The sequence below is a fragment of the Lactuca saligna genome, chromosome 8 (assembly GCF_052625555.1).
Source record: "Lactuca saligna cultivar CGN05327 chromosome 8, ASM5262555v1, whole genome shotgun sequence".
Lineage (NCBI taxonomy): Eukaryota > Viridiplantae > Streptophyta > Magnoliopsida > Asterales > Asteraceae > Lactuca > Lactuca saligna.
Window position 1 is genome coordinate 14508721 of NC_136424.1, and position 72089 is coordinate 14580809.

At 34.9% G+C, this 72089-nt stretch overlaps 3 protein-coding genes across 11 annotated transcripts; 1 reads left to right on the top strand and 2 right to left on the bottom strand.

The window, feature by feature from the left end:
- Positions 1-25722: 25722 nt before the first annotated feature.
- On the bottom strand, positions 25723-30156 carry LOC145011109 (protein DA1-related 2-like). 3 transcript variants are annotated; one of them, XM_078969743.1, is made up of 18 exons: positions 29931-30156; positions 29749-29838; positions 29583-29672; positions 29411-29500; positions 29240-29329; positions 29072-29161; positions 28917-29004; positions 28747-28793; positions 28566-28653; positions 28347-28458; positions 28147-28267; positions 27985-28068; positions 27392-27511; positions 27106-27318; positions 26964-27026; positions 26754-26869; positions 26371-26429; positions 25723-26264 (listed from the first exon to the last, which is right to left on the bottom strand). In XM_078969743.1, the coding sequence occupies exons 1-18, from the start codon at positions 30051-30053 to the stop codon at positions 25966-25968; spliced, it is 1983 nt and encodes a 660-aa protein (XP_078825869.1). In that variant the 5' UTR covers positions 30054-30156; the 3' UTR covers positions 25723-25965. The 3 variants fall into 3 exon arrangements, with proteins under 3 accessions (XP_078825869.1, XP_078825870.1, XP_078825871.1); XM_078969744.1 differs by lacking the exon at positions 29749-29838; XM_078969745.1 differs by lacking the exons at positions 28747-28793; positions 28917-29004; positions 29072-29161 and having other exon boundaries at positions 29931-30155.
- Positions 30157-31515: 1359 nt separating this feature from the next.
- LOC145011000 (protein DA1-related 2-like) lies at positions 31516-60006 on the bottom strand. The gene is made up of 13 exons (XM_078969604.1): positions 59780-60006; positions 59567-59644; positions 59284-59373; positions 34496-34583; positions 34293-34389; positions 34097-34217; positions 33754-33837; positions 33344-33463; positions 33052-33264; positions 32917-32979; positions 32684-32799; positions 32150-32208; positions 31516-32067 (listed from the first exon to the last, which is right to left on the bottom strand). The coding sequence occupies exons 1-13, from the start codon at positions 59873-59875 to the stop codon at positions 31766-31768; spliced, it is 1527 nt and encodes a 508-aa protein (XP_078825730.1). The 5' UTR covers positions 59876-60006; the 3' UTR covers positions 31516-31765.
- LOC145011944 (uncharacterized) lies at positions 37892-40888 on the top strand. 7 transcript variants are annotated; one of them, XM_078970689.1, is made up of 6 exons: positions 37892-38033; positions 38278-38554; positions 38661-38689; positions 39203-39229; positions 39439-39491; positions 40643-40888. In XM_078970689.1, exons 2-6 carry the CDS (start codon positions 38299-38301, stop codon positions 40692-40694), a joined length of 417 nt encoding a protein of 138 aa, XP_078826815.1. In that variant the 5' UTR covers positions 37892-38033; positions 38278-38298; the 3' UTR covers positions 40695-40888. The 7 variants fall into 7 exon arrangements, 6 of the variants coding, with proteins under 6 accessions (XP_078826815.1, XP_078826814.1, XP_078826816.1 ...); XM_078970688.1 differs by lacking the exon at positions 37892-38033 and adding an exon at positions 38041-38131; XM_078970690.1 differs by lacking the exon at positions 37892-38033 and adding an exon at positions 38047-38148.
- Positions 60007-72089: the final 12083 nt, after the last annotated feature.

Below are 72089 nucleotides of genomic sequence, written 5' to 3' on the forward strand. Positions count from 1 at the left end.
CTACCCTAAACTGGGCTATAAACTATCCCCAAGACATAGTCTATAATCTCGGAAGTGCAATAGATCGCATAATTAATCCTTGCCACCTGATACAAGAGATCCAAGGCGAATTAAAAATCCTGGTTGTCCTTCCACTAACTGGTTCCCCACTGGAGCCGGGATCAAACCCTGGTCCTCCCTCCTGTATGCTCATCCTCATTTGGCACAAAAGCTAGTCCCATTATCAGAGCATAACCAATCATTCTCCTTCCCATAAGCTTCTTAGATTCTCCAAGACTCTCACCGATTTGAGTTTGGATCATGTGCTTTCAGTTGTATGGGCCCATACTACCTTCCACACCTATCCATACTTTCCTCAGCAATCCTCCCGAATCCTCTAAGTCACCTACCCCTCTGATGCACCAAATATCCACTAAACAACAGCACGATACTCACCAAAGCAACTCATAGGATTCCCCTAGGTTCCCAACCTCATCGAACCGCCCTACTAACTTACTGGTGCATATCGTAGGCTTTCCTAGGTTCCCAACCTCTCCCGGCCATCAGCTGCTCAAGAACTACGCATGATGCCATCCATCCACCTACTGGATATCCTCATTTCCACTTAGTAGCTGACTATCATCACTCAAGAGTTCCACAAAGCGCAAAGCAAGAAATATTCGTGTAGTAGCATTCTGATCCAAAGAACTTCCATAGAACATTCAACCCACTTATCCCAACTTGTGTTATCCACTTCGATCCATCCTTACCGTCGACTTCCTTATGCATGAAAATTATACACAAAACATGATCTAATAGACTGTCGAATAATAGACTCTACCTTAGGACCACAACCAGACGAGGAACGGGAAATAAGGCCAAATCAATCATTCTAAGGTTATAAGATCCTAACCGTATACAATTTTGAAAGCATACATGTAGCAGTTACTAATACCAATAATCATTCTCATTCTAGCATAGCATCCAGTATCTCCAAGGCCACAAGCATCACATATCAGGCCAATCTATTGCTGACTACACAAAACTAGCATGCAATTCTACCAACTCATCCAATAGGTAAAGGCATCTCTCCTAGCCCTACCTAGCATGAGATTCACAAATCCATAAATCAAGTTATAACAGATAACATATATGGGTATTCTAGGGAAACTTACTTGAGATTGGTTGATTGCATGCACCACACCGTTACTTGTCTTAGAATTTCTTTACTTAAAAACATTTTCTTTTGATAACATTATAGATCCTTAGTTTAAGTTCAAACACACCCGAAAGCACGTCCAAATCCCTCAAACAAAGGCTCTGATACTATGACATCCCCAAATTTCTTGGCCAGAAAAGACCGATTTAGTTTATGTTTTCAAAATAAAAATTAGAGTAATGTTCCAAAAGATGTCGCGGAATTTGTTCCCAAAACAAAATATAATAAAATTTTATCAAAGCATTTCTTAAAGAAATATATTTTCATTATATAACAAAAACCTCGGGACGTCATGTTCTGATACAGACCAAAAGCATAAACAGTAGATTATAAGTCTTACAACAGTTATTTACAACTACTGACCTATAATCCAAAAATCTCTCTTCAACCTCCAAATTTTGTCGTGGGTCCACTACCTGTACTATAAAAAGTTGAGTGGGTTAGGCTTGGGAGCCTGGTGAGCATATAGGGTTTTCAACCCACAAATAAATAAATTTATTAACTTCATCAACAAAAATAAATTTATTAATTTCATCACCGAACAATAAATTTATCAATCCAAAATAAATTTATTAATTTTATTAACCAACAATAACCATGATTACCCATTCATGTTATCCTCACTTTACGTCCCTAAACACCTATCACAAGGAACCTAGTCTAAGGATTATCATCGGGGTGACAACACTGCTTTAGGGGATTCCTCATGAATTTATGTCAAATAAGGCAACCATGTGGGGGACGGAGTATACCATTGAACACTAAGTTCACAAACACCTACAAGTTGTGAGCCTGCTAGTGTTCCACTAGACCGTCTAGAAAAGTTCGTGGTCGTCATCTATATTCCGTTAGATGACTGAAACAACAACAATACCGAGGCCTCTCATCATTTTAACACACATCAACTATTTCATCTATCCATGTTTTACCCAACATATTTGTAGATAAAAATACATATACAATTTAAAACTTATATAAAATATCTATTCAACACCCATCTCAAACAAACACAAAATATAATTACACATAGCATGTATTTTATAGAAAATACTACATCTCTATGTGTAAGATGAAGGTGACTATACACTCACTTGATAAGACGATAATTGGGCAGCACCTCATCTCTTAAAACAATATTCTTCGATGAAACCTGGATGATTTCTCAAAAATCGGGCTTCACGTGGGTAGAGTTTCGGCTCGAAAACTCTTTTCTCGGGGACTTCGGAACTTGCTTCATATGTCGGATGTTTCCGAAGCATCGGGGGGGGGGGGGGGGGGGGGGGTGTTAGGGATATTTTAGAGAGAGTAGGGGTGAAAATAGTAGATTTTCTAAACAAAATTCGTAAGCCCTCAGTTTCTATTTATAGTGTCCGGAAACTATCCGTACGCTGGGTGTAGTTTTACGTACGTTGGGCATGGATGATTAGTGGCTTCGTATGTGTCGATGGTACAAGATACGTGTCGTATGTAAGAAATTAGGCAACGTGGCCAACTCCGGATCACACACACGAGTACGCTGGGTGTACTCCGAATTTTCAAACTTTAAAAATTCATAACTTTCGCATACGAGTTCTATTTTTTGACGTTGTATATATCAACGCGTAGGTGAGACCGTGCTCTACAACTCTCGTTTAGACTCTGTCGGCTAAATTTTAATTTATTTTTAAAGTTATATTTTTAACACGCCGAGACAAGATAAATCCGTTAAAAATTCATAACTTCTTCATCCAACGTCCGTTTTTGTCTGTCTTTTTAGCAAATCTTAAAAAATTCATAGCTTCCTCACACCAAGTCAGATTTTGACATTCTTATTATGCACACTCTCAGTTTAATGTATACTACAACTTTCATTTAGATCGCTAAGGCTAAAAATCACTTTATCGTTAATTCACTTTTTACGTCACACAACGTCGTGTCGGTTCTATCGTGAAACTTCGACAGGTCATAACTTCTTCATTATAACTCGAATTTCAGTATTTTTTATATCTCCAGAATCCTTATTTCAAACACTTCAACTTTATTCATAGATATAGGGTTTATCTAACATTTATTTTCGATGCTTATTTTTATTCTTAACTTATTAAATCATAATAATTAAGCAGTAAACACATAATAATCAAATAATACATCTTCATTATTTCAAAATAAGTTACAAAGGTTGACTTAAACTATTACATCATCATTAATGCCTAGCCTAGACACACGAGCGTTACAAATACCAACTTGTAACGACCCAAAAATCAAGACTAAAAAATTCATTTTTTAATACAGTCAAAACGCATATTTCTTTAAATCCAAACATTCCAAAAACATATTTAATTAAAAACATTCATCTGAGTTCATCCCAAAATCATATATTATGGAAAACAAAAGTGTGTGCACTGCGATCAAGTTGAGCCCTTCCTTTCCAAAATAATGATACTTGAAACCATAAAGAAATTGTAAGCACGAACCTTAGCGAGTTCCCTAGAGGATACCCGCACAATCCACATAGTCAGATAATCTGTATTAGCTTTATAAGCCACATAAAACATAAAAATCACATAAGCCATGCATATGAACATATAAGGATGTCGTGGGCCCCCCCTCTCCCAGGGTCTTATACCTTCATGCCATGGGCCCCCATGGTCTTTACCTAGGAATGTTATGGGCTCCCCCACATGGTCTTATATCCACTGCCACAGGCTCCCTTCGGGGTCTTCCATGCAAGTATAACACATACCGCATAAACAACTAGTATACTATATATCACATAAACAATGCATATAAACATAAAAGCATGTCGTGGGCTCCCCCCAGGGTCTTACTCAAGGATGCCATGGGCTCCCCCACATGGTCTTACACCTATGTGTCATGGGCTCCCCCATGGTCTTTACCTAGGAATTTCATGGGCTCTCCTACATGGTCTTATATCCAACTGACTCGGTCTCCCCCAGGGTCTTCCATGCATTAACCACATATTCAACTAGCATATCATATATCACATAAGTATTTGTCATACTAAATAACACATACATAAACATATAAGGATGTCGTGGGCTCCCCCCAGGGTCTTATACTATTATGCCATGGGCTCCCCCAAATGGTCTGTAACACCCCGAGTTCAGAAGTGCAAGTTCAGGGTTCTAATTGTAAATAAGGAAGGTCGAATCGGCGAGTCGGGGAGCGATTCTGGACGCGTGATAAGTGACCAACTCGGCGAGTCGACAGCTAGACTTGGTGAGTTGGTGCTGAAGGGAGAAAAACCCTAATTCCTGGGGTTTGCACCCTATTTAAAGAATGATATGCCTTCATTTCAGCCTCTATCTTCCCTGATTGTTCCAGTGAAACCCTAAATCATGAGAGGCTCTATTGTTGAGAAGATTAAAGCTTGGAAGGTGAAATTTGTGTAGAGAAGTTGGAGGACATTGAGGATAGCATCAAGAGGGCTTGTGGATCTGAAGTCTACATCAGTTTAGACTCATCTTTGGGGTAAGAAGCCACTGCCTTAAGCCTTTTTCCTTATTGCCATCCATGGTGGTTGTTTAGGGGGATGCTTTAACTTGGTTTGGATCCATTTCGGGTTTAGAGGTTAGATCTGAAGTTGCAAATTCAGAACTAGGTTGTATTGGAGTCATAAGGGCAGAAAGCATCAGTCCTTGGGTTTGATTGAGAGTGCCCTTGCGTTAAACATTCATTTTTAGCTTGTTGGAGCTTGTTGAGCTTTGCATGCACGTAAAGTTGGAAACTTTATGTGTGAATTTGGCCCTAGGAGTCCAAATAAATGTATTGGAAGCAATGGAATGGCCTAAAATCGTCTGGATGAAGATGTCACATCTGCACTCGGTGAGTCACATGGGTGAACTCGACGAGTAGTATGAATATGTGCATGAACTCGACGAGTTGGAAGAACAACTTGGCGAGTCTGTTGAATATTGCTTTGGACTCAGCGAGTCTGGTCGAGGAGTCCTATCCTTTTTTGGTCGAACGGTGAATCGGTGAGTTGAGCGTGAAAGGATTCATAGTTATTGGACTCGGCGAGTCTTGGGGAGACTCGGCGAATTAAGTTGCGTCATGGGAGTTTTCAGATCATAGGGACTCGACGAGTTAGCGGGTTGACTCGGCGAGTAGAATCAGGCAGGAAGGTTGACTTTGACTGAGGACTTTGATATTGACCAAGAGTTGACCGGTTGACTTCCAAGGGTATTTTGGTAATTATTGGTAATTATTGAGTTCAGTCTTTTGGTATTGATCAGTGGTGGAGTTCGTGTCGGAGGTTGGAGCAACGTGATCTTATCTCTTCAGTCAGCAGTTGTGAGCTGAATTATCCTCACTATATCGACAGGATCTAAGGCACCAAGGCCGACCCTTTATCGGATGGAAATCCGGGTAGTTGATACATTATTGCTTTGCTATATGGTTGCATCCTGGTAGTTAGGATGGTGTATGTTAGAGACCTGGTTAAGGTCGGAATCCTGATATGTAAGATAATGCTATGTTAGTGACCGGTTAGGCCGGTATCCTGGTTAGAGTGTGTTATGTATGTGATCTACTAGATTGGTTGATTAGTGATTAATTGCTATATGATTATATGTTTATGTGCACATGGTTCGTTGACTGGGGTTGGGTTGAGGCGGGTCCTGCTTTGTGTTGTAGGCCAACATACCCAGGGCGGATCGGATATCCCGAAGGCCCAGTGAGCAGTCTGGATAGGCTGTAGGCCCCACGAGGGCGGACCAGACGTGCCGAGGCTTGGAGAGTGGACCAGGCCGACTGAAGGCCCAGTGCGGGCGGACCAGTCATATTGTAGACTCAGAGAGTGGACGAGGTAGGTTGAAGGCCCGGTGTGGGAGGACCAACCACACTGCAGACTCGTTGTATATGGCTAGACTTGGAGGGTGGAGCAGGTGGACTGAAGGCCCGATGCGGCGGACCAGTCACACAGTAGACCCGAAGTGCATGGCTGTTCTATTTATGATATGATATGTTATGAGTATGGTATTTGTGGTTCGTATTTTGGGGGTAACTCACTAAGCTTTCAGGCTTATAGTTTTGAATGTATTATTTCAGGTACTTCGGGGGATAGTGGCAAGGCGAAGGCGTGAGCGTACCGCTCCTCATGTTTTATGTACTTATGATGTGGTTCTGGGAATACTATGATAATAAATGAATTGAAAACATTTTTCTAATGCATTAATGACTATGGGTTGTTTTTGAAAAGTTTAAATTGGTTGAAATTTTTTGGACGTTACATGGTCTTCACCTAGGAATGCCATGGGCTCCCCCACATGGTCTAATATCCAACTGCCATGGGCTCCCCCTGGGGTCTTCCATGCAAATATCATATAATCACTAGCATACCACTTAGCCTAAAGCTATCTATCATACGACATATCTCTACTAAATCTAGTGTATCACATATCATAAAATGGGTCAGCCTTGGTGCCTTCGACCCATTGGTATGGTGAGGAGACTCACCTCGAATGCAAACATTGCCCAAATGAAATCCTTAGTTGCTGCTATGTCCATTTCCCTAGTGTACATATGGTACGCCCAACGTACTCCTGGGAGCATTCGTGACCATCCTAGTCAGTATGCCCAGCATACTCCTGGGAGCATTTGTGACCATCCCTTCTTCACTAGTACTCCCCGCGTACTCTTTGTGTACGCCCCGCTTACTCGGCTAAGCATGAAAACCATGAAACTTCCAAAGACTATAACTTCTTTGTTCTAAGACCGATTCTGGCGATCCTTATATCCACGGGAAGGTAACAAGAAGCCCTACACTTTTATTAAATCATACCTTTCTTAAAACCTTTCGAACAAAAATTATTATTCTACAAACTCCTGAACTGCTACTTTACCGAAATACCCTTAGGCTCCAAAACATGAACCGAACACCTGTATCACTTCTAATACATCACCCTCACCAAATGGGCCTAGATCTTCCCTTCTCAAAAGCCATAATCTTGATAATGACCGACCTTCGAGCCACATCTTCAGACGAGGAATTGATTCAAAACAGGGCGTTACAGGAGTGACTATTGGAAAATATTTGTATGTGATTGTCACTTGAAATAAGTTGAATCCTTTTATATATCTCTATAACAAACATCATTAGAATGTTTCAGGTTGGAAAGATCCCAAAGATTCAACATGTTTCTGAAGAATCATTTATTGGAGCAGTTGTTGTTGATAAGGAGCATTTGTTGAACATGGAGCACTTGAAGAATGCAAGTTGGACTATCATGATCTCAGATGGAACATCTAGATCATATGTGGAGCATCAAGATATTGGTGGATCATCTTGAATATTTATGGCTCATTAGAAACATTGTTGGATTATCCACAACTCTATGGCTCAACATAAATACTTGGTGGCTGACCTCAAATCAATGGATCAACATGATCACATTAATGGATCAATAAGGTTGCACATGGCTCATCTTGTACAATGAAGGCACGTCCAAGTAATCAATGGCACATGTAATTGATTCATGTTCCATCATGAACAAGTAGTTGTATATCTTCAAGTTCAAGATACATTCCTACATTCAAGAAGCAACTCAACTTGGTCAACAACATGGAAGTTGATGACACCTAAGAAGACAATTGAGCAACATGATGCTCATTTTTCTCATCATATGTTCAATGTTGATATTTAAAGCTTAAGAATTATGAAGAATCATAACTTGGATGGAACACTAAAGGAATACTAATGAAATTGGAAGATTCCATCCATTCTTCGTTAAGTAGGGCAAAGGTGTCAACTGATGACTAAGTCATGATGACATGTCAACATCTGATTGGTAGGGCTTTTCCAAAGCCTATAAATAGGTCCCTTGGGATACATTATAAAGTTGCTCTCTTCTGATCATTCTTGCTCATTCTTCACAATTGATGCTTAGACTAGTCTTTAGAGAGCCATTTGAGAGTTTTAGTGTGTTTTATATTCAGACACTTGTAATTGAATCTTCATGAATATGAGACACATTTAAATAATTGATCTTAAGTCTAGAAAATGTTTTTATATTAATTTGATTGATCCACAACTCTTTATTTTCCGCACTACTTTCCACTTGACGATTCTGAAACTCTATTTTAGTATTTTCAGTACTTGGACAATTCTAGTCTAGGTTTATTGAATTCTTCTCATTTCTTCAGTTGGTATCAGAGCTCGAGTGATCGACTTTGAGACTTATAATTTTTTTTCACAAAAAACACTTTTTCAAGTTTAAAACCAGTGTCACCTATTCTCAATCGCAAGTGTGAATCAAAACCAAAATGTTCGCTATTAAATTTCAGTTGCAAGTAGTCTTGGAGCAGGAAATCGTGCACCTATCCTTGTGCCTAGTGAATGCACTTCATGGGTAGATCGCATGAAGTACTACCTGGAAGGTCACGACTCTGACATCTGGACCTTCATCTCCACTGAGAAACATACTCCATAATTTTTGAAGGGCATTAAAGCTCCTGACATCATTGATGCTTTCTTTAATAATGTGTTTTATTTTAAAGCATTACCTTGTGATGGTGTGTATAAAACTGTCGATTGTAGACAACTTAGGAAATAATGTATTGTATATTGATTCTTCTACTAGCCTAGATAAAGCATCATTGTGGCATTGTCGTCTTGGACATGTAAACAAGAAATGCATAGGCCAACTCCAAAAGAATGGAGTCTTGGAATCATTCGACCATAAATCGGATGATAGTTGTGAATCTTGTCTACTTGGAAAGATGACAATATCACCCTTCACTGGTACTTGTGAAAGGGGTGAGGGTTTGTTGGACCTAATACATACTGATGTATGTGGACCATTCAAAACCGCCACAAGGGATGCTAATCAGTATTATGTGACTTTTATTGATGATTTTAGTAGATATGGTTATGTCTACTTAATAAAACATAAGTCAGAAACCTTTGAAAGGTTTAAAGAATTTAAACAGGAAGTAGAAAATCAATTAGGCAGGAACATTAAGATGCTTCGATCCAATCAAGGTGGTGAGTATCTTAGTACCGAGTTCCTTGACTATCTTAGGGAGTGTGGGATTGTCTCCCATTTGACTCCTCCCAGGACACCACAGCTAAATGGTGTAGCTGAGAGGCGTAATCGGACCTTTTTAGACATGGTCTGCTCTATGATGAGTCGAACTTTGCTACCAATCTCTTTTTGGGGATATGCCTTAGAGACTACCGCCCATATCCTTAATCTAGTCCCTACAAAGAAGGTTACCAAAACACCTCCTGAGATGTGGACTGGGAAAGTTCCCAATTTGGACCACATCAAGATTTGGGGTTGCGAGGCTTTCGTGAGGCATGAAACTCATGATAAGCTCGAATCCCGAAGTGAAATGTGTATTTTCATCGGCTACCCATAGAAATCCTTTGGTTACCTCTTCTACAGACCCAGTGATAATATGGTCTTTGTAGCAAGAAGAGGGGTTTTTTGTGAGAGAGAGTTTATGAGCCAAGGAGACAGTGGCAGGCAAATTGACCTTGAAGAAATTTAAGAATAAATTGGTGAAGGAACCTCAGACACTAGCAATCAACCAGAGGAGGAAACTCCTGTTGAGCCATCTGACGAGTCTGTACCTCCGAGGCATTCCACACGGGTTAGGAACACACCATAGTTTTATTATGGTTTTCATATTACTACGGAAGGTGATACATTTATCAGCGATAGTACACTGGTAAATTTGGATGAACCTAGCAGTATTAAGGAAGCCATGGCAGGCCCGGAGTCTACTAAATGGAAGGAGGATATGGACAGCAAGATACAGTCCATGTATGAGAATCAAGTTTGGAACTTGGTTGACAATGTACCAGGCCGTAAAATAGTCGGGTGCAAATGGATCTTCAAGAAGAAGACTGACATGGAAGGAAAAGTGCACACTTATAAGGCTCAACTGGTTGCGAAAGGTTTTACTCAGACTCAGGGTATTGATTATGATGAAACGTTCTCACTGGTAGCAAAGATTAAGTCTATTAGGGTTATGCTAGCCATTGTTGCATTTCATGATTATGAAATATGGCAAATGGATGTCAAAACCGCTTTTCTTAATGGAAAGTTAGCTGAGGATGTGTATATGAATCAGCCAGAGGGTTTTGTCAGTGCAGAATACCCTAATAGAGTGTGCAAGCTTGAGAAATCCATTTATGGATTAAAACAAGCATCTCGTAGCTGGAATCTTTGTTTCTATGCGAAGGTCAAAGAGTTTGGCTTCTCGAGAAGTGAAGGTGAGTCTTGCGTGTATGTCAGAGCTAGTGGGAGTATAGTTAGCTTCATGGTACTGTATGTAGATGACATACTACTGTTAGGAAATGACATCCCAACCTTGCAGGAGGTTAAGTCCTGGCTTGGGAAGTGCTTTGCTATGAAGGACCTAGGGGAAGCTGCCTATATCCTAGGGATAAGGATATTAAGAGAAAGGAGTAAAAGACTAGTGGGAATTAGTCAGAGTACCTACTTGGATAAGGTGTTGAATAGGTTTAACATGTAGAATTCCAAGAAAGGAGATTTACCAATCGAATGCAATGCTAAACTGAGTAGGACTCAGAGTTCGAGTACAGAGGCTGAGATATATCAGAAAGGAGTCGATTACTGTATGCTTCCGATGTAGGCTCGATAATGTATGTTATGACTTGTACCCACCCTGATGTGGCCTTTGCTCTAAGCATGGTCAACAGATATCAGGGGAACCCTGACAAGGCTCATTGGACTGCGGTAAAGAACATTCTCAAGTACCTGCGGAGGACTAAGGATTGGATCATTACCCTTGGTGGGAGTGATGACTTGAGAGTATTGGGGTATAGTGATGCTAGTTTTCAGACTGATAGGGATAACTTCCACTCTCATTCGGTCTGGGTCTTTACCCTAAATAGAGGGGCAATCTCTTGGAAGAATTCCAAGCAGGAGACGGTGGCTGATTCGACTTGTGAATCAGAGTATATAGCAGCGAGTGAAGCAGCGAAATGAGGCGATATGTCTAAAGAACTTCATCGGAGACCTTGGAGTTGTACCAGCTATTAAGGAGCCTATGGAGATTTTCTATGACATCAATAGTGTGGTTGCCTTAGCCAAGGAACCGAGAGATCATGGCAGATCCCAACACATTGACAGAAAATATCACTTCATAAGACACAAGATAGAAGAAGGACTCCTCGTGGCAAAGAGGGTATCGTCAGATGATAACCTTGCAGATCCCCTTACGAAGGGACTGACGAGGGTTAAGCATTTGCAACATGTGAGGCGCATTAGGTAGAGGGACGATATTAGTTTTACAGATTAGATAGCCTTTTCTGAAACTTGTAAAATGTAATCGACGTTTGATGATGAATAAAATTTGTGATTTGTTTATAAGTAAAGTGTTGCTATCATTGTCAATTGTTTACTATTGTTTCAGTTTTGCATGTTTTGACTTCCAGAATAATTAATTTATTCAAACCTCCACAATCGGTCATACGTCGGAAGTAGGTATGAATCAAGATTGTCATGAATTCGGTTTGTAGATGACTAAAGGCGTTTAGACATAGCAATGGTTGCTACAACGTTCATAAGTGCTCATAAGTTATGAGTATTGGAATAAACCCACACTCACTTGTATCACTTCATGGAATTTATCTCGAGTGATCGTGAGACAATAATATCATACAAGTCTTCAAACCTAGAGATATGAGTTGTTACCTATGAGTTGGTTGTGCATTGATTGCACGTAAACGCATCAGTAACTTGATGTTATAAAACGTGCCTTTGTGTACAATTCAACAAGTAGTAGAACAAGCATATGAGTCGAAGTTTATGTGTTCCTTCTAGAAATAGAAGCGATATCTGGGCCCCTCGATGATTTTGTGTTGACCCATGTACCGGGCCTGGTCAGAACTAAATTGATGTGTTCAGTTAAGTTCTTTGTCAAACAAATCGGAAATCGAGAAACAACTACCAGAATATAAGTAAGACATTATTCCATGTATTTGTCCGGCTGATATCATGAGAACAGAGGATTATATGATAACTTATCTAAAATGTCGCTTCATAGTTCAACAGAGTTTTCGAGAGCTACGATTGTCGGTTGGTTCTTGAAGTAATATAGGCAAATACAGTTATTAGACTTATCCAATTGGGAGTCTGTTGGATAAGGTGTCTAAGTCCATAACTTATTTGGTATATACTTGACCCGACCCGGCATGGTCCATATGGGTTGCACTTCACCAAACTATTTATGGATAATTTTATGAAAATTGTATACTTACGATTTATTAATATATTATAAGTTATAATATATTAATATAAATTCATGTTATTTAATTAGTTTTAATCTTGAATTAATTATGAATTAATTTAGTGATTAAAAGGAATACTAATTAAATCATGGGCTATTACATTTATATGGTGTGGGCTAATATTCATTTGTTAATGGGCTAAGCTTATATGGAAGTCCATGGATGATCCATGGAGCTTTAACCGATGGATCCTTAGAAGAGGAAAAGACATGGGTTATTAGGGTTTCACCCTAACCATGCACACTATATAAAAAAGCTTATGTTGCATGAAATACACCTCTAGTGTGTGTGTAATAGTGGTGGCTGATTTCTAAATGTTAGTATACTCTCTCATATATTTACTAAGTTTGTGGTGATTTGTGATTTCCATTTTAGGCATTCACATTATTGGTGCTTGGCTCTCAAACTCCAAGGAATCAACAATCAACAAAAGGTATGTAATTCATCTAGATCTTTGATGTTTAAAAGTACCACATGCCATGCTAGATAGGTTATAAACCTTGGAAAATAATATTTTACATGTACCTTAGAAAAACATAGATCCAAGCTTTATTAGGGTTGCATGTAAACTTAGGAAGTGTTAGAATGCTCAAAACCCAACACCAACTCCCACAAGTATGAAGGAAGCTAACACTCAAGGACCCAAACAAACATGGGTACTGAAACCTTCTCTCTAATTGCATGCTTTTTTTGTTGGGGTACCACATGATGATACATGGCACATTGACAGTGGATGTTCCAGGCACATGACCAAGAATAAAGGATATCTCAGAGATTTCAAAATCACAACGCCGGTTTAGTATGTTACTTTTGGAAACAACATGAACGGAGAAGTGATGGGACATGGAAAATTTTCAAATAGGAAACTTTACCGTTAAGCATGTAGAATATGTAGACGGTCTTAAACATAACCTTATTAGTGTTACACAACTGTGTGAAAATGATCATGAGGTTTTGTTCAATAAAACCAAGAGTTCGATTATGGATACCAACAAGCGCATCCTTGTTGATTCCCCATGAAATGGGAACATGTATCCTCTTGATATTGAACTAAATGAGGGAACCCCATATATTTGTCTTCTTTCCAAAGCTGCCTCTGACATCAGTTGGTTGTGGCATAGAAGACTTTCTCACCTCAACGTTGGTTATATCAACAAACTCATTGGAAAGGATCATGTGAGAGGACTACCATTGTTAAAACTTGACAATGATATACTTTGTGCTACCTGTGAACAAGGCAAAATTTCCAAATCTCCTCACAAAAGTATGACATAACACAATGTATCTGAACCTCTTCAACTTATACATATTGATATGTGTGGTCCCACTACAGTTCCTAGCTTAAGTGGTAAGAAATACATTCTTGTTATTGTAGATAACCATACCAAATTCACTTAGGTGTACTTTCTGTGAAACAAATCTGAAACCTCCAATAAGCTAATCAACTTCATTCGCTACATAGAAGTTAGGGTAGGCAAGTCACTTAGAAGACTGAGAAGTGACAATGGTGGAGAATTCAAGAACAACGTCTTAGATAGCTTTCTTGTATCCTAAGGCATTGAGCACAACTTTTCTACACCCTACACTCCATAACAGAATGGTGTAGTTGAAAGGAAGAACCGGACACTATGTGAAGCTGCTTGATCCATGTTGATCTTTGCAAACCTACCGTAATACTTCTGGGCCTAAGCCACTGTAGCCGCCTATTTCACACAACATAGATCCCTAATCAACAACAAGATTGAATTCAATCCCTATGAAGCAATGAAAAAGAGGAAGCCCAACGCCTAATTCTTTCACATCTTTGGTTGTCGTTGCTATATCAAGAACAATAGGGATCAACTAGGGAAATTTTCAACCAAGGCTGATGAAGGTATCTTTCTTGGATATTACCTTCATGCTGCAGTCTATAGAGTTCTGAACAAAAGAACCAGGGTGATAGAGGAAAGCAATGTTGTCACTTTTGATGAAACTTATGTAAGGGTTCTAGATCAAAACCACTTTGGTCCTCAAATGGTAGTACCATTTGATAAAATAAACCAACCATCACCTGCTAATGCTTCTACTCCAGTCCATGCTATTGAAGTTGATTTTCATTTCCTCTTTCCAACTCAACCTTCTGCCTTATAATCAGAAAAGCTCACAAAAATAGCTTCTCTTAATGTCTCTCAACCTCATCTGCCATCAAAAGACTCAACTTCCACCAAAACTCTGGTTGAGGGGGAACCATATTAAAATGATTATATCCCTAAAAGTCCCTTAGAACCTTCTACACCATCAACTCCAACCTCCCATCATCAATCTGGACTAGTCATAACACCAGTCACTGCATCTTTTAAGGGTGAACCACCTCTGAATGTTTCCATTCTTAAAGGTACTTAATAATCCTACCAACATCGAGTCTATGATTTCAAGGGGAACCCCACTCGAATGGTTCCCGTCCTTCAAGTTCCTTCACATCCACTCCGTATGTCGAATTCAAGCATGCAACAGTTGAGCGGGAACCACCTGTTTCAAGTAGTTTTGGACTCTTCCAATACGATCTTTTTAAAGGTACAATCACTTCTGACTACCCTCCTCGTCCAAGAGAACAATATGAGGTAGTTTGCACTCCTCAAATCCTTAAGAAAGCTCGCCTCACAAAATGGAAAAAAGATCATCTAGCCGAGAAAATCATAGGTGATCTAGATTTTGGAGTAGTGACTCATTCAGTAACCAAGAATAAATGTCTATATGCAAGATTTCTATCCATGATAGAGCCTAAAGGAATCAAAGAGCCCCTAAAAGATGCAAATTAGGTAAAAGCAATGCAAGAAAAGTTAGTTGAATTTGAACACAAGGACATGTGGGACCTAGTGCCAACACCAGAAAGAGTATCAGTTTTTGGTTCAAGATGGGTCTACAAGAACAAAAGTGATGAAGATGAAGTCATCATCAGGAAAAAATCTAGACTGGTTGTCAAAGGGTAATCGTAACAAGAAGGCATAGATTATGATGAAACCTTTGCACCTGTTACAAGAATAGAATCCATTAGGATTTTCTTGGCTTTGCTGCATACAAGAGCTTTAAATTCTACCAAATGAATGTGCAATGTGCATTGAATGGTAAAATTCATAGGGATGTCTATGCTCAACAACCTCCTGTATTCGAAGATACAAAGTTCCCCAACCACTACTATAAGCTTCAAAAGGATGTTTATGAATTGAAGCAAGCCCCAAGAGCATGGTATGGAACACTGTACAAATTTTTGGAAGACTCTAAATTTCGAAGAGGTTCTATCAATCCCACTATCTTTAGGAAAATCCATAACAGCCATTTGATCGTCGTGCAAATCTATTTCGACGGCATCATATTCGGTTCAACCAACAAAGACCTTAGTGATGAGTTTGCTGAGTTGATGAAAAGAAAATTTAGAATAAGTATGATGGGTGAGCTTAACTATTTCCTAGGTCTACAAGTTCATCAACCTCCTGAGGGAATGTTCATTGGTCAAGAGAAGTATATCAAAAATATGTTGAAGAGATACTCCATGGAGAACACATCAACTGCAAAGACACCAATGTCTACTTCCTACAAACTTGATTCATACTTTGATGGAAAATATGTAGATCAGAAACACTATAGAGGTATGATTGGCTCATTACTGTACCTTACAGCTAGTCGACCAGACATCATGTTTTCAACATGTCTGTGTGCTCGCTTTCAAGCCAATCCCAAGGAATCACATCTCATAGCAGTCAAAAGAATTTTCAAATATCTGAAGGGAACTGCATCTCTAGGTCTATTCTATCCTGCTAAAGGCAACTTCTATCTCCAAGCCTTTACTGACTTAGATTATGGAGGATGCACGCTAGACAAAAAGAGCACTTCTGGTAGCTATTAATTCTTAGAAGTCAAATTGGTCAGGTGGACCTCAAAGAAGCAAACATGTGTTTCAACCTCTACTATTGAAGCTGAATATGTTGTCGCTGCCAGTTGTTGTTCTCAAGTGCTTTGGATGTAAACACAACTGAGAGATTATGGATTCAAAATACAACATATCCTAATCTATTGTGACTCTAAGAGTGCAATTGCAATCTCTCACAATCCAATCAACCACTCAGTGACCAAGCACAATGATATTAGGTACCACTTCCTAAAAGATAATATTCATAAAGATCATATTGAGCTTCATTTTGTTCCTACAGAAGAAGAGGCTACAGATGTGTTCACAAAAGCTCTGGATGAATCCAAGTTCTTACACTTTCTAGGATGACTTGGCATACTTAATCCAGATTCTCTAGGAATTTGAAAATTTTCTTCCTTAATTTTTTTTATGAAAACTCCAAAAAAATATTTTATTTCTTCTTTATTGTATTTTTGCTTTATTTTCCATAAAAGAAAACCCCCAAAAAGATTTGACTATTTTTTTTTTACTTTACATAAGACAAAACTACAAAAAGATTTTATTTTATGTATTTTTTCTTTACTTTTAACAAAAGAAAATACCAAAAAGAATTATTTTTTTTTATTTTTTTTTAGGAAAATGCAAGTTGTCATCACAACTATGCAAATGAAGAAGATTAGTAGCTCTACACTTTAATGATTTTTCAAAATACTAAGTTTTTTGGTTCTTCAGTTTGCTTCAGTACACAACTAATATTGGTACTTCAGTGATCATTAACAAGCTTCATGGTTATACTCTACTTAGAGTTATAGCATACATCAAGTACTAATGTTATGTGGGATAATTTAAGGCGAACACTAAGGTTTAGTTAAGCCAAAGTGTTATAGTATATTTGTAGCTTCCCTATCCCAGTGAACTCATGAGACAAAAACGCTAACTTGTGTAGTTTGAGGGATATAAAAAGTTTTTCTTTGTGAATATCTATAACTAATAAAAAGCTTCTTAGTTTAAACAAAGCGAGTCAAGTTCCAAGTTTATCTGTTTAATTTTTGCATTTTGGGTCTACCTATATATTCAATAAGTTATAGTTCAGGAGAGGAGTCAATCTGTAACATTTGGGACTTGATGAGTATCCCCCCCCCCCCGGATATATTTATATCTATCCACCAAATTATAAAAGATTGGATGGATGGGAAGATATATTGTTTAAAAGGGATTCATAGAAAGTCATGGACTCCATTAGTGACCTAAGCAATTCCGAGCACTCCAATGAATTCCTTAGAAAGTCACGAACTAAAGTACGAATAGAAGTAAAGATAAGACTTATTTTCTTGTGTACTTTGTCAAAGTTAGAGTTATAAAAAAATATTCAAAAAAATCAAAAATTTAAAAAAAAAAGTGTCTAATTATATTCTTAGGTCAACTATTATATATATATATATATATATATATATATATATATATATATATATATATATATATTAGTTTTTCTTTAAATTCGTGTCACTTGGAATTTGGCGATACCTTTTGAAACAAAAAGAGTAAATAAAAAGGTATAGGTGGTAGGAATGCCAAAAATGAATGTTATTCAAAATAAGTGGGAAACGTTTATGAGAATTTTCAGTATTTAGGGCTTGGGAAGTAACTAGGACTTACACACAAATATACACATAGCGGTGAGACATAATTGGTAAGTACAAATAGGGTTATTCTGTGTGATGTTAAGGAATTCAAAACATAATAATCAACAAGGGAATTCTTTACACCACGAAGTGAAGAATAATACACATAATTTAGTTTCTTGATAAATTTGTAAGTAATAACAAGATAATCCTTAATGCCTCTAAATAAGTCAACTAGTGTTGCCTTAAAGTTCTTTTTTTTCACATGTACACACTTCACTGCATTTTACTATTCCATTCTTAGATTCTCTATATATATGCATACACATCACTTTCAAAGTTAGATTATTCAGTGTTTGCAATTTTATACTTTTTGTTTAACTCATGCCAATCATTAAATCCCACATAAAAAACTGTTCATATTTCAAAACTCCAGGATCCTCTAAATCACAACTCAATCGCTAATGTGTGTACAATCAAGCCGGCGCCTTCCCGTGATCCGTAGAAGTACTAGAAACACATAACACGGTAAGCATAAAGCTTAGTGAGTTCCCTAAAATACCACACATATCACATTAGCCACTCGAGGCTAACTCAATACGACCCTCTGGTCAATGTGTTCCAGTGGACACCCTCCGGTCCCACTACTCAGTAGGACCCTCCAGCCTTAACTCAATAAGTTCACAACAATAAGCATAAATCACAAGAACAACATGCAAAGTAGCACAATAGCACAAATAAGCACATAAGGAATCTCAGTACAACAAGGATACCACTCATGGTAAGTATAGTGAGAAGACTCACCTCATAAGCCAGTAAGTACAAGTCTCGTGCTCGACAATCTCGAACTAGCCTCCGCCTAATACATAGGATAAACATCTCTAATTAATATTTTATTCGTACTCAATTACACCAAGGTTGTTCTCTGTCTCTCTCTCTCTCTCTCTCTCTCTCTCTTGAATTCTTGGAATGGGTAAAAGACCATTTTACCCCTCCATGGTCCCCATTACTCATGTTGGCCAACCCTAAAGTCAACAAAAGTCAACTCGAGTCAATAGTCCAAGTTTAACCTGACTCACCGAGTGCACTCATGTGACTCATCGAGTTTAGTCGTCCCTTAGAATCTTCGTGAAGGTTCAGCTCGTCGAGTTAACCCCTAACTCGTCGAGTTATAGCGTAGCCAGCTCATCGGGATAAACGCTAACCGACTCGGCGAGTCCATTTAGACTCTTTTCTCATTCAGACGATTTTAAGGCAAAAAACCTTCCTAAACTCTAGATCTACACTCTTAAGGCTCGTTTATCACGTATAGTCACAAACTTTACGTCCATGCATGGCACTTAGGGCTTGAAATGCCCAAAACATACCTTAATAAGGGTTTTTCACTCAATAGCATTATTATGGTTGAATAAAGCAGGGACTTTTGGACTCTAAGGACCTCACATCGCCGAGATCTGAAGTCCAAACCTCTATATGAACTCAAAACACTGAAGGTCCTCATATTAGATGGATAAAAAGCCCTAAACTCCCAAAATCGTGAGATCTACTCAACAAAATAAGAAATGTGCAAGCTTTATACTTTTCCCAGAAGCTCTAAGGTGAAATAACCATAGATCTAACAAATACTTCTTCTCCCTTGGCTTGGAATCATTCCCTTCTCTTCAAAAGATGCACCAAACACTCAAAGTTAGCTCAAAACTCTCTCTCTCTCTCTCTCTCTCTCTCTCTCTTTCTATCTATCTCTCTCTAAGCTCAATGGCCGATTAGGGTTTACTCTTAGTGAAGGTGAGCCGCAAATAAGGCTACACTTACTATTGCATTATCTCCCGAAATCATTCAAGGTTTTCGTGAATATACATCAGCAAAGGCATTATGGGAAGCACTGATAGAAGTCTATGAAGGCAACGAAGACATGAAATAGAGTCGCCAAGACATGCTGCGACAAAAGTTCAATATGTTTAACTATGTCTTGGGAGAAACACTTGAGAATCAGTTGCAAAGGTTGATCACACTCACCACAAAAATGAGATCTGCTGGTGTGATGGTTACAAGATCGGAGATCAACAAAAAGCTGCTGAACTCTCTGCCAAAATCTTGGGATATGAATGTCTCAGTGATTAAGAAGACCAAAGATTTGAATCGTTTGAGTTTGGTTGAAACGATGGCAATCAGCAAGGTATACCCGAATATCATTGATCCTAAAACCAATCAGCCTCTTCGGTCTGTGATGTGGCCCGTTACTAATAAAGTCAAGCAGATTACTATCCTTCAAAACCATCCAGATGGATCTCTACAATCCATGCAATACTGGGTGTTTGATGAATCTACAGCTTCTGATGTCATCAAGCTTAAACATGGATGTATTCGTCTTTATGACAAGAATGATCTGCTACAGTTTGGAAAGTGGGATATTCATCAGCTTTCTATTCATCAGATCAAGGTGTCTGAAGACCTTTTTAAGTATGTTGCCAATGAATACAGTACCATGGTTGCTAATGTTATTCAAAAGGATATGTGGAATGGAGCTATGGGAAGGTCATACGTGCTGCTGGTTGATAAAAACTGAATCATGCTAGCCCCAAACCAAGGGGGAGATTGAAGTGCCAATATATATGGTCTGGGCTAGGCATCAATGTATGGATGAGTTAGGGCATTTGTCAATGTATTTTGGAGTCATTTTGTGTATGTTTGACGTTTTCGGTCTAGGAAGTATTTTTGGTTAAGGTGTGACCGAAAACTGTTTTTGGCCCTTGACAGTATATATATGGGTCAGGTTGTCAGAGTTTAAGTCAGTTGTACTTTTGCCAGTTTTCGGTCCCTGAGTTGTATCAGACGGTTCAAGTGTTTAATTGTATGCAAGCTCAGTTTCATTCATCTTCTACTCCATTTCTTCTTTGTTTTCTTATGCTTGATTTATCATTGGTGAAGATCCTTCCATCCGGGACCTAACAATGGCCTTCCCCGGCCGACTATCAGTAACACGTAAAGCAGCAGGAGCAGCTGCCTGGGCTACTCCCTAAGTGAGCTGGGGACACTCGGCCTTCCGATGGCCCGTCTGGTTGCAGTAAAAGCATACAGAAAATCCCTTGGGGTAGTCCCTTGCCATGTGCCCCTCCTTACCACATTTGTAGCAAATCCATGCTCAGCAAGACCCCTCGTGGCTCTTGTCGTACTTGCTACAAGTGCGGCCCTTCTGGCCTCCAGGTCGCGAATCAGTGGGTTTAGCATCTTAGTTGTCGGCTGCAACTGTATCGGTCTCCTATCTCTCCCCTGCTGCTCTCCCTCCTCCCTGGTCTGAATCTCTAGTTCAATTCTCTCCTCCTGGCATTGGTTTGCAGCTCAGCTAATGTCCGATAAGATGAGTGATATTCCCATATCTATACATGTTTTTAGGCAATATTTAAGTACATTTTAATTAATATTTTGGTCATTTGTATGGAATAATGATACTTATAAGGTTAAATTGTATTTTGCAGCCAAATAGAAGACATATTAAAGAAAAAGGACTAAAAGTGTCAAAGAATACTTTGGAGGATGAAGACTTGAAAGAATAAAAATCTAGCAAAAATACTCACTCACAACATGAGTATTGAAGGCTCATGACGTGAGTTGGGACATTCCAAAAGATAAGCATCGCATAGAAGAATCCTTGTCAACACGGATAGATGTTGAGCTGACGACGTGAGACTTACTTGCTCACGACGTGAGCGCGGATAATTCAGAAAATATAAATAAGACATTATCCATACGATTTAAGGAGGTTGGCTGACTTGGAAAGGTTTCAGAAGTCGAAAATCACAGAAAAAGAAGGCCTGGGCATTGTTCTTAACACCAAGGAGGAAGAAGAAGTCATAATTCGATATTTAGTTTGGTACTTTTAATATGTTTTTTACTATGGATTGTTTGTGTTTATTTGTTAGAATGTCCAGATAATCTAGTTGCTTCTGTTAGCTAGATGAAGCTGGAACTCATGGTTTTATTCTATTAATCTAGACTTTGCTTGTTGGTTATGTCTTGTGTTTGATTGATATACCTAGCATGCTTGATTTGATAATTAGATTGCTTAAACTTCTTATTCTATGTAGTTAGTGACGATTATTCTACATGAATTTGAATACCTAGTAATTTAATGAACATTAGATTATTAGAGCTAAGATCGAACCGATCTCTGTGAAGGAATTGAATTATTAAATTAGGCTGTGCTAGAGAACTCATATTATGACCATAATTTGTGTTTGTCAACCTAATCTTACATAGCTCCAATATTATTCAATAATTGATTCTATGTTAAATTATGTGTGACCATACATAGATCTACCTGAATTAATTGATATTAGTAAATTTAAAATTGAATTGCTAATAATGTTTTAATTGGTAACCAATAGGAGTAGTCATAATTAATTTATAAACCATTGAGGGAAAGTGGATTCGAACTAACATAAGTGTTTTGTTTATTGATTGAATTGTGTTAAGGAATTAAGTTCATTTAAACTTGCAAAATTAGATAAAACCCACTACTTTGCTAGGAAATTAGGTTAATTTAATAGTAGGTAAATTAATTAGGTTAATTTAATAGTAGGTAAATTAATTAGTTAAATTTGTTCCCTGTGATCGATATTGTAAATTAATTAGTTAAGTTAGTTAGGTTATAAATTTATAATTAGGTGTAGCTATTTGCACGCATCAATGATTTTGCCACGAACTTCCGTATATCTGTCCTCAAGATGCTCAGATACCGACTCACACGTGCCTGCTCAGTGGACACGTGCTCAGGGCAAAACAACACCCTCTCATGGAACATCCTCGTAATCTCAGTCACCGACTCTGTCTTCTGCTTGAGAGACAGAAACTCATGTGTCAAACGTTCCCTCTCCACCTAGGGAACATACTCTTCTCGTAACAACTTGGTGAACCTCTCCCAAGTCACTGCAGCATGATCTACAGGGGTAAAATCAGTCGTCACAAACTTCCACCAGTCCTTCGCTCCCAAGCGAAGCTGGTTTAGCGTGAACCGGACTCTCAGATGCTTTGGACATGAACACGTATAAAAACACCCCTCAATGTCAGAGATCCATCTCATGACAGCTATCGGATCATGCATCCCATCAAACTCTGGTGGCTTCGTGATGTTAAACTCACGAAACAACAAGAAGTCACCTCCTTATGGCCTAGGTGCAGCTATGGCCGCGGTGGCTGCAGCAGCAGCAGGCTCCGTAACAGCGGCATATCGCTCATCGAATGTCTTAATCAATGTGGTCTTAATAGACCCAAACATCTTCGGTATGGCCTGTCGGATAGTTGCGGCCACCTACTCATGAATGATCTGACGGATCTCCTCGTCACTAGCACCACTACCCCCAGGGTTGTTGCGGGTAATCACCACAGTGTCTCTGAAACACAAACAAAAAATCATCAGAGACTAGCTCAATACTCATACTCACTCGATTACCCACCCCTACACGCTCCTTAGCATCCTAATATTCTTACTTGGGTAGCATACAAATCTGGTGTTTTCAATAGTACGGGCACGATACTACCTTCCACACCAACCCGCAATCATCTCAAGTCCTCCTCCCAGGAACCTAACTCACAGTACTCTATTCCTCACGGATCTCAACTACTCTCTCGGTAGATTCCTTAATGCTCATCCAGGTATCTCTCCTAGATTACTCAAACTCTCTCTAAAGGTTCCAACTATATTTCTCCCCACTCAGTACACATATAGAACAAATAGTAGATAAAATCAATCAATAGCATACCCTAGGTTAAGGCATCATGAATCAGGAAACTCTAGCCCTAATTTCTGAGGTACCTAGCCTATTCTCTAGTATGCAGCTCTAGTATCTCATAAATATCTCATAATATAAACAATAATGGTATTTTGGGAAATCACCGTTCAGGATCTGACTGATTGTACACACTGTTCTGTCTCGTTTTCTCTATGAAGCTCTTCCTCATTTTAGAAAAATCAATTCTTTTTAGAAAAACTTTCTCAAATCCTCAGTTTAAGTCCGAACATATCTAAGAGTACATCTGAATCCCTCAAACCAACGCTCTGATACCAACTTGTAACACTCTAAAATTTCAACCAAAATTTTCATTTTTAAAACACATAAAAACTCATGTTATATTTCTCAAAAACCACAATTGTCTCAAATGTCAAACACAAAATCCACAAAACAATTGTTGCTATCCCAAAATCCTCAAATATAGTCTTGAACAGATGTGTACAATCAAGCCGGCGCCTTCTCGCGATCCTGAGAAGTACCTGAAACACATAACACACAACACGGTAAGCATGAATCTTAGTGAGTTCCCCAAAATACCATATACACAAATATTAAAAAGAGGTTGGAGATGGAATTTGATTGATAAATAAACTTTTTAATATTTGCAAACTTTACCAACAATAATACACGAGTTTCGTATGTTCTTAGGTATATAACATGTTACAGAAACTAAACTATTAATTCAAGTAAACTATTAACCTTGCCGCATTTTATGTGTACCCGTACTTCAAGTTTTTAATTAAAAGTATAGCGTAGTTTTACTTTCGTTATAAAATGAAACAATGCCGACCATAACGAGACTATTCGCTAAAAACAATTGTATGTTCATCGAATTAAACTAATCATTATCGCCGCAACGTGCGTGTACGCCAATATTGTGTGTGTGTATGTGTGTGTGTGTGTATATATATATATATCTTGAATTTTAAGAGGTATGAGTCATTGTACAAATTCAATTAATTATGTATAAATGAATCATTAATACTTGTATAAAATATAAAGACATGAATTAAAAAAAGTTATTAAGAAATTTAATTTTGGAGTAAATGATAATTTTAAAATATTAAATTCATATATTAGTTTTTTATTGTATTTAATAACTAATAATAAAATCTAATAATTACTTTCTTATAAGAGAATTATTCACCAAGAGGATTTGTTGCCCACACACACACACACACACACACACACACACACACACACACACACACACACACATATATATATATATATATATATATATATATATATATATATATATATATATATATATATATATATATATATATATATATATATATATATATATATATATATACTATATTTCTAAATCATCATTTTTTCATCTCATATAGACGTGTGATCACATATATCCATATCCCAATAGCATCGGTTAATACCGGGCGAGAAGTACTTTGTTACAACCTTATTAAATACTTGGCCCTTTAAAAAAACAATATGTTTTTTGTAACTATCATCAATATAATTGGCCAAAACATAAATTATTTCAAGTCCATTAATATCTTCTTTATGTTAATATCCATAAAAATAATACTCATCTTTAATATCCAAAAAGTTAATATAAGTCAAACCTAAAATAATCAGATCAATATAAAGTTTTTTGACTCAACTTTGATCATGACCTCCCTTTCATAAACATAATGAAAGAGGTTGCCAAAAAATATTTATTAGATTGCGTATGAAATCAAAAATTACCTTTTGCTACTTAAAACAGATGGTTACTATTTAAAGAATGATATTCATCTTTTTCATACATTATTTGAAAATAAGCTATGGCTTAGTTGTTCAATGTACCATAGGTCCAAAAGCAGAACGCATAATTGTTATTCAAAGTGTGGTCATGGACACATGGGGCTCATTTATATCAATTTCAAGCTTGTTATGTTGATTTTTTTTTTTTTTGTTAACCTTGCATAAAAATACATTATAAGAACTTCAAAAGGTAATCAAGAAAAACTATCATTACAAAACAAATCCATTGTTTTTTATGCCACACCATAGCTAATAGTTTGAGGTCACCCACACGTTCATAAAATTTTCAAAAACAGAAAACCACGATACCGATACCAATGACAGAAACAAATCCCTTTTGAGGTTTATTAATTAATAAGCAATCAAGACCAACTCTCTCATTTTCTTGCATATTTTTGAGCATTTGGATCCTCAAGAGCTATTTGTGCAAAACCTTACAGAGGGAAGTTTCCAGTAAGGTGAATATGATCGAGTGTTCTTCGTAAGCCATATGTATTAACAGCTGCATTTGCAGCTCTAAACCCTCCTCCATATACTGGTGATGCATCATGAGCTATTTGATGCATGAAAAATTCACCTAATTTGTTCTCGTTTCTTGATTTCCCACCTTTCTTTGATGTTGATGATGATGATGATGATGATGGGATGTTGGGCATGATCTCTGATTCAAGCCACATATATGAAAGCACTTGACAAATACCTTCTTCAACCTCAGGATTTAGGTTCCTGTAACCTGTCAGATTTCAAAAACTTTTAACACAACTTTACTATTACCAAAAAAAACTTAATCTTAAAAAAGATTAAATTTAAGATTCGAGAAACTGTATGTAAGTTGTTACCTTTAAGACGTAACCAGGCATGCATCAACAGGTGAGCAAGAATGGCTCCAGTTAGTAATCTGCAACGTTTTGTTACCAAAACTGAATAATTTGATCTCAAAGAAACAGAAAAAACTGTCGATTCAGGTCATATTTTAATGTAAATTACAAAAATGGTCCACGTACTTTCTGATTTTTACCATGTTTAGTCCAAAGTTGAAACATTTTTCAATTTGGTCCTTTGTTTCAATTTTAGACTAAATCTTTTAAAAGCAAAATAGCACAGGACCATTTTTCTAATTTACCATATATTTCCAAAATAGATTAACCAAAAAATGAAAAGGAATGAATTGATTAAAAGTGTACTCAAGTGTTTTATTAAAAGAAAATGATAAAAATGTGACCTTGGAAGACCATACAAAACAAGAATGGCAGTAACTTCACATCTACGAGTCAGCTTCTGAGGTTGAGTTATCATTCCCACCAACTGATGACCACCAATTCTTGGCCTTTTTAAAATCTGCACAAGAATTCAAGAAACATGATGATGAATATATAATCAATGTATATATAAACAAAATAAAATTTAACAATTTACTCAAAGGCATACATACACTTGCAACAATCTTCTCTTCAGAAAGGCATAGACCCCTTGTATCTGGCGAATAATGGAACCCCTGAAGATAAGATTGTAAATCACAAGAATTCAACTACCAATAAATAAATAAATAAAATAAAAACGATTTAGTTAATTACGTTTTTATCCCTTGTGGTAGCATCATTAAGGGCGTCTCTTTCAACAAGAAGCATGGGAATTTGTTGATCAAGTCTCATGTTCATTCCTTCATAATAGTCTCTAATGGAATGATAAAGCGGTTGGCAATCTCCTGTATCCATTATTGCAGATTCTATGCACTCTAAACATAAACTCCTTCCATCTCCCAAAGATATGTAACTTACATTCACAGGCTTCAAATATTTCCAAATTAACATCATAATTATGAAAATATTATAAAAATGGTATACAAATGGGGAACTTTACCTCAAGTCGTTCACAACTACAGCATCGGGTTGTATTATCATAATCATGTGCAGGACAATATTTTTGGGACCAAAATGGGTGGCATCGATAGTCGATTAATCCAGCTCCATTTGTGGGAATCTAAAAAGCAAAGATAATATCACATTTGATGTGATTGTCTTTTTATAAAGAATATCAACCTTTATGCAATTGGTGTTTATTTTTTAGTTTTAATTAAGAATCAAGTTAGCCAACGTGTTGTTTGTTTTCTACTTAGTGTACCTCATGGTTTCAGCTCTTATGTGGACATATATATAAGGTTGTTTTTATTATTATTTTTACTTAATACATTCAGACCCTCCAAATCGTTACAAAAATTTTGGATTTGATTAAGGCACTTAATTTCGAGTCGATCTGGGTGTAAGGGTAAAATGATGGTTTACTTGCATTTAGACAGTTTACTGAGTAAAAAAGAAACAAACTTTTTTTTTTTGCATACATTTCGGTATCCATACAGACTAATTTTACTCCTTCAGATAGGACTTAATGTGAAACACTAAACATGGACTAAATGTTAGTTAATAGTACCACATTTAAGCTAAAGTTTCCCTTACAAATTGAAAGCAGACTTCACACTTGGGATGAGTCAACTCTTTGAAGCATGACTTATGGTATGCATCTTTCCCTGATAAAGAGAACTTGAATCAACAGAGAAAAAGAACAAATAAGAACGTGAAGAAATGAATTTGAATGCATGATTAAAGAAAACAAATTACCTCGTTTTCGGTGATTGGGTAACGACAAGCACTACAACAAAAGCACTCTGGATGAAAATAGGTCCCCATGCAACTCAAGTAGTTGCCATAACCAATGTCACGATTGCACCCACCACATATCCTGAAATTAATTAAGATATGCATACAAAGATTAAATCAAAGTTATATCATGTTTTTAGCAACAAAAAGATAAGAAGCACCTATATCCCATGGGTACATATTCACGGGGTACATATGGAGTGTATGATGGATGAAAGTCATCTTGAAGTGATTTAGCAAAATCATTATTATTGCTTGGTTGCCACCCATATCCTAAAGTAATTCAAACACACAAAATGTTCATCTGTGTATATATAGATAAGGATTGAAAATGAGGGTTACAAAAGAAGGTGATGATGTTTGATTTAGTTAAAGTTTACCATTTGGTTTCCGTAAACCTTCAGCCAAAGAAAGTGCAATTGCTCGATCTAATTCTTCCTTTTCTTTATCACTCCGTGTGCGGTTGTCCTATATGAATTTCTTGTATTTTTAGCTATAATAAAATACATATATATGGCATGTAAAATGAAAAAAAGAAGAAAAAAAAAAGATGGAATTTACCAAGGATCTTACAGGAGCACGCAATACCATACTTTCATTATTATTGCCTGGTTTCCACCGATATCATAAAGTAATTCAAACACACAAAATGTTTATATGTGATATGATCCATATGAAGATTAAAAATGAAATGGATGAGGGTGTCGATGTTCAAATTAGTAATAGCTTACCAATCGGTTTCTTTAAACCTTCAGCTAAAGAAAGTGCAGTTGCTCGCTCTAATTTTTCTTTTTGTTTATTACTCCTTGTACGGTTGTCCTAATTACTAATAGTTATGATTAATAATAAATAAGTTTTTTTAAAAAAAAAATGAGGTTGTATTTACCAAAGATTTAGAAGGGGCATGCAATACGGAAGAAAGTGCAACCGGACTATCTAATTTTTCCTTGTGTTTATTGTTCCTTGTACGGTTGTCCTAAACGAATTTCTTTCATTAATTATTATTAGTTTTCATTAATAATATATATGTTATAAAAAGGAAGATTGTATTTACAAATGATCCAGAAGGGGCACGCAGTACTAAAGAAAGTGCAAATGCTCGATCTAATTCTTCATTGTGTTTGTCACTCCTTGCACGGTTGTTCTGATTCAAAATTTTGCATTATTTATTAATAATTTTGATTAATAATATAAATGTTATAAAAAAAAGGAATATGATATTTACCAAGGATCTTGAAGGGGCGCGTGATACTAAAGAAAATGCAGATGCTCGATCTAATTCTTCATTGTGTTTATCACCCCTTATGCGGTTATCCTAAATGAATTTTTTGCATTAATTATTAATTGTTTTGATTAATAATATATATGTTATAAAATAAAATATGGTACGTATTTACCAAGGATCTAGAAGGGGCGCGCGATACTAAAGAAAGTGCAAATGCTCGATCTAATTCTTCATTATGTCCATCACTCCTTGTGCGGTTGTACTAAATGACTTTCTTTCATTAATTAAAAATAGTTATGATTAACACAATATATGCTACAAAAAAAGGAGGTATTTACGAAGGATCTAGAAGGGGCGCGTGCTACTAAAGAAAGTGCAGTTGCTCCATCTAATTCTTCTTCATGTTTATCACTCCTTATGCGGTTGTCCTAAATGGATTTAATGCACTACTTAATGATAGTTATGAGTATTAAATATATATGTTATGAAATATATAAATAGTAAGATATATTATATTTACCAATGATATAGAAGGGGGGCGTGATACTTTATTTTCGTTTCCAATAAACTGAGGATTTCCTCTCCAATAAATGAAGGATTTCTCTGAAGAAGACATGATTAGTAGGTTGGGAGACGTATGCATAGTTTGGTCACCATGATCTCAAGAAGTTGAAATCGTGAAATGGAAAAGAGAGAGATGGGGAGAAGAACAATGGCATCATTTTAGATAATAAAAAAAGCTAATTGTTTTGAAGAAGAAAAGATGTTTTGAAGAAGAAAAGAAAGGGGGAATCTATAAAAGGGTAGCGAAAGGTATAAGTTCTAATAGAAAAATAGATAGAATTTTTTGTAGAGCAAACAAGAGAAAGTGGGGAAGACTAGAGAAATAAAGATAAGCTGAGAATCTTTGACAAAGATAAAATAAGTTGTTTCTGAAACGATCCATAAAAGAAGATCAAAAATGATAAAATAAGTTGTTTCTGGACAATCCATAAAAGAAGATCAAAAATTCACACAAATAAATCTACGGTAAGATTGGTATCTTAAGTTTGATCGGATTTTGTATAAGGGAACCAACTTTTGAAAGAGAAATTTTCCGGAAAAAAATGAACGGCATACAGAACACGGATACCTGAACCTGAACCGATACCAACCGATACCGAAACAAAAATTCTGAATTTGCCGGCACCAAGTATGAAGATGGATGTTATATGTTACCGGTTCGGTTCCAGTACATGTATTTTAGTACCAATCTCATTTTAGTATTGTTTTTCTATATACAATGATACCATGCTTGAGGTTAGAGAAATCAAGCTTAAATACAAAAAAACATGTGGTTCTTGAGTCTAACATATATCAAGACAACAAAGAACATATAGGAAAAAGAATCTGCCCAATCTAAGTTCATATGAGAAAATTACGAGTGTTCAATTTTGTAGAATTTTTTTTGCACATATTCTTGGAAGAAAAAAAGACTGTCTAGAAAATCTAAGTTTTCAAGTAGCCATGTTTAGGGATATGTAACTCATGCTATACTTATCAAAACTAGTTGATTCTTGATCCTAACATGTAGCCAAGACATAGAAGAAGATCCAATCAGCCTAATTCGAGTTCACATGAGAGATTTATGAGCGTTGAAAAAATTCGGTTCAACTCTTGAACCTGAAGTGCCAATTATTGAAAGTCTTGAGGATTGATTTGCTTGATTTTGAGGAACCTAGTATCTGAACGTATGATGGATGAGTTACGATGGTCTCTTATAGGTTTCATTTTGATTGTATATGTGCTTACTAATTTGGGAACTAATGGTTATATGTCTACTAACTTGGATGGAATTATGTCATAAATAGTTCTATGTCAGCTAATTTAGAGAATAAAGGTCAGGTGTATGCTAACTTAAATGCAATCTAATCACAAATGGTTGTGTCTACAAATTTGGAGACTGAAGGTTACGCATCTACTAATTTAAAAACCAAAGGTTACTCAACTTCGATCGTATCTCCCTTTCATAAACATAATGAAAGAGGTTGCCAAAAATATTTATTAGATTACTTACGAAATCAAACATTACCTTTCGCAGAAACAAATCAAAAAAAAAAAAAAAAAAAAAAAAAAAAAAAAAAAAAACTATCTTTACAGAAACCAATCCATTTTTTATGCCACACCATAGCTAATAGTTTGAGGTCACCCACCCTCATAAAATTTTTCAAAAAAATGAAAACCACGATAACAATGGTGGAAACAAATCCCTTTTCAGGTTTATTAATTTAAAAGCAATCAAGGCCCACTCTCTCGTTTTCATTTTCGTGCACATTGTCGATCCTTTAGATCCTCAAGAGGTATTTGTGCAAAACCTCACAGAGGGAAGTTTCCAGTAAGGCGAATATGATCGAGTGTTCTTCGTAAGCCATATGTATTAACAGCTGCATTTGCAGCTCTAAACCCTCCTCCATATGCTGGTGATGCATCATGAGCTATTTGATGCATGAAAAATTCACCTAACTTGTTCTCATTTCTTGATTTCCCACCTTTCTTTGATGTTGTTGTTGATGATGATGATGATGATGGGATGTTGGGCATGATCTCTGATTCGAGCCACATATATGAAAGCACTTGACAGATACCTGCTTCTACCTCAGGATTTAGGTTCCTGTAACCTATCAAAATCAAAAACCTTTTAACACAACTTTCCTAGTACAAAAAATTTCAATTCATTGGAGAAACTATGTTAGTTGTTACCTTTAAGACGTAACCAGGCATTCATCAAGTGGTGAGCAAGAATGGCTCCAGTTAGTAATCTGCAACGTTTAGTTACCAAAATTAAATAATTTGAACTCGTGAAATTGAAAGGGGGAAGTTTTTATACATTTAATTAAAAAAAGGCCCAATTCTGGTCATATTTTATTGTAAATTACAAAATTGGTCCATATGCTTTCTGATTTTTACCATGTTTAGTCCAAAGTTGTAACACTTTTCCACTTTGATCTTTAGTTTCATACTGATTTTGATCCTTGGAAGTTGGAACCTTAATATAAGAACCATAATCTTGATATGAAACCATGAAATAAGGATCAAAATCAAAAAATCTATGGGACTAAAGTTGAATAAGTTTCAATTTTAGACTAAATCTGGTAAACCCGAACCATTTTTTTAATTTATCATCTATTTTAAAAATAGATTACATAAAAGATAAAATTGAATAAATGAATTGAAAGTTCTTAAAAGTTTACCAAGCGTTTTATTAATTTTTTATTTTTTCTATGCAAATGTCACCTTGGAAGACCGTACAAAACAAGAATGGCAGTAACTTCACATCTGCGAGTCAGCTTCTGATATTGAGTTCTCATTCCCACCAACCGATGACCACTAACGCTCGGCCTTCTTAGAATCTGCAACAAGAATTCAAGAAACATGATGATGAATAATTAATGAATAATATATAAAATATATTAATCACTAATTTGTTGCAAAATAAAATTTATCAATTTACTCAAAGGCAAACATACACTTGCAACAGTCTGCTCTTCATAAAGGCAAATACCCCTTGTCTCAGGCAAACGATGGAACCCCTGAAAGATAAGATTGTAAATCACAAGAATTTAACAACCAAGTAATAAAATAAAAATGATTTAGTTAATTACGTTTTTATCCCTTGTGGTAGCATCATTAAGGGCTTGTCTTTCAACAAGAAGCATGGGAATCTGTTGATCAATTCTCATGTTCATTCCTTCATAGTAGTCTCTAATGGAGTGGTAAAGTGGTTGACACTCACCCGTATCCATTATTGCAGATTCTAGGCACTCTAAACATAAACTCCTTCCATCTTCCAATAAGATGTATCTTACATTCATCGGCTTCAAATATTTCCAAACATCATAATTATTAATTATGAAATGTTATAGAAATGGTGTAAAAATGAAATGGGAACTTTACCTCAAGTCGTTCACAACTACAACATCGAGCTGTATTATCAAGCTCATGTGCGGGGCAATATTTTTGGGACCAAAATGGGTGTAATCGATACTCGATTAATCCATCTCCATTTAAGGGAATCTAATTAAAAGCCAAAATATAACGTTACACTTGATGTAATTGTCTCTTTTAAAAGAATATCAACGTTTATGCAATTTGTTTTTATTTTTTATTTTTAAAGAATTACGATAGCTAACGTTGATATTCTTTTTAATGTTTAAGGGAACCCTTTTTATATACATTATGTTATCCATATAGACATAATCCTACCCATTTAGCCACTTTCTCCGACAAGGACTTAATGGGAAACAAGAAACATGGCCTAAAAGTTAGTTAATATATACCACATTTAAGCTAAAAGTTTCCCTTACATATTGAAAGCACACTTCACATTTGGGATGAGTCAACTCTTTAAAGCAAGTCTTATGGTATGTATCTTTCCCTGATAAAGAGAACTTGAATCAAGAAAAAAAAACACTAATAAGTACTTGAAGAAATGCATTTGAATGCAGATTTAATATATACATTTAATGACATATATAATGAAATTAATGATATTTTTGTCCCCTTGTCACCATATAATGTCGGTAGAAGGATAATAAGACTAAAATGTAGGAGGATATATATATATATATATATATATATATATATATATATATATATATATATATATATATATATATATATATATATATGTGTGTGTGTGTGTGTTACCTCTTTTTCGGTGATTGGGTAACTACAAGCATGACAACGGAAACACTCTGGATGAAAATACTTCCCCATGCAACCTAAGTAATTGCCGTAATTAATGTCACGGTTGCAGCCACCACATACCCTGAAATTAACATATGCATACAGCGATTAAATCAAGGTTATATCATGTTTTTAGCAACAAAAAGATAATAAATACCTATTTCCCTTGGGTACATATGGAGGGTTTGATGGATGAAAGTCATTTTGATGTGATTTTGCAAGATCATTATCATCACCTGATTGCCACTTATATGCTAAAGTAATTCAAACACACAAAATATGTATCAGTGATAGTGATATTGATAAAGATTAAAAATGAAATGGATGAGGTTGTCGATGTTCAAATTGGTAGAAGCTTACCATCCGATTTCCTTAAAGGTTCAGCAAAAGAAATTTCAATTGCTTCATCTAGTTCTTCCTTTTGTTTATCACTCTTTTTGTGATTGTCCTAAAGGAATTTCTTGCATTAATTATTAATCGTAAAAATGGTTAGATGGCATTAAGTCGGTCAGGTTGATTAGTGACTAGATATTAATCGGCTTAGGTAGTGATTAGTCTGCGATTAGTCGGAGGCCCAAAATTGTAAATTCACTAAATTTTTAAGAAAATAAATATGACTACGATCATAGAAAAATAGGTAAATATCATTAATATCATACCAAAATAGGTTAATATAATTAATACAACATTATACAACTGTTTCAAAGTATTTCAAAATTATAGATTTCTACAATTCCATTCACTGTTTAGGTTGAGATTAATTGCTAGACACATTCTATTTGGCCAAGTAATACCCAAGGACTAATTGTAGATTAATCGTCACTAGTTTGGTTTTTACGACACTAAATATGTTAAAGAAATGAAAAAGGGAAATGGTATTTACCAAGGATCTAAAAGGGGCCAGTGATACAATTGCTCGATCTAAACTTTTTTTTTTTTTTTTTTTTTTGTATTTATCACTCCTTATACGGTTATACTAAATGAATTTCATGCATGAATTAATAATATTTATGATTAATAAGTATATATGTTATAAAAAAAAATAAAAAAAATGAAAGATGATACCAAGGACATACAAGGGCACGTGATAATAAAGAAATTGCAATTATTCGACCTAATTCTTCCTTCTGTTTATCACTTCTTGCCCGGTTGTCTTAAAGAATTTCTTGCATTAATTGTTAATATATATATATATATATATATATATATATATATATATATATATATATATATATATATATATATATATATATATATATATATAGTCAAGATCAAATAAGAAGTAAATTTTTGGTAGGAAGGTAAGAATTTTTTTTTGAACATATTTTTTTCGTAAACAAACAAAATGAATCATTAGATGATTTATTTGTAATATGATTTACAAGAAAAAATCTCAAAAAAACATCACGATGATTCATTTATACAATGATTTTGTTGTTATTCACTAAAATTATCATAAAAATGAATTTTTTTCTTAATTTACTTAAAAATTAATCATATAGATGTGTTTTTGGGAATTTTTTCTTGTGAATCATCTTACAAATGAATCATCTAGTGATTCATTTATTTTGTTCGTCAAAAATATATGTAGAAAAAAAACTTCTTACCTTCCTACCAAAAAAAATTTCTTACCGGATGTATATCATATATATATATATATATATATATATATATATATATATATATATATATATATATATATATATATATATATCATTATTATATATAAAAACCTTAATTTTGTGGGAGCGCGTAGAGCGCGTGTGACTGGTTTGAAGAAGAGCGCATGTCGTTATCTTCCGATGAACGATGCAATGAACCGAAACGACCTCTTATAAAAACATGTTTTTTCTGACGCCTCCAAAATCAAATTCACACGGTTCCAACACCCCTGCGTAACCCACCCGCCGATGAACACAAATTATCATTACGTCCACTCAATCCATTTTTGGCTTCTCGTTCAACATCTCCCTTCTGCGAATCCATCCACTAATTCCCCATCTCCAACAAAATGTTCGGCTTCATCCCCAACAGGAAATCCGACCATATCATCCCCAAAACAACCCTAATACCTTGCTCAAATATTCATCGCGCATAGCCGGTGAGACGGGTTTGGCGAAATACAGATGTTAAAGGGATTAGGTGAATCGAAACATTTTCCCCACCGCTTTGGAAAAAAAAAGGATGGATCCAACCCACATGACCTTTAGTACGCTTCTTGAAGACAAGAGGGTATATAACCGCTCCTCATCTTGCTGAACAAAATTATGACCGCTTCCCCTTTATTTGATATCTTCTTCCCCCGCCAATGCTCCGGTATATCATTACTCCCCTTTTTGATTTACTTTTTTACGATCTTCATCAAAGGTTCAGGAAACGGCTGCTTAGTCCGCCTCTTTTTTCCTTCCATTTTGGGACACCAACCTCCTCCTTCTCCACAGCACCACTCCCTCCAATCCAATCATATTCAATGTTTTTCGTTTTCTTTTACTTATGATTACGAACTCAATTTTTACATGACGTCTTACATGGATTTCTCTCAAATCCAATCATTACACCCACTCGTGCGACTCTTTCTTGTTTCTGGTGTTGGTCTATGTCTATTATTGAAAAAAAACAGATGGGAAGAAGACAAGATTGAATCACGTAAATTATTTCTTTTTCATCTCTAATCAACAATTCGGAAGTTTGAGTTATTTTACTCTAATTTTCCCTGATTAGGGTTTTCAGTTTCACCATAACAGTTGATTAGTCCGAAAATTTTGGTGTTATTTCACTTAAATATATGCTTATGAGTGATGATATGCATGCCTTTTAAGAAAAGTATTATGTGACCAGATATATTAATGAATAATGTTTATGAGGAGACAGGGCGATGTGTAAGTTGTTGATTACAAACATAGGTGATTAGGGTGTGTGTTTGAATCATTTTAGATGTGTGCTAATTCATAAATGAATGTGCATAATGGTGACAGTTGCAATGCTAATATCCTTCTCAATAATTGCACAATCGTAAGTTTACGAACTTTCTTTGGTTTTTGCATATTATTTTCAAATCAAATTCTTTCTTTCTTGTTTTCTTGTTTTGAAAAGGTGGGAGGGGACACATGGCATATTTGGCTATCAAACTTCTCTCTCTATAGTTGTTGAATCTTCTGATTGTGATGGGAGGGACCTCTGATGTGTTAAAAAAAATGATAGATGATTCAGGATTCATGCTAGAAATGGTGAGATTTCTTGATGCTAAGTCAGTTGGGTCACAAAAAGTGGCAGGAGAGTATTCGGCCCCTGACTTTTATTTGTCCATGAGTGTTCATCTCTATTTTGAAACCAAGTATCTAAAGTTCTAATGGCTTATCTTAATTGTCGTGAACCCAAGACAGAAAAAAATGGAGGAGCAAAAAGAAGATACATGCATCTGTATGTCTTTTATGCTTCTTTTTTCATATTTAGTATTGCTTAATGTACATCAAATAATGATACCATACCACTTACATTTTTGTGTTACAGATTAATGACACTTCTTTTTCTCCTTTTGCTTTTAACAAAGCCATATCCGAATATAGTCAAAAAGGTGTTATGTTTTTGGCTTTTTACACTTATATATCTTTTATCAATAAATAAATATATATATATATATATATATATATATATATATATATATATATATATATATATATATATATATATATATATATATATATATATATATATATATATATATATATAAAGACCCTTTTGATGAGGAGCCACCAAAATCACATTCACATGCTTGTAACAGTGCCACATAACCTATACCCTAATCGACACAATACACCAATACGTTTTATCATTACGTCGGCTCAGACCTTCTCATGTCCACATAATTAAATCGTCATCCACAGCCGCTTCCTAATCGGTAAGTACCGGTCATTTTTTCCTCCCATCTATAAATATCAGTCCTCGTCGGGCATGTTCATCTTCTTTCGTATGGGATTGTCTTTCACTCATTGACATGTATCGATCCCGGCCGAGTATTTATTTATTTATTTATTTGTTTCTGAAATTAAGGCTTTTGGTTACTAAAACCACGCTCATATGTTCTTCCTTGTCATCGTATTGTCAATGATTTTTTTTCTTTTCTTGGTTTATTGTTCATTCAGGGAAGATATTTATAGGCTTACATGTCATCGTATTGTCAATTGAATAGTTCTACAATCGATTGTCAATTGAACAGTTCGCATTTTTATGATCGGCTTCAACTTTTAGAAGCGATTTGGGTTTCTACAATCGATCTTCTAGGCACCGCCTCAACATGGAATGCCTCTTATAATTCTCAAAGGCGAAGATTGGCAAAACTAACCCTATTGAGATTGAGGAAGAATCAAATTCATGCCTCGTTCTTCACTTTGGCATTACCGGTTCACTTCTCCTCACCAGGTTTCTTCCACTGATTCCCAATCCAATATGTTTTTGTTTTCAGCATCTTTAAAATTTGTTTTTTTTGTTTTCTTCTCATTGATGCCTGGAATTTTATTTCTTACAGGGAAATTGCTTTCATGTGTTTTAAACGAGGCAGGTGAATTTTTTCAAAGAAATTACCAATTCAAAATAAATAATCAAATAAAGGTCTTAGCTTGGTGTAGTTATATATTTGCCAAGAATGACTAATTATATTTGCATGATTTTCTTCAACTTTTTAGATTAATGAACGGTTGCAGTATCTGATATTTATGTTTGCTTTGAAGGAAATAAGTATTCTCATGCATATTCATTTTCTAGAATTATAGAGGGTGGTTATGCTTGTTGTCTCATAAAGTAAAAGAGATTTAAACACGATTTTCTTCCAGAATTTGTTCCAAGTTGTGGTTTTAAAATCTTACTTGGTAAAACCATAATTTGTCGTTCCTAAATATAAGTAATCTTTGCATTTCAAGGGTTGTTATATTTCTTTATTATTATCTTTTAGTGTTAAAAACTCTCACTTTTGCCAACACTATAGAAGGACTAAAGTAACCCCGATATGGTTTTTCTTTGTTGTAAAATATGTTTTTCATGTATGCTATGAATTGGTGGTTGAGGTTTCAGTTGGTCTTCCACTTTCAACTTATACAGGTATGCAAAGCAGATGAAATATTTTGTCCCATCAGTCAATTTGTGATTTCTTCTACAATTTAATGTTTGTATCTTTTTATGAAAATTTTTGTGTTTGTATCATTTGAAATTAAAAGCGAAAGTTTATCTAATTATATTGTTTAGGTGGTTTCTTTTGCAATTTTTTGTGGATATGTTGAATTCAATATTGATTTTGATTGGATTTGTAGGGGATTGAAGACATCCTCTGTACATTTGCCTCTTCCATTTTAGGGTTTTTGAGGTAATATCTATTGCCTCCACTTATATTTTCCCTAATCTCTCATAATTATCAACTTTCATTTTTAATTTAGCTTTAGAAGGTAAACTTTAGTAATATTGTAAGCTATTTCCAAACGTCATGTTCAACAGCCTCAAGAAAACTATTTTTTAGATGGCATCTAAATTTAGATTTGTTAAACTATTTTTTACGTTTTCTGATTTGTTTCAACGTGTATTGGCTTCTTGAAATATAATTACGCCTACAGTTGTCGACACATTAGATTCCATTGAGAAATTGACAAAATTATCAAACTTGTTACTTTTCATTCTAGGGGTGCTTGTTTTCCGTTCAATAACCGAAAGGAATGGAAATTGCAATATAGCCCATTTTAGTTCATCTAATAATTCTTAATAATGACATGAACCTTTTTCATGATAATATAATCTAAATTACAATTCCATATTTTACAAAGTAAGGTTTGCTGATGAAAAAGAAAGAACAATTTAAAATAAAACAAATGGCACGTATTCTTTAACCAGCCGCATGTGAATTGGTGTTGCAACCCTTAAAAATGCACCTACTTAACAACAATATAGCCAATATTATATTGGACACCTAACCAGGTGATGCTTTGTGTCCAGAAACATTGATAACATAATCCCCCTTATGATATATGATGGTCTTTAAACTCTAATATTAGATAACTAGACTTTATAATTACAAAATTGAGAAAAACTGCAAGTAATATTACTTTTACTCTTCTCACCAGTCCATATGAAGTGAAGGTAATCAACATTAACTAATCTCATTTAGAGACATGTACTTCCTTATTTATTTATTTTAGCATTTTATTTATTTTCAATCTTATTACATCATTGTTTTTTTTCTTATTAAGGACATTCGAAAAATCTACCCAATCATTGTAGTTTCGAGTTTTATTTATCTTATTATAGCATCATGCTTACATTTCTTTCTATTATGTTAAACATTTATCTGTATATTAGTGAAATGTACTTTCATTTCATATTGTTTGTTATAATACTATCATTTCATTCTATTTCAACATTGCAATGCATTGCATTAGTGACGAGAATCTTAAAATGTAAGAATTTTATTCAATTTGATTCCAAAATATTCATTTCCGAGTTAAATCTTATCTCTCTTTTTTGCAGGGTGAGACAAAATTACTCAGCCTTATACACTTTATTATTTTTTATCATATGAGGCGTCCAGGAGCACATCTCCCCTTTCATACTTCATCAAGAGAGCTTCTAATAATAGCATTGTTCTTACATTTTTTTCAAAAAAATCAAAAGAAAAACTATGCATGAAAGTTCATTGCTATTTTTATGCATTTAGCCTTAAAAAACTCTTCAAGAAAGAACACCGCAATGTATTTGTTTAAATATGGTTTGTCAGTATTATCTTATGGTTTTTCTAAAAAATACCGAAAATACAATTCAAAGATCGTGCTTAGCACGGGCCTTAAACTTTTCTACTATATATATATATATATATATATATATATATATATATATATATATATATATATATATATATATATATATATATATATATATATATATTAAAATAAAAATATATTTGGAGAATTATGGATTTAGGATATTAGTAAACGAGCTTCTTAACAAGCTCGAACCGAGCTTAAGCTTATTTAGGCACGTCAGATAAAAAATGAGTCAAGCCCAAGCCCGAGCCAAGTTTGTATAATTCTTTACGAGCTCGAGCCGAGCTCAGTACAACAAAGTTCGAATCAAGCTGAGCTCGAGCTTGAGCCTCATATAACTTAAACGAGCCCGAGCCTAGACAGGTTCGGGCTCGGCTCAACTCGTTTGCACCCCTACCTAAGAACTTAGCCTTCTTCCTAAACAACATTTATTAAAAAAGAAAAAAAAATACACATCATTCCACTCCACTCCTAGCAATTAATAGATTCGTTGAATTTTGTTTTATTTTCACAAAAAAAAAATGTTTTTTTTTCATATACATATAACATATGTGCATAAGAATTTAAAAACACTCAGAACCGCACTTAAAATGAGATTTTTTTCTACACAACATGTAAATAAATACACACTATTCAACTACTCTCCTAACGATTAATAGATAAACTGAACTTTTATTTTGGTCAAAAAGCGTTTTTTATATACATATAACGTATGTGCATATGCACATACATTATATATGTTAAAAAAAATTGCAAAAAAAAATAATATATAAACGAAACTTATATGTATGTTTGATGTTTAGTTTTTGGTACATATGATGTATATGTGTGCACAAATGGATATGCATATGCACATATGTTATATATATATGAAAAAAAAACATTTTTTTTTTTGTGAAAATAAAACAAAATTCAACGAATCTATTAATTGCTAGGAGTGGAGTGGAATGATGTGTATTTTTTTTTTCTTTTTTAATAAATGTTGTTTAGGAAGAAGGCTAAGTTCTTAGGTAGGGGTGCAAACGAGTTGAGCCGAGCCCGAGCCTGTCTAGGCTCGGGCTCGTTTAAGTTATATGAGGCTCGAGCTCGAGCTCAGCTCGATTCGAACTTTGTTGTACTGAGCTCGGCTCGAGCTCGTAAAGAATTATACAAACTTGGCTCGGGTTCGGGGTTGATTTAATTTTAAAATTTTCGAAATTTCACTATTATCTTTCTCTTATATCCCATATTTTTGTCAAACACCTATTAGGTTATATTTAGTGTAGTTGAAAATGAAAATTAAATAAGATGAAGATAAATGTCTAATTTATAAAAATCATGGAAGTAAATCAATTTAGAAGTTAAATTATAAGAACATTGGACAATTATAATGTCTTATATGATACAAAACGATGTTGTATGGTGAGTTTTGGTACCTAAATCTATATACCCTTAAGGATATATTCACTTTTCTCATATATATATATATATATATATATATATATATATATATATATATATATATATATATATATATATATATATATATATATATATATATATATAGGGAAAAGTGAATATACCCTTAAGGGTATATAAGCTTAGCTACTCAAACTCATCATATTACGTCGTTTTGTATCATATATATACATTGTAATTGTCTAATGTTCTTATAATTCAACTTCTAACTTGATATCATTCAAAGATTTTTATAAATTTCACATTTATTTTCCTTTTACATAATTTTCATTTCCAACTATAATATATATAGCCTAATTGATGTTCGTCAAAAAGATGTGATGTAAAAGGTAGATAATAATGAAATTTTGACAATCTTGAAAGTAAATCAAGTTAAGGATTGAAATTGAAGAACATTATAATAAATATATTAAACAAAATGACGTATTATGATGAGTTTGGGTACCTAAGCTTATATACCCTTAAGGGTATATTCACTTTTCCCATATATATATATATATATATATATATATATATATATATATATATATATATATATATATAAGAGAGAGAGAGAGAGAGAGAGAGAAAATTGAGAACCAATAAGAATCAGTTTTTCAAAAAAAAAAAAATCTCTCAAAACACCTCCATCGGCACCTAAACAGCTCGTCTAGGTCAATCGTAGTTTTAAAATCATGAAAAAAAACAAACAAACAAAATTCTTATTCTTTAAATGTGCATATATGCATATTTTGTGTTTTTCAAATATAAATATATGTAAAAATACGTTTGAATAGACAAAAAAAACTTATAGGAAGTGCGATGACTAATCTTGTCTATATGATTAAAGAAATTAGAGGTCGAGATTCAATTTTATTTATTATCAAAATCTCATTAACATAATATGACATTTTGATAACAATTTGCGAGGTTTTGAAAATTACTAAGAGATACTGAATGTTTAATACGTAAAGTGGGTACGTAAAAAAAAAAGGAAAATTGCCTAAAAAGGCTCTTCTAGCGGTCTACACATGGCCTTCTTTGGTTGCACCAAGTGTCATTTGTCTATTGATTAGTGGGTCTTTTATCATTAATTTTATTTTCGACTATATTATTTTTCTCTTTGTAATTTTTTTTAAATACAATGTTTTTAAATTTTAATTTTCTAGAAAATGAGCATAGTGATGAATATATATATATATATATATATATATATATATATATATATATATATATATATATATATATATATATATATTAATTTTTTATTATTATAAAAACCAAACAATCTCTAAAAAATTGTGAAATTTTGAGGGATGCTTCTCTAAATCAAAAATTCTTTTAAAATGCAGTCATATATCATATATTATCAACCTTTTGAAAAGAAATTTTTAAAAAATAAGATTGTTTAGCTATCACATCTTATTTTACAAGATTACACGTTTTTTTTAAATAAAATAATATTAAAAGTTATATGATTCAAAATGAGATGAGTCAAAATAGTTATATGATCCTTAAAAATTATGATTCAATATGTTTAAGATGGTTAATTTGTTATAATCTAAAACTACTATGATCCACATATATTATATATTATGATCTTTATATGATTCGATATTAAATGATTTAAAGTTTGTAATTATCTAACATTTATTATGACCAAAAAGTTGATTTTTTTTTTGAAACAACAAACTAACTAATATACTCCTAAATAACCATCTATGTCTCCACCGAAACTTGAACCTCTGACCTCTTATATTAAATGATCACTCCATACCGCTAGTTCATTGACCCTTTGGTATCAAAATATTATGATCCAAAAACTTGATTTAACTGAAAATATTATGATCCAAAATTATTTTATGCAAAAGTATATGATCCAAAAATATTATCCAAATACTAAGATTCAATATAATATAATATAAAATGTTATGATTATTGATTATAAAAAAACATAAGAAACTTCAAAGGTTTACTGAAAACAGTAAAATATAAAAAATAAATAAATAAGTGAAGAAAACCATAAAAAACCGAGTTTAGTTTTATTTAAAAACTTAATATTTAAAAAAAAAAGATTATATCATTGAATTCATATTACATTCCATTATGGATGAATGTTTGGACCAAAAACCAGAACCGAAATCGAAACCTAAATAACCCAAACCCAATTAGGATCGAATAAGTTACCTGGGTCAATTCTCAAGTATTTATATCAGCCTTATTCGACTCTTGGATTATTCGGTGCAGGTTACTGAAATAACCGTTTAATCGGGCCAAAAGGATTGACCTGAAAATTGAATTGTCACTTGCTCAATCACCTCTTGGCTCTTGTTTGCATTAGTTGCATATTGTTGTACCCACCCAATACTAATTATAGTTTCAAAAAAACTACTAAAATTGAACTCCATCGTTACCCTAGTGGTCCATAATCGAACTCATGGATACCTAATCGGATTGATTGATTCACCGTCAACCTTACTTGATTGATTCACAAAAAAAAAAAAAAAAAAAAAAAAAAAAAAACACCAACAACAACACTTCTCCTCCTCCTTGCTTCCTACTATGATCTAACACAAACAAACATCTATTGTGAAATCGAAATCCATTATAGTTTCAAGAAATCGAACTTCATTCTTCATCTCCAAGGAATCATTCAAGTCATGGAAAATTAGGTTCCAAGTCAAAAAAAAAAAACTCAAGTAAGCATCGTATCTTAATCTATTACTCGAATATTATTCTTTCAATGTGTTATTATGTGATGTTACTCATTGAAATTTGAATATTTTATGTTGATGTATAAAATTTCATTGCTTTTATATCATATTAAATACAATATGTTATGTTAAAATTGTTAATCTATTTCAATGTATTATGTGATTTTAAGTCATTATCTTATTGTAATTTAGATTAATAAATATATTTTGATGTTAAAGAACATATATTGATATTTTATTATATTAAAATCATTGTGTTATTTTGTTTTAGATTGTTGATGAAGATTTCTTTGTTGATAACACTCAAAACGACAACAAAGACGAAACAAGTCAAACAGAAAACATGAATAAATGGAAATATGCCATAAGGGCAGCTTGTTGGGTCGATAATGATGAAGTTAATGTTGACAACTTTAAACATAGCAAATGCAAATGGTGTTTCACTTTGCTCGAAACCAACTCCAATGAAACGGTACTTCTAGTATGATTAGACATTCGAACAGATGTTAGATGTAAAAAGAACCCAAAAAAAATTTAGGAAAAAATTAGAAAAGCAAATCACTTTAAATTAAAAAAATAACGAGGAGAGTAGTATTGACACGTCGAAGCATGATGAGCAAAGAATAATAAAAAGTTTTGTTAAACTTATTTGTTGTTGGATAATTATTGTTCAACTTTGTAGAGAATTAATCATTTATTGAGTATACTAATGCATTAAACGGGAAAATGGTTTTTCCATGTAGAACCACAATTTCCAAAAGGGTCGCCAATTACTTTATTGAAGAAAAACCTAAATTGAATAAGTTCTTTAGTAGTCCCCTAACTAATGTGCATTTGTCCACCAATTTGTGGACAAGTTCATGTTAACGATTGAGCTATATGGAGGTCACGACCCATTTTATTGATAAAGATTGGGTCATGCATAAAAGAGTTGTCAACTTTAAATCTTTAGATAGTCATATGGGAGAATACATTGGGCGCACGTTGTTGACTTGTCTTGAAGAAATCGAATTTCTAACGAAAAAACTATCAAACTTGTATGATGGGGGGGGGGGGGGGGGAAACAATTACTGTAACACCCCGGTTTTCAAGTATTTTCAAATTCATCACTTGGATTTAAATTATGTCATTTTGGTCTTTGGATTGGAAGGAAGTAGCCATGAGAATCCCTATTGGAAAGATTGTAATTTTGATGTAGGAAGAGTACGCTAAGCGTACATGTGAATATGCTCAGCGTACTAGGGCGTGCCCTAGTATGTTGGGCGTACACATATGTACGCTAAGCGTACTCATGTCCGAATAAAACCCTAAGTTTCAGGGTTTTAAGGGTATTTATGCATCCTTATGGATCATTTACCTACACCTCTTCAGCCTCCAAATCCATTGAGTCATTTTTGGAAACCCTAGTCCTTTAAGAGTGTTTTTTAGCTAAAAGTGTGTTCTTGGTGTGCATAAAGAAGAAGGAGCTGCATCAAGGAGCTTAAAATTTGAAGCAAGCTCATGGATATTTTATCATTACCTCCTTGGGAAGCTCTAGAAGGTAAAAAGTCTTCACATTGATGCTTTGTTTGCTTGGATCTCATTTTGGTAGCTTTATGTTGTTTTTCTTGTCTCAAAAGTCCCATTTCTATGCATGTTTGGTTTTGGACGTTTTGGGTTGTCCTTTCATACCCTAGGAAGGGTCTTAAACCATAAAAATGAGGTCCCTTTAGCTAGTTTGGCTCCATGTTTCTTGTAGAAGGTCTTAATGGATTAAGACCTTGCATTAAGGACTTTTTGGACGTGAAAAGGTCATAAAGTTGAACTTTATGACCCTGGTATGCTTCTGGACCTTGGATCTGAAGTGTGAGATCAAGTGCTAAAGCCTTTAAGCACTTAATGAAGAAGTAGGATATGCGATGGTACACCCTGAGTAGTCTGAGTAGTCTGGTGTACACCTCGCGTACCGAGTCAGCCACCCCGATGGTGGTTCTCTGTGAAGCCTCATGTATGTTGAGCGTACCTCCAGAGTACTCCCCATGTACTCGCATGGATCAGCCCATGTTGAGTTAAGTCGGTTGGGTTGACTCAGTAGGTTTATGGACTTTGAACAGTTAACTTTAAGTTTGACCAAATTTGGCTACGTTTGACCAAGTTTGACTTTTGAGGGTATTTTGGGTATTATTGGGATTTTGATGGAATTGGTCACTTAGTGGATGTAGGCATTGAGTAGAGAGCTCAGATTCGGAGTCGGGCCTTATCAGTTTTGTTCCACTTGTGAGGTGAGTTTTCCTCACTATACTTTCGGGTCGAAGGAACCAAGGCTAGCCCATTGGTTTGATAACCTGATATTGTTTATATGTTGAGTATAGAATAGATATGCATGCTAGTTTTGATATGCTAGTCTGGTAGATCTATAGGACTACCTGTGACACTGTCTATTTATCTGTATATGATATTATATGTTATATTTCGACATATTGTGTAGGTTGGGTTGAGGTTGTACTGCTCCGTGTTGTAGCCAAAAAACCCTAAAGCAAACCAGATATTAGTTTAGGGTTAGGGATGGTGTGCCAAACTCATAGAATGGGCTCATGAGCATTCCATATACGAGCTGAGGGCCGGGAATGGAATGCCAGACTCATACTAAGGGCTTAGTGGTATTCAGTCCAAGGAATGATCAGGTCGGGGAGCAACCCATAAGTTGTAGGCCTATGGGGCAAGCCATACTTATGTTGTGGGCTCAGGGATAATCCAATCTGTTAGCTGTGGACCCATTGCATGTTGTTATTATATATGTGCTATTTGTATGTGTATTGGTATTTCAGGGGAACTCACTAAGCTTTGGGCTTACAATTTTGGATTATGTTTCAAGTACTTCAGAAGATTGCTAGAAGGAGAAGGCGTGATCGTGCACCTCCTCGAGTTTTAATTTTGGGAAAACTCTAATATTAAACCCGTTATGAAAACTATTTGTAAACAATGATGATTATGGGTTTTTAAAAGTTTAAAATTGTTCATGGATTTTATGGATGTTACAAGTTGGTATCAGGGCCTTGGTTTGAGTGAACTGGAGAACTAAGGAAAATGATTCTTCAAATGGTTTTCAAAATATTCAAGGAGGATGCGATGTGTACGATCAGTCGGAGCCAGTAAGTAAACCTCAAAATACCATACTGTTATTTGATATTGTGATATGTTAGAACAGGACGCTAGCGATAGGCTAGGGATCTGCAGGATTTTGAATGATAGAATTTCCTGATTATATGATGTCTGATAGCTTAGGGTTCTTCTCTAATGGAATTGACATCATTATTGTAGTTGCTTAGCGTATGCATCATGGTCATACATAGCTAAGATTTTATATCCGGATAATGTTTGGTATGGCCTTATTTCCTGTTCTTGTTTGATGAAGGGATTAAGGTAGGATCAGATATTCGACTATCTATAGGATCTAGTGTTATGTATGGCTAGCATACACGAGTGTTGCAGGGTTGGTGGAAGTTTCATAGATTAGTTGTATGGGGTCAGCCGACCAGTTGCATGATGTGTATCCTCTAAGGAGTGAGGATTGAGTGTATGATTATGCTAGAAAGTATTGTTAGGGTGTTATGGTGATCCTCTAAGACAAATACAAGTAGGTGTGGAAGATAGTATGGGCCCGTACTACCAAAAGCACAGGACCTATACGTGTATCAAGGAAGTCACAACCCTTAGGGCTTTATTGGGAGTTGGTTACCCTGATATGATATGTTTGTTATCGGATATCCTCCTAATTTATTTTTAGTATGGTGACTACGCATCGAGTTGAGGCTGGGTCTTCGGGATCAGGAGCTGGCCGTCAGGGTGAGGCAGCTACGTTGGATGACAGGATTAGGGAGATCCGGCAGGAGGAGGTTGTTGCTCATTTCTGAGATCAGTTGTTAAAGATGTTTGGGTCTATCAATACCGCCATGTTTGAGTACTTTGATGAGCATTATGCTTCTTTGTCTGAGACTGTTGCTGCAGCCACTATAGTCATTGCGGATGTAGGGTTGGATTGGGTCGGGGTTTTCAGTATCTGGACTTCGACAATCCGAAGCCCTCAACTTTTGATGGGGTGCAGGACCTGATCATCGTTGTGAGGTGGCTATCTGATGTGGATGGGTGTTTATTCACTTGTTCTTGTCCAGCTGACCAGAAAGTCATGTGCGCTCTGAACCTTCTGAGGACCGGAGCGAAGTATTGGTGGAGGCTTTCTACTAGTCCATATTCTGCTGAGCAGAGGGCTATTGTGTCTTAGGAGCAGTTCTCTGAGATTGTCCGTTCCTAATATGTGCCACTGGTAGAACGTGAGAGGTTGGCCCAAGAGTACCTAGATTTGAGGCAAGGTTCTGAGACGGTGACGAAGATCACCAAGATGTTCACGGAGAGGGGTATGTTTTTTCCTAAGTTTGCTACATCTGAGCAAACTTAGATGACCCATTACTTGATCATGCTCAAGACGGATATCAGACAGTTTGTTTCCACCCATCGCTATGGTACTTTGTTGGAGATGCAGGAGGCCGCCAAGTGGCGTGAGATCGAGACTGATTTGTAGAAGAGGGAGTAAAGGTAGGCCTCGATGTAGTCGCAGCCTACACCAAAGCGGTTTAAGACCGCTGATGTCAGATGTTGGGGACGGAAGGGCCACACATGTGGGAAGTGTAGAAAGGTACATGAGGGTACTTGATTATCGTCTTCTGGGTGCCAAAATTGTGGTCGGTAGGTCCATATGGCAACGAATTGCCGCCAACAAGCCTCAGCACTCAGTTCCATGATTTGTTATCATTACGACCAGGTTGGGTATGTGAAGGCCAATTGCATATCACTTGTTGCTAGGTCGGCGCAGGTTTCAGCATCGGCTACTTTGAGGATCACTGATGGGAGTAAGGGCTGGGTGGAGCCCCCAAGGGCTCAAGGTCGCGCTATCCAGCTTACTGCATAAGAGGCCAGAGCAGCTTCAGATGTTGTGATTGGTACGTTTCTAGTGAACTTTTTGCCAGCTCTAGTGTTGTTTGACTCGAGTGCAAATCGATCTTTTGTGTCTCGATCGTTCAGTAGAGCGTTTGATATGCCCATTGGGGAATTAGAGTGCCCGTTGCGAGTTTCTATCGCCAACGAACACAGGTTTCTGCATCACTAGGATATCAGGGGTTGTATTATGGAGATCTTCGGGGTGTCGTATCCGATCGATTTGATCCTTATCCCCATAGGGGATGTCTGTGTGATTGTGGGAATGGATTGGATGATCCGTTTTGGTGCTATGATTGATTGTGAGGGCCAACGCGCGATAGTTCAAACCCCAAGTAGGGGGAACTAGTTATCTATGGAGAGGGTACCAGGATGGGTTTAGGGTTTTGTTCTGCAGCCAGAGCTCAACAGTATATTCACCACGAGTGTGCGGGTTATCTGGCTTATGTGGTGGATATGCATGTTGGGGATCATATTTCAGTTTCAGAGGTGCTGGTTGTCAGGGAGTTTGTCGATGAGTTTCCGGAGGAGTTACCCGGTGTGCCTCCTGAGAGGCAGGTCGAGTTCAGGATTGACTCCATGCTAGGTGTGGCCCCGATTGCCAAGGTGCCATATCGCTTGGCACCCCATGAGATGCAAGAGTTTTCATCTTAGTTGCAGGAGCTGCTAGGAAAGCAGTTCATCAGACCGAGTAGTTCTCCGTTGGGAGTGCCGATATTGCTCTTCAAGAAGAAGGATGGTTCACACCGGATATGTATTGATTACCTCTAGTTGAACAAGCTAACGGTGAAAAACCGTTATCCCTTTCCATAGATTTATGACCTCTTTAATCAGTTGTAGGGTGCATCTTGGTTCTCTAAGATAGATATGAGGTCTAGGTATCATCAGGTCAGGGTGAGAGAGGAGGACGTGCAGAAAACCGCGTTCCGGAAACGTTATGGATTACGAGTTCGTGGTGATGCCATTTGGGCTCACCAATGCGCCTGTGGTATTTATGGATTTGATGAATCGGGTACTCAGGTTAATGCTCAATCATTCGTTTATTGTATTTATTGATGATATCTTGGTATATTCCAAGACCAGATATGTTTGGATTTCTCAAGAAATTCAGGGTGAAAACTGACATAATATTGACGTCAGCAAAACCTATGGCACATCGTTTTTTTTTACAGAAATATGGGATGTGTACAAACACATAAGGAATTGGGCAGAAGTACCCAATTTTTCTTGACCGGGAAGGATATGATTAAGAATTATGATAAGCATTAGGGTAACCTTGAAAAATTAAATGACTTTTTGTACTTTGCGGTAATACTAGATCCACAATTGAAGTTTGAGTTTCTTCAATAAGCCTTTAAGAAGTTGATTAAGTTGAAGAATACCGAAAAAAAACTCTCCTGTTTAAATCGGAAGTTACTTTGAAGGCTAAGGCCTTAACACGAGATATTGAAAAAAAGATCTGAGAAAATTTTTAATTCTACAAAGCAAATTTCGACAATACCGACTCTTTTCAAAGTCAAACACGTGTTCATGAAGAGATAGTTATGATTGATGGCGAGAATGAATTCATGGGTGATTTAATAGTACAAACGGATTACCCATCGATATCAATAGAAACGAAGTTGACATGATACCTAAACAAGTTGTCACTTAAATACAATCAAGATTTTGATATTCTACTTTGGTGGAAAAAAAAAATGCATCTCTTTACCCTATTTTATCTTGTATAACGAAAGGTAAAACTTTATTTATTTGTATAATTTTTATAATTATATTTTGACACTTTTTTTTGTTTATGTTGATAGATATTTTTGGGACTACAAATTTCTACCATGGCGTCCAAGGCGGCTTTTAGTACAAGCGGGTGGATATTAGACCCATACCTAATAAATTTGTCCGCAAAAATAGTAGAGGCTTTGGTTTGCACCCAAGATTGGGTAAGGAAATCAAGAAAAAACAATTGTGGACAACATTGATGGAGTTTTGAAAGATGATGAGGTCGCAAAAGAGTCGGAAAATGCGATAAACAATAAAGGTGGAAAGGGAAAACAACCAATCAATATTCCCGAATAGTTAATTTGTATTTGGTCATTGTTATTTTGGAAAAAAAAAACTTAAGATTCATATTTAAATTAGGAGATTTAATGCTGACACACCCCAACCTGGCGGTGGAAACGTCGGGCAGCATGACGTTAGGATCTTGGATCACCGAGAAGAATTTCACATGTCATTCATGACATAAATATCACTTCCATTCAACAATCAATAACTTACATGAAGACTTTTGTTTTATTACATTGAGTTTTATCTTGTTAACTATACTCTTTGGTAGACTGCGATTCGCTTCATAATCTTTTGCTGAAAAATCTTTTGTCTCTATTGGTGACCTAGCAATACATGTGAGTTTTGAAAGGTCAACATAATGTTGGTGGGTTCATAGGTTTTGTATTAAAAAAAAATACTTTGTCGAGTTTGTTAGTTTATCACTTGTTGTATTCTAAAATCATGTCAGTATGTATTAAACGGTTTCATAAATATTCTGGTAGTGGGATTCAAATAATTTAGTAACTAGATCTGACGATCCTGTCTTTTTGGATAGAAAGATGTATCATATTAATTTCTTTAATATTTGTTAAAATCTCTAAAATCCTTTGTCTTTATGAGAGAAGTATTATTCTAGTATACTTTTATTGTGTTTCGTGTACTACTATTATTCTCGAGGCTCCCCTTAAAGAATAGTAGATCAAGTTTAACGAGGATAAATCTGAACTTGTTTCCTCGAGTTTGAGTGTACTATCACTACTTGTTTAAATAGCAGTATTTGGTAGTCACCTTTTGTTTAACAATGTTTCGATGAGTTCCTATAATTGATCTATGACTGTTGAGTGTTCCCCGAAAAACCATGACACTTCATCGGACGTCGCAAATGTGTTTAAAAAGTTATGCCTGCTTCAACTTGCCATCAAGTTGTAACTAGCAACCACATGGTGAGAGTGTCAATCTCCCGCTCACTTAAGATTTATTGATTAGAGGCCATTGTTGTGATATCTGCTTTGAGCTTAACGTCGTTTATTGTAGTTTTGTCTGAGTTAAGCCTAAGAATCACAACAAAGAAAGAACCAATTTCAGTTGTCGTCCGGGAGGGGGTCCCGGAACGAGACTCTGACGGTCTAGTCAGTAATTGGATGAGAAAATTAGGGCTTAGCTTAAGAGATATAGAATGAGGTGATCTCTTCTTTTGGAGAAGAAGGACTTCCTTTATACCTGTCATCGGAAGAGCATGTCCCTGACAGTACTTTTTGACTTTTCTGGACCGTCAAGATGTGGAGGTGTCCCATTGGCAGGTCATCCACCGCTAGCGGTTATCTGCTATTGGTGCATAACTACTGAAGAGCAACGCTCTGAGCGCTACACTTGTCACTCTAAGGAGCATCTGGTGCTGTTTTGGCTTCTTGTAAACCGGAGCCTCTTGTTCTGAGTTGGACCTTGGTGCTAGAGCGTAGGGTTCTAGGTGTGAGGCCACAAGAGTGAGGGCCTGGGCCTATCACTTATGATAGGTAGAGACCATTATCTAGGTCATATTTAGATAACCGTCTTGTTATCTTTGATGTGTTCCTAGAAAGATACGTTAACAATCGGGGGCTAGCTAAAAATCTTTCAGTGTGTTGATGAATCGTGTCTCATCTAACTCTTGTTATGGGGGACTCCCCTGGTCAGTCGTGTTGTTATTCTTTATTGTATTTATGAGAGTTACTTATTATATATATTATTTGTATTATACATTTATATAATCAAGTTAATGTGATTTGCATAACCGAGTATTTGGGCAGAGTAACCACTAGGTACTAAACCTATCCAAAGGGTGGCTAAAATAACGACCGGAGTATCAGCGTTTCCTGGCAACTGGCCAACGTAACAACTAGATTTGATATTTTCTATCAGTAGGAATCTGTATAACAACTAGGCATAATCTTACCTTTAAAAGTTGGGCAGGGTATCTAGCGGCATAATATCATCTTAACGTTATGAGTATAAGTATCTAACTGATGTTGTACAGTTAGTAATAATTGTGTAATATTTAGATTTTAACATGTACCCCCCCCCCTACGGAAAAGGTTTAGAAAATGGGGTCGTGAACTTACCTGTGAAGTGTGAAACCATTGATGTAGGGTAGAATTGGGGAGTTCGGGTTCCAAGAGAGTTTCAGGAGTCAGTGGCACAGAAATCGAGAAAGAGTGGGATATGTGTTGAGGTGTGAGAAAGGATCATCCTGAGCTTGCTATATATAGGAAATTTTGAGGTGCACGCCGCACCACTTGTGCGTGAACCACTCATGTGTTAACACATGTCCTCTTCTCATGGTGCCACACCATCCGTATCCTGACGAATCAGGGTGTCAGAGTGCACGTAGCGCGCTGCGCTCAGATGCGCGCGAGATTATTTTATAATGTTTGAAAATTCATAACTCTCACATATGAACTCCATTTTTAACGACTCTTGTATATCTGCGTAGGTCTCGACGTACACTAAAACTTTCCTTTTGGTCGTTTTTGGCTAATTTTGATTTTCGTTTTTAGCACGTATTATATAACCTTTATGATATTATAAAAATCACAACTCTCTCATACAGGTTCCGTTTTAGGCGTTCTTTGTGTCTTAAATCCTACTTTGAGTAGTATTATGTTTCGTCTTTTGATGATTTCTGAAAAAGATCAACCATTCTCTTCGTAGTTTTCCAACGTTGTAAAGTTTAGTATGTGATAGATTTTTATTTCCGATAAAAATCATATCTTTTCCATACCGAATTAAGACTTTCTAAAGTTTATATTTTTTGGTATGCGGTAACTCGTGTGTTCTAAAAATGTTAATCTACTCATAAGATTGCATGGTATTCGTGAACTAAATTTTGAGTCGTAACTAAGATCAAAATTGGATATGCTTGTTTATACATTGTGTGATTTCAGAGTTGTTAAATTAAATGTTGTTGGTAGTGTTAGATTTTTAATGGCGGTTGAGGACATATTTTATGGGTTGAACAAATGTTTATTATTTACATATGAATTATACATTTTTGGAATATAAATTATCAATGTTTAATAAATGATTTTCGGCCTATTTGAAAATGTTGATGCTTCAAAAAAACAATATTATATTTTTTTCTTGAATTAGATAGAGTATGTCCTTATATTTTATGACCGATTTTTCGGTTTTACAGTTTATTTAGGTTATTTGGGTCATTTTGGCTCGATAGAGTACCAAACTATCCGTGTTTTTCAGTTTATTTGGGTTATTCGGTTCATTTCAATTCAAAAGCATAGTGCACATGTTTTTTCGGTCCTTTTGGGTTATTAACCGAACCAAAACCTATATTACCTAAACTGAACTGGTCCCATATTAGTATAATCGGTACAGGTTTCGATTCCAACTTTTCCTCCAATTCGGGTTTCGTGTTATGCAGGTATGGTCTGGTTCAGGTCGGTTCCATCCTGAATAATATTCGTATATTCCATGGAAAATGTGTCTCACTTGGTCTCATCACATCCAAGGACAATGTTTGGAATTCTTGCCCATAACAAAATGGTGGTTGAGGATTGTCATCGCGGTTCCTACCATTTTTTGGGTTTCTACCATATATATATATATATATATATATATATATATATATATATATATATATATATATATATATATATATATATATATATATATATATATATATATATATATATATATATATATATATATGGTAGAAACCCAAAAAATGGTAGGAACCGCGATGACAATCCTCAACCACCATTTTGTTATGGGCAAGAATTCCAAACATTCTCTCTCTCTCTCTCTCTCTCTCTCTATATATATATATATATATATAAAGAGAGAGAGAGAGAGAGAGTGTGTGTGTGTGTATGAGTGAGTGAGTGAGTGAGAGGGGGGTAAGATTATTTGAGAACTCATAGTTTCTCGAGAATCCAATAACTAAAAGTAGAGTGTTAGGTGTAAAAAATAGATGGCTTGGATCAAAGATGACATTTTTGTAATTATAGAGAACATTAGTGGTATCTTAGGGTTTAAAAAAACTTAAGGGTAAATAAGTCATAAGAAATATCATCTACAAATTTGCTAAATTACTTTAATCAATGTTTATTTATATTTGTTTCTTTATCTCATGTATGAGTCCAGCGAGGGCACATTCTTACTCTTCCATCCTCATGAATGACCACTATCTCGTTGTTGATTTTCCTTAAAACGCCATAGATATCTCTTTCCTTAGCCACCATCATATATCGTGAATAGTGGTCATCTACAGTCGCCTCCTCATTCTCACTGTCGTCTTGAGTCACCAGTCTTGTTGTTGTCGATATGACCTAACACATCATTGATGTCTCTCCTTCCTTGGCCGTTATTTTAGATCTGGAATAGAACATCAACCAAACTGGCCTCATCGATTTACTCGTATACAATCATCAAGTATCATTTATCACTATCTATTCGTATTATTCGATATTATACGAATATGGAATTTATTCATATGTGGATCTTTGTGACATAATTTTCTTCTAATTGATGGAATTTTCTAGGTGTGCTCGATTCCTAAGATCTAAATCACAATCATCGTCTTCGTTCTTCCTAAAATCCAAATCACCAATTATCGATCTCTATTGAGGCATCGATTATTTTCTATAGTTGGAGATTGGTTCTAGTATATCAATGGATTTGTCTTCTAATGTAGAACTTGATTATTTTCTTAGGATGTTGTTGATTGGGGATTCAACAACACTAGACTTGAATGAAGGATGCCCTACTTTTGGTATGTATTAATTGATTGTACCTCCTGGTGCATTGTTATTGCATATAGATTGTTTAATACTAGGTAGGTCATTTTACATATACTTATTAATATTTTTCCTTCTTTTCTTAATTATTCTAATTTTTGTTTCAATCTTTAATTATTCTATTTTCGGGTTTAGTTGCTTCCAACAGGGCGAGAAAATGAGTTGTAACTTTGGTAAAATATAACAGGTTTGGATATAAGCGTTTGAAAGTTCGTTGTGATTTGGTCAATTATTCATATGTGAATGTTACTTGGTATATTCACATGTAAATATTACATAATATATTCTTATTTGAATATTACATAATATATCCATATCTGAATATTACATGGCATATGCACATGTAAATATGCTTTTATTTGTTATTCACATAGTAATATGATATATATATATATATATATATATATATATATATATATATATATATATATATATATATTGCGTTTATATGGTATAATTACATTTGAATCTTTAATGATATAATCACATATGAATCTTATATAATATAACCACATGTGAATCTTATGTGTTATTCAAGGTATATTCATATGTTAATCTTTCACTATATAATCACGTGTGAATATCACATGATATATACATATGTTGATATGCATATGATATAACCAGATGTGAATCTTTCATGATATAATTAAATTTGAATATCACATGGTATATTCACATGTGATTTTTTCATGATATAATCACATGTAAATATCACATGACATAATCATATGTGAATCTTACATTATATAATCAAACGTTAATCTCATATGTGAATATTATATTATATAATGTAGGTGAATCTTAAATGATATAATCGCATGTGAATTTCATTTTCACAATAAAATCACATGTGGATATCGCATCATATAATCAAATGTGAATCTTATATGATATAATCACATGTGAATATCACATATGAATCTTTTATTATATAATCACAGGTAAATTTTAAATGATATAATCACATATGAATTGTATATTTGAATCTTCATGATAAAATCACATGAGAATTCCATATTATATAATCACATGTGAATCTTACATGATATAATCACATGTGAATCTTACATGATATATACATATACCTTTTTGTAAGAGCTCTTACATTAATCGTTTTTTTAATATTCTTATAGATTTGGAAGAATTTGTGGAAAATTAATGAGGTGAAAAGTAATAAACCAGAGAAAATCTGACAATCTTGACAAAGAAATGAAAACACTTTGAGATTTTGTAGCATTTTTTATTATTTGTATTTTATCTTGTACCGAATAAAATGTTTGTACTACTGTGTTTATAGATTATTAAATAAAAATGTATTTTTTATGATTTACTTGCATTTGAATATATATATATATATATATATATATATATATATATATATATATATATATATATATATATATATATATATATATATATATATATATTTGAAAACTTGATTTTGTTGTTAAAATTTTTTTAGCTTTTTTAAATGATCCAATTTTTTAAATAAATTACTATTTTTTTTTAAATTACGACTTTTTAAAAAAAATACATATTTTAAAAAATATTTAAAATTTTACATTTTTAAAAAAAATTAAGATGTTATTAATTTACAAAAAATCCGAAAATTACATTTATTACGTTACTTTTTATACATTTTTATTAATGTTTCCAAAAAAAATAAAAAAATTAAACATTAAATGATATTCGTAAGATGACGATAATGTCCTTAATGAATTAATTTTAATCTAACGTTCCACTTTTAGTTATCGGGTACTCATTAATATACGAATCATTAACGGACTTCAACTATATATATATATATATATATATATATATATATATATATATATATATATATATATATATATATATATATATATATATATATACGGTTAAGTTCAATAGAGAACCATAATTAACCAAGGAACCAATGATCCAATCTTTTTTTCAACTTTTAGAACTTATTTTTTATCAAAAAAAAAAACTAAAAATACAGAAATTCATAATTTTTATCCGTTTTCCAATGATATCAAATTCGATAAAAAAAAATTCGTCTAATTCACAATGTGAATCTTTGAAATTCATAATGTTAATCTAAATTAACACGGTCAATCTAAAAAATATATTTAAAATTCACAATGTTAAGTTATGAATTTCGATATTTTTGGTTTTTAATTCAATAAAGAATAAGTTCTAAAACTTGGAAAAAAAAATTAGTTCGTTGGAGAACCAATAATTATGGTTTTTTATTGAACTTTTATATATATATATATATATATATATATATATATATATATATATATATATATATATATATATATATATATATATATATATATATATATATATATATATATATATATATATATACAGACACACGCGCGCAAAAGAGAGATGGTATTTACCAAGGATTTTGAAGGCACCCGCGATGCTAAAGAAAGTGGAATTGCTCCATCTGACTTTTCATTGTGTCTATCACTCCTTGTACGGTTGTCCTGAATGAATTTATTGTATTTTTTATTAATAGTTATGATTAATGAATATATATATATATATATATATATATATATATATATATATATATATATATATATATATATATATATATATATATATATATATATATATATATATATATATATATATATATATATATATATATCATAAAAAAAGGAAGATGATATTTACAAAGGATCTAGAAGGGGCGCGTGATATAATTTCTCCGTATATTTCTTCCTTTTGGTTATCACTCCTTGTGCGGTTGTACTAAATGAATTTATTACATTAGTAATTAATATATATATATATATATATATATATATATATATATATATATATATATATATATATATATATATATATATATATATATATATATTTAAAAGGGGAGATGGTATTTACCAGGGATCTAGAAGGGGGGCGCGATAGCTTACTTTCATATCCAATAAATTGAGTATTTCGGTTCCAATAGAATGAAGGCTTATTTGAATAAGACATGAGTAGTAGGTTGTGGAAAGTATGTATACTTTGGGCACCGTGATCTCAAGAATGTGAAAAGACGAACTCTGAAACGGGAAATGAGAGATGAGGAGAAGAACAATGACAATGGCATCATTGTAGATAAAATGCTAATTGTTTTGAGGAAGAAAAGAAAGGGGGAATATTTGAAAGGGTAACATAAGGTATATTTTTCACAACGAAAAATAGATAGATTCTTGTGTAAAGCAACAAAGAGATAGTGGTAGATATAAAAAAAGAAAGATAAGAAAAGAATATTTGACGAAGATAAAATAAACGGTTTATGTGGACAACCTATAAAAGAAGATAAATAATTCAAATAGAGAAATCGATGGTTGAAGATCAACCTTTAAAAGAACCAAGTTTAATCAGACTTTGAATAAGGAACGTAATTTTTAAAAAAAGAAAATTTCACTAGAAATGAAGATATACATATCAAGCAACCCCTTCATATTTGGAAGGGATAAGAAGGGATAAAACCCATAAGTTTAGCACATGAGAAATTAAATTGTTTCCTACCTTTTATTCCTACAATTATTCCTACTCATTAAAATTATGACAAATCACCATTCAATTTAATTGTATTTGATATAATCCTAATATAATCTTAATGATTTAGTTTAAAAAATATGGAAAGATGACAATTGTCATAATTTTATTGGGTAGGCATATTTGTAGGCATAAAAAGTAGGAATCAATTTAATTTCTCTTAGCACATTTGACTTTTTTTTTTTCTAATTTTACCTTATTTCTTTCATTAAAATTTCCACTTTTCTCCTTTTTATCTTTATCATACATAACAGAATTTTAGGTTACTTTAAAGTTCAACTCACAAGAAAACACTTATGTTTGTAGTTTTGTATTGTTGTATTTAAAAGATGTTTTTTTTTTCAATTTACTCTTAAGTTCTTATTGGTTGAACATTTTTTGTTAGACATTAGACATCGCATCAAACCTCAATCGATTGTGGAGGCTTCTGGAAGCTTCAACAAGTACAAAGTGCACCTACACATCAATTCGTGAACATTGTGTTTTACATCGTGGCTAGGAGCGCATGTGGTTAGCTGTATGGACTTTTTTAAGGCTATTAACATGTGATATTTACTTATATTTCTCGTCTGTACATTTTGAATATTACATAACATATTTTTGATAATATAAAATACTTTAAAAGTATTGGGACCTTATTTTTTCCGTAAATGTGAGATTTTAAACATTGTAATTGTTTTCTTTATATAATTTTCAACTAGCTTGTGTAAATGGTGTTTCAAGTGTTCGTTATTTTTGTTCCTTTAAATGAAAAAAAACAAGTGTAGGCCTTTGGATTTGACAATTGATATCTTCGGGCGGACGTATCGATTTATAGGGGACAACGGGAAAATGTTTGCCAGACTGATCTCAAATCTGGTGGGATCACAGGGACCATTGCATTATCATATTTGGCGTCGTGTTCCTACCAAGTACAAAGATGATTTATATCCCGAGCTAGAGGTAAGTATACAATATATTTTATATGTATTGAATTTTACACTTATTAAATATTTTTTTACTAATCAAATATGTTTTTCATTTTGCTGACTTATTTTGATACTAATAGGTATCGGGGCACAAACTTGTGGGAACCCCTTCGAGCAGGTATCCAAGCAGATATGCAAAGAGATTATCAAGAGCGCAAGTATCAGATAAAAAAACATTTTGATAGAGTTGGTGGATATCATAATGTGGAAAGGGCAAGAAGATATCCACTGCCTGATTGGACCGCCGAAACTTGGAATGATATGATTGATTTGTTGTTTTTTACAGAGGAATAAAAACGCACGTCGGTCAGAAATAAAGTTACTGGGTTGAAACTTCCACACACAAGTGCTCACAAATGTAGACCCTATGCTCAACGGCATCATTTAAAGGTAATAAAATACATTATTATTATTTAAAAGTGTTATTAACATTTGTACAAATATATTTATTATTTTTTCACTTATTATAGGAAAAAATGGGAATCAAGCCGCAACATATTGAGGGTTGGAGATCAATGCGCTACAAAGAAGGTTCGAGTTGATGTACAAGTCGAGCAGAAGAAGAATCTGTAAGTGATAAACGAAATGAATGTGTTGTTTAAATATATTATTATTAATTATAGTTTATTGTTTAAGAATTATTATTATTATTTTAATGTTTAAGTTTAGTTGTTTGTTTTAATTAAAGTATGTTAATTTTTTTCTTTATTTTATGAGAAAATTCAAAAGGAATATGAGAAAATGCAAAACGATGTTGGGGAAGGCGGAGAAGTAAACGAGGAAGAATGTTTAGAACGTACCCGTGGGACGAGGCGTGGACGTGCTCGCGGGGTGAGTAGGAGACCAACCGCCAACTTTGATTTAATTCCAAATCATCTCAATCTCAACGCCAATCTCAATCCCAATTTGATGCACAACAAATGCAAGAATATTTGCAACAATATAATGCATCATTCGCGGCATGTATTCCGAACTTCCAATCACCACCATTTCCTAACTTTTTATTCAACTATAACACACAAGCAAAGACCTCTCGACAATTTGCCGAAAGGATGGAAGAATGGAAGAAGAAGGAGAAGAATAAGGAGGAGAAAAAGGAGAATAAGAAGAAGGAGGAGGAGAAGAAGAAGAAGAAGAAGAAGAAGAAGATTAAGAAGAAGAAGAAGAAGAAGAAGAAGAAGAAGAAGACGATTATAACAATGATGGTTGATGTTTTTTTAGTATTTTGAACAATGTTAGTTAACTACTTATTGTAATATTAAACTTGAATTTGATGTTTTGAATTTGAACAATGGTACCTAGTTAATGTATTTCAATTGATATATGTTACAATGTTTTTTGGATTTGTTAAAAATGCAGGAATGGTAATGTACAAAATCAGTAAAGCTAAAAAAACAATCGGTAGCTATCCTGACGACAAATCGTCGCTATAGGTCCATAATCGACAACTGTGAAAAACCTATACCGACGACGAGTCATCACAATATGTCAGACCCCCAAACCAAGGATGGCGGAAACGTCTGGGGTGGCGGACTTCATGTATAGTATCACAACAACGAGTATAATAGTGCTCAAAGTAAATACAACCAATCATAAATATAATCAGAAAAGAATTACATGGTTTCAAGTACTATATATTTCAATGATTGATTACAACATGATATGAAAATAGTTGTTCAACGCCGTAGCGTACCATCCTCAAAAGCTTGTGATTTCCTGATTTCGTTGATTCCCTGAGAATACAAGTAGTTTTGAAAAAGTGTCAACAATTAAGTTGGTGAGTTCATAAGCTTTTTAGACGAAGAGTTTGGAGACCAATCTTTATAATGAGTTGTGTGTTACCAAAAAAATCCAAAATTTTCCTTATAAAATGTATTGTAGTCTTAAATTTCAAGACCGAAATGTAAAAGTATTTTCCATGCTTAAAATAAATCATGTATGTTCAAAATGACATAAACTCGTTTAGTTGAAAGAAAAATCCAATACTTTGTAATGTACCCTTTTTGTATAAACACGGTACTTTGTATTTGTACCCCATTTATATGAGTAAACCGACACTTTATATTTGTGCCCCACTTAATGAATAAACCATTTTGTAATGAGTTCGAAAAGTAAATTTTCGACCTAATAACGTAGTTTTAATATCATAAAAACCATTTTATGAAAACCCAGTACTGTATGGTCATACCTCGCTTAATGTATAACCTGGTACTGTATGGACGTACCTCGATTAATGTATAACCTGGTACTATATGGTCGTACCTCGCTTAATGTATAACCTGGCATTGTATGGCCGTACCTCGCTTAATGTATAACCTGGTAATGTATGGTCGTACCTCGCTTAATGTATAACCTGGTACTTTATATTCGTACCACATTTATATGTAATGAAAACCTCTTGTAATGAGCTCAAAATGTAATGTAACATAAACTATACCTATTATAGTTTATCAAAATGTTTAAATGTAATAGTTATAACTTTGTTTATTATGGTTAACTGCTATATTTGTGAAGGTAAAAACCCTTTTGTTTACCGATATACATATATACCTTTTACTAAGGTGAAATAACATGTAATATAGCAACTAATTAATTTCCATACTTATGAAGGTAAAAATCCATTTGTTTTCTGATGTATGTCAATACACCAAGACGAAATGACATGTAATGTAAAAACATATATTCACATAATGATACACACCTTGCTCAACAAGTCACAAGGTGCAAATGAAGTTGATAATATTTTTCTAATGTTAACATTTATATTACTGTTCTTGGAAAATTTATAGAAAAATCATCAAAGGTCCAAATAAGAATCTGTAAATTCTGAGAGTTTGGAAAATCAGTCTAGTTTGTTCATAAATTTTCTCAAGCTTTTTAGTGATTCCAACTTAGGTGAAAATGTCCATAATCACATATTGGTCCGGATTTGCTCTTGAAACGATAGGCAGTTTTGTAAAAATCACCCTAAATCGTAGAAAAATCGTATGGAGATGTGCAAGTAGTCATTTTAAAGGTATAAACCTACACTATTTTCATCTAATACAATTTTGAAAACTAAAATGATTAAGTTGACCACAAAGGTCCGTGAATGGAGTTAAACTTTTCTGATGAAAGTTGTTGGATGAGTTTAGTTATTTTCTTGGTGTTTTAACTTGTATTACCCCCCCCCCCCCCCTTTTTAAAACTTAAGAAAATGTGTAAAGATGGGGTTATGAACTCACCTTGAGTGATTTCATTGGATGGATGTTGAAGAAGGGAAGTATTCAACTCAAGAACACTTAGAATGTGGCTAGAAGATTCGAAGATCTAACACTAAATTGGTGGAATTTGTGTAAGTAATCTATGATTTGGATAGAAGGAAGTGAAATAATCATATTAAGGGTAATAATACTTACCAAAAGTAGATGAAAAACTTGGAGAATAGCCTTGAATCTCGAAATTTTAGAGAGAGAAGGTGAGAGAAAATGAAGTTTGTTCTTTGGTGGAAAGTGAGAGGAATGAGAGAAATGTGAGGATAGAGGAGGGTTTTCTAGCCCTTGACCAAGTATGTGGCTGGAAAATGGTGGGGAAAGTACAATGAAATGACTAGGTATGGTGGAATAGTGACTGAGGGTTGTACTATGAAGGTATGGGGGAGGTTGCTTGTGTTATACTCTAGATCAAGTCAACACTCTACCCCAAAATCTATCTTAATAGATTTTATTCTTAGGCAAGGATTTTCTCCAAAATATAATTAAAATATGAATATTTAGGGTTTATTATGTTAAAATACGAGTTTGGGTGAAAATCTCGCGTTAAAATCACAAAAAACGGGCACAAAACGTGAAAATGGTCAAAAACCGAGAAAGTATGCGAAAATTCGAGATCAGGGTCGGAGGTTCAGTCCTCTATGATTGGAACTGAAAGTAGGAGGGAGCCGAAAGGAGGGATCGGTCGGAGGAGGGGAACCGGGAGAGGGGATCGGCTGGGAGGTTAGAACCAAGAGCGTGGTTCGGCTGGAGACTTTTGCAGGCGAGAAAGGGAGCGTAGGCGAGGCTCGGTCTTCAGGCGAGGTTCGGTTCAGGCGGTTTCGGCTCTCAAGAGGTTTTGGATCTCAATAGGTTTCGGCTCTTAGGAGGTCTCGGCTCTTAGGAGGTCTCGGTTCCTTAAGAGGGTTCGGCTCCTAAGAGGGTTCGACTCCTTAAGAGGGTTCGGCTCTTTAAGGCTGTTTTACCCGTTTTTACACCGTTTCAAGCTGTTTTTGACCCGGTTAAGGGTCGGGATGACCCGAATGATTCAAAAAAGTTATAGGAACTTTTGAGAGAGATTTGGGAGAGATTTATAATAGGGATAGATATAGTGAAAGAGATTGGGAGAGCTTTCATTTGTGATATTTTTTAGTGTCCGGCTTTGCAATGCAAGGTTCGTAAACCCCATTAAGCCATGTTTAAGGATCTTACACACTCCCGATGAGTATGCAACATTGTTTTATCGGTTTGGTTCATTACTTGCCACAGTTTTAGGTTAAGGAAGTCTAGATACACGAACTTTTCTATTGATGATTTCTCATTAGAATAACGAGTTGTACAATAGTTATGTAACGTAAACCCTAGTATACAAGGGTTAACTGAGTTGACCGGTTTGACTCGTTGACTTTGTTTGAATTTGACTTGACTATTTATTGACGGTTGTCACATCATCCCCCCGTTAGAAGGAATTTCGTCCCGAAATTTGCATTTTGGCTGGGACTTCAAGAGTTCGGGAAGAGATGTGGGTTTGGTTTATGCGACTAGACTTATTCGGATGGTAGGATGTTCACTCGTACTCCTAGGTAGCCTTGACCCGAAGTTCATGGCAGGACTCATACCTGGTCCATCTATCATTAACTTCCGCATATAGGTCGTGTACTCAAGGTTGGCAAGATAATTGGATGGGTAACTCTGTCCCAAATCCACAATCAGACAAGGAATAGAAAATAGGGCGAAAGCACACATCCAATGTCCGTAGAATCTTAATTATACATTATCCTCGCGTATACACGTAGTAGTGGTAGACTAACCGTATTCGTCCTAAGCTTCTGTGCTTGAGCCTTATTTGTTGCATGCTTAACATTCTGGGAGGGTCTTCTGGAATTACTTTTGGTGAGGTTTCGGAGGGTATACTACTCCTTTGGTGAGTGTTTTTGGGGTTTCGCAGTGAGAGATGGCTCAGAGGTCCGTGTCGGATTTATGTTTAGGAGAGACGAAGATTCTAATATTCAGCTGGTTAGGTGGAGGGTCTTCTCGTAACATAGGTAACTGATAAGGTGATGACCCAAACCAATCCATATCGAATGACGACACCGGATTTTCTTGATGACACATGTATTAAGTCGTATTCGTAATAGGTATTCGTTAGAGTGGTAGTGCATCATGTGTTTCTTTTTAGTGTTATCCGTTTTAATCGATGTTATTGCCACCGCAAATGATTCATACCATAGTATCTCGCACTGACAATAAGCATGATCTGATAGCTAGTGATGATACTTTATATTGTGATCCCCGGCCGATCATTCCATAACCGATCGGTATATGCAAGTCGTATGTCATTTGATATTGACAAAATTGACGAGTGAATGGTTCTATCCAAATTCACCACTAGACTTGGAACAGAAATTAGGATGGAATTATTTGCTTTAATTATGTAGCAATTTGATTCTAATTAATCCTGATGTATACATCATTTCATCATAGCCCACCGGCAATGATCCTAAGGTCATATATGGGTGTCTTTGATTTGATTGTATGAGAGAATGTTTTAACTACTTTCCAAGAGGCAGTAATTTTAGCAAACATACCAAATTCATTACAACCATATGGTACTTAGACGTTTTCGTTGTTGGAACATTACAAAAGTCCTAATAAGTTTCCTTGTTGCTTCCGCTTGTTCAGTTGTCACACTCCCCTGCTCCCCCGTTATTCCTCTCAGTTGGACAGTCTCTCTTGAAGTGTTCCATTTCACCACATAGGTGGCATGCTGGGCTTACGTTGGTATTGGTGGTTGAAATGATGTCCTGAGTTGGGGTTCTGCAGGAGCGAGCGGTATGTCCCTTCCTGTTGCACTTGATACAATGTGGAATCCGGCAAGCTCTTGTATGATGGTAGTTACACTTGTTACACTTTGGAAGTGTTCCCATATATTGCATGTCTAGTTCTTGAATGATAGATGTTGTGGCTGATGTCGAGGCATGTGGTGTGACTGTTGTCATAATTGTAGGGATGGCCATGGGTTGTTGTCTTTTAGCGAATCTTTGAGATTGGTTGTGCTCCTTTTTGTTCCAAAACTTTCGCTTCTTGTTCATGGGTTTGTGGCCTGAGGCATTTTCGTTGGTAGACGCCCGCTGGTGTTCTTGATTGATATTGTAGTTAGTATTTCTGACATCGTCTCCGCGCCTGCTGGCGTGGTTAGCGTGAGCTACGCCATGACGGTTGCCACGGCTGCCGTGACTGCAGCTTGAAGAGTAGCAAAGTCTATCTGCAGGGTTGGCGCCTTGCTAGTTGGTTGGCTGCCTCTTGGTGAAGACATAGCTCTGTTTCACTATGAAAAATGACTTCGTGAGTGGGGATAATTATCTCAAGGGCATTCTTACGATTCATATTCACATATATAAATTTTTGCACATTGTTGTACTATTCTTAGTGTTTCTGCTAACATTCCTAAGACGGAGTTATGGTAGTGGGTAGAAGTAGGTTTCGTACAGGTGTTAAGCTTTACTCATCTTAGGATCATGTTTGCCCAAGCACACTTAACTGGGGAGTTTTGATGGAATCTGGTGCATTAGTATTGGTATGATCGCACCCTATAGGTCTACGAAGACAACACCTTTTAACTAAAATGTTTAAAGTTGGAACGATAATGAGTCATTAGAAGGGTTATGTGTCGCGAATTATTTAACCAAGTTTATCTTAGTCATAAGTGTATTGTATTTCGATTTGAGGTGTTCTAAAAGCAATTCCTACTAAGAGTTCATAATAAACCCATGTATTTTAGTAGTTTTGTATCCAAGTGAAACCTTGTAACGTGATCCAAGCTAAGTCCTTCTTATGACCACTTGAAGTATGCTTAGTTGTATGAGTAAGACTTGATAGACCTTCAAGTCTAATGGGTCTGCCGTAAGCCCATTTTGTTAAGGTGATTCTATAAATTTTGGTTTCAGAGAAACCTTTGACCTCGATGTAGGTCTATACCACATCATTGTAAGGAAAAGTTTTGACAGCAATTAAATCCCCGGATTAGTATAACTACATAAATCGCAGGTTTTAGCTTACACATAGAATAGAGTAGCACCCTTGCATACTCCAGGACCTAATCTACAAGGTATTGTAAGTAGTATGAACTCTACTCACGATGATCCGTCCCCTGTGATGCCTGAAGCAAAGTCGATGCACCTTGCAGTTCTAGCAATCAACGCTTATTTGCGATCATTCTCTCTTCGAATGTCGGGTGCATATCCTGACGCTCTCTTGCCTTCGCCCGGGTGGCGATAAAGTCCTTATGAAGTTGGTCTCTGAAATAGTAGCTTCTTCCCAAGTTTCGAGTTTGTGAGGTGGTAGCATCTGTAGTAGCACGCAATTCTCGGACTTGATTCACAGTCTCCCTATCTTGACCCCCGATGTTCGCAATCTGTTGGGTCTTCACCGGGAGGGCTCTATCAGTCGATCCCCCTTGGTTGAGGTCATGGCAACCTTGTTGGTCTCCAAATGGTGATTTGATGTCATTGCCATCGACTCCAACCCTCGATCACGGTTGCCCAACGGGGCACAAGTCCGATGTAGTCGAAACGGTTCACGAAAACCCTGGCTATTCATGAAGGGTTGATTACCTCCGGTTCCGCTTCCGATTCTTCTCATAACCATCCACCATTTCCATGGTTGGGAAAGTAGGGGTCGCCTTGTAAGTAGGATCTTGCCATGTTATATGTGTGAGAATAGGAGGGGTAGGAAGCATATATTAGTCGTATTCCTAGAAATACTTATAGGGGTTTGATCCTCATTAGTTACTTCTATAATGACATAGTGCATACTAATTACATACAACAAGATATGATAGACCTTTGAATAAGTGATCCTACCCTAGGTCCACATCCAAACGAGGAAAAGGAAGAAAGGTAATGACCACGAATCCTAAGTCTATGATCTCTAAGTTATATATAACTTTAGAGTATCCACTTAGTGACTATAGACCTATTATTAAGGATCTGTTTAGTTTTCACATAAGTTATGATATTACAAGATACTCCTATAGTATTTTAAATGTTATGTTTGGTTCTTAGTAACTTTCTTGTATGGGAAGTTTCTAGGCTTGTTGCTCACTACGACCATGCCCTAGCATACCATAGTCACGCCTCGGATAAATATAGTTGATCAAGCTATATTCATCCTAAGTCTGATTACATATCCCAAGGTCTACTCGTAGTGTCCAACTCCTCGTTTTACTTTTGTATTGTCCTAGATAATGATACTATACTAGTATATACATATGTACTCATACTTTTAACCATAAACTATTTCATTTCTAAAAGTATAATGGTTTTGAAAACTTTAAATCAGAGACTGTAGTCCCAATGCATTTATAGTTTGTATATCTTATGTGGTTCGATATACTTAGTTCACTATAAACAATGCTCTGATACCAATCTGTCACACCCCCAAACCAAGGATGGCGGAAACATCTGGGGTGGCGGACTTCATGTATAGTATCACAACAACGAGTATAATAGTGTTCAAAGTAAATACAACCAATCATAAATATAATCAGAAAAGAATTACATGGTTTCAAGTACTATATATTTCAATGATTGATTACAACATGATATGAAAATAGTTGTTCAACGTCGTAGCATACCATCCTCAAAAGCTTGTGATTTCCTGATTTCGTTGATTCCCTGAGAATACAAGTAGTTTTGAAAAAGTGTCAACAATTAAGTTGGTGAGTTCATAAGCTTTTTAGACGAAGAGTTTGGAGACCAATCTTTATAATGAGTTGTGTGTTACCAAGAAAATCCAAAATTTTCCTTATAAAATGTATTGTAGTCTTAAATTTCAAGACCGAAATGTAAAAGTATTTTCCATGCTTAAAATAAATCATGTAAGTTTGAAATGACATAAACTCATTTAGTTGAAAGAAAAACCCGATACTTTGTAATGTACCCTTTTTGAATAAACTCGGTACTTTGTATTCGTACCCCATTTATATGAGTAAACCGACACTTTATAGTTGCGCCGCACTTAATGAATAAACCTTTTTGTAATGAGTTCGAAAAGTAAATTTGCGACGTAATAACGTAGTTTTAATATCATAAAAACTATTTTTTGAAAACTCGGTACTGTATGGTCGTACCTCACTTAATGTATAACCTGGTATTGTATGGTCGTACCTCGCTTAATGTATAACCTGGTACTGTATGGACGTACCTCGATTAATGTATAACCTGGTACTGTATGGTCGTACCTCGCGTAATGTATAACCTGGTACTGTATGGCCGTACCTCGCTTAATGTATAACCTGGTAATGTATGGTCGTACCTCGCTTAATGTATAACCTGGTACTTTATATTCGTACCACATTTATATGTAATGAAAACCTCTTGTAATGAGCTCAAAATGTAATGTAACATAAACTATACCTATTATAGTTTATCAAAATGTTTAAATGTAATAGTTATAACTTTGTTTATTATGGTTAACTGCTATATTTGTGAAGGTAAAAACCCTTTTGTTTACCGATATACATATATACCTTTTACTAAGGTGAAATAACATGTAATATAGCAACTAATTAATTTCCATACTTATGAAGGTAAAAATCCATTTGTTTTCTGATGTATGTCAATACACCAAGACGAAATGACATGTAATGTAAAAACATATATTCACATAATGATACACACCTTGCTCAACAAGTCACAAGGTGCAAATGAAGTTGATAATATTTTTCTAATGTTAACATTTATATTACTGTTCTTGGAAAATTTATAGAAAAATCATCAAAGGTCCAAATAAGAATCTGTAAATTCTGAGAGTTTGGAAAATCAGTCTAGTTTGTTCATAAATTTTCTCAAGCTTTTTAGTGATTCCAACTTAGGTGAAAATGTCCATAATCACATATTGGTCCGGATTTGCTCTTGAAACGATAGGCAGTTTTGTAAAAATCACCCTAAATCGTAGAAAAATCGTATGGAGATGTGCAAGTAGTCATTTTAAAGGTATAAACCTACACTATTTTCATCTAATACAATTTTGAAAACTAAAATGATTAAGTTGACCACAAAGGTCCGTGAATGGAGTTAAACTTTTCTGATGAAAGTTGTTGGATGAGTTTAGTTATTTTCTTGGTGTTTTAACTTGTATTACCCCCCCCCCCCTTTTTAAAACTTAAGAAAATGTGTAAAGATGGGGTTATGAACTCACCTTGAGTGATTTCATTGGATGGATGTTGAAGAAGGGAAGTATTCAACTCAAGAACACTTAGAATGTGGCTAGAAGATTCGAAGATCTAACACTAAATTGGTGGAATTTGTGTAAGTAATCTATGATTTGGATAGAAGGAAGTGAAATAATCATATTAAGGGTAATAATACTTACCAAAAGTAGATGAAAAACTTGGAGAATAGCCTTGAATCTCGAAATTTTAGAGAGAGAAGGTGAGAGAAATGA

Bases quoted from the DNA above. Each gene is read 5' to 3' on its own strand.
- LOC145011109 (XM_078969743.1), bottom strand. From the start codon at position 30,053: ATGCATACGTCTCCCAACCTACTAATCATGTCTTCTTCAGAGAAATCC. The intron at 29,005-29,071 runs GTAAATACAACC...ATTAGTAATTAG, and splicing joins ATGCCCCTTCTAAATCTTTG to GACAACCGTACAAGGAGTAA. The intron at 28,268-28,346 runs GTGCTTCTTATC...AATTAATTTCAG, and splicing joins TATGTACCCATGGGATATAG to GATATGTGGTGGGTGCAATC.
- LOC145011944 (XM_078970689.1), top strand. From the start codon at position 38,299: ATGTCATCGTATTGTCAATTGAATAGTTCTACAATCGATTGTCAATTG. The intron at 38,555-38,660 runs GTTTCTTCCACT...TATTTCTTACAG, and splicing joins GGTTCACTTCTCCTCACCAG to GGAAATTGCTTTCATGTGTT. The intron at 39,230-39,438 runs GTATGCAAAGCA...TTGGATTTGTAG, and splicing joins TCCACTTTCAACTTATACAG to GGGATTGAAGACATCCTCTG.
- LOC145011000 (XM_078969604.1), bottom strand. From the start codon at position 59,875: ATGTCTTATTCAAATAAGCCTTCATTCTATTGGAACCGAAATACTCAA. The intron at 59,645-59,779 runs GTAAATACCATC...AAATTCATTTAG, and splicing joins GCCCCCCTTCTAGATCCCTG to TACAACCGCACAAGGAGTGA. The intron at 34,390-34,495 runs GTAAGCTTCTAC...GAATTACTTTAG, and splicing joins ACCTTTAAGGAAATCGGATG to CATATAAGTGGCAATCAGGT.